Source organism: Phyllobates terribilis, unplaced genomic scaffold (genome assembly GCF_046119375.1).
Source record: "Phyllobates terribilis strain yellow unplaced genomic scaffold, ASM4611937v1 Scaffold_9__5_contigs__length_417890890, whole genome shotgun sequence".
NCBI lineage: Eukaryota > Metazoa > Chordata > Amphibia > Anura > Dendrobatidae > Phyllobates > Phyllobates terribilis.
The window spans coordinates 49,722,216-49,794,304 of NW_027362769.1; positions in this window are offsets into that span (position 1 = coordinate 49,722,216).

The following is a 72,089-nucleotide window of genomic DNA, read 5'->3' on the forward strand; positions in this document are numbered from 1 at the left end:
CATACAAACCAGGATTAGGGGAATTACGGAGCCTTACAAACCACAATTAGGGGATGAGGGAGCCATACATACCAGGATATGGAGATTTAACAGTAGCTGCTGCTTTTCCCACCCTAGGCTTATACTCAAGTCAATAAATTTTCCCAGTTTTTTGTTGTAAAATTAGGGGTCTCGGCTTATACTCGGGTCACCGCGCACAGGCAGCATGTGACCCCCGGCTGCAGCTGGCTTTTGCTTCCACTTATGTCACGACTATTTGCGGCTGCAGCCAAGGGGTCTCCTGTTTCGCGTTCCACGGTGAGTGATGGGCTGTAGGCGGGGTTATCCCCCATCCCGTCACACCCGGCATCCACCGCACGCGCATTCATTGACAGCGCATGGTGGATGCTGGGTGTGATACGATGGGGGATAACCCCGCCCACAGCCCGTCATTCACCGTGGTGCGCAGAACAGGAGACCCCTGGCTGCAGCCGCAAATATTCGTGATGTAAGCGGAAGTAAGAGCCGGCTGCAGCCGGGGAAATTACGTGCTGGCTGTTCGTGGTCAGCGATGTTGTCACAAGCAGTATTGACAACATGACGTAATTACAAAATTCATTAGGGGCCCCCGGGGGGATACATTGGGTGGTTAATTTAAAGTAGTGCACAACCCATTTAAACACTGCTCCTCTGATTAGTCGCGCCCGGTCGGCCGCATACATATTCTAGAATACCCGATGCGTTAGAATCGGGCCACCATCTAGTGTTAACATATTAAGCAAGAGTGTGACAACTTATCAGTGCTAAAGGTGCCATAAAAAATCAACATGGTAAAACTCTTAGCTTTGACCCATGACAACATACATGGCAAAATGCATTGCAAACCAAATGTACATTTTAGCTCCAGTATCTTTTAGACAAACAAAATGATGCTAAAATGTGTGTATTTCTTACAGTCTAGAGGCAGCTTATTCTGATGGAGGAAAACTCTAACAGCATCCTTCGGGATCACTGAAAGAACAGTTCTCCTTTCTCCTGCCCCACACTGATCTATTTGATCGGTGCAGTGCAGGAGAGAAGGACACCAGAACTTGCACGGATGTTGCGCATACTGTGTAGCTGAAAAAACTTCTGCAAGACTAGCCATTGGACCTTTTTATGAAAGGAAGAATGGCACTCCTAATATGTGAGGTTGCATGGATAGGTTCCCAATCAAACAAAGTTGTTGATTAGCCATTGAACCTTTCAGGCCATGTGATCAGTCACATTCCTGGAAGGAATTTCAAGATGTGGTAATGTGTACGATGGATGAGTGCAGGGGTGGACTGGCCCACCGGAGGATCGGGAAAACCCCCGGTGGGCCCCGGGTCCCGATTGCCATGCCCCCAAGCCCCGCCCCCCTACCTCCCCTGGGCCCTGTACAGAGAACAGAGGGCCCCCCCTCCGGTTCGCTAATTATATCGGCAGCACTGCCGATATGATTAGTAATGGGCCCTCTGCAGCGCAAAGCAGGGAGAGCGATCTTCCTGCTCTGCCTGCTGCCGCAGTGTCCCTCTGCCTCCTCTGCACAGTGCAACACTGCCAGCGCGTGCGTAGGACGTCTGTCTCAGGGCGATGACGTCATCGCCCTGGGGCTGCTTCCTGTGCGCGCTGTGGAGGACGGACTCGGCGTCGCCCCAGGCAATGGCTGCAGGTCTGCAGCTCATCTTGATGCGTGAGTATGAAAACCAGAGGCCGGGGAGGGTGACTGGGAGGACCCCTGGCCGAGGCTGGCAGTAAATTCTACTGGGCAATGGACATGATTATCATCATGCCCATTGCCCAGCATGTCCTGCTGCCAGCCTCTGGTTACTGGTACTATGCCCAGCAGCATGTACTAACACCAGTGGCTGGCAGGACATGCTGGGTGGGCATGATAGTACCACGGAGGCTGGCAGGACATACTAGGCATGAATCATGCCTGCCTAGTGTGTCTTGCCAGCCTCTGTGGTACTATCATGCCCATCTGGCATGTCCTGCCAGCCACTGGTGGTGGTGTGGTACTATCATGCTAATACTACTACCACCAGTGGCTGGCTGGCAGTACATGCCGGGTGGGCATGATAGTACCACAGAGGCTGGCAAGACATACAAGGCATGAATCATGCCTAGTATGTCCTGTCAGCCTCTGTGGTACTGTCATGCCCAGCATGTCCTGCCAGCCACTGGTGGTACCATCATACATGCCCATTGCCCATTTTGTTTTTTTATTAAAGATGGAGTCCCTACATGTGTTTTATTTTTATTAAAAAAAATATTTCTCTGTGTTGTGTTTTTTTTTTCTGTTTACTAGAAATTCATGGTGGCCATGTCTAATTTGGCGTGACGCCATGAATTTTAGGCTTAGTACCAGCTGATAATACAAAGCTGGTACTAACCCCATTATTACCCAGCGTGCCACCCGCCACCAGGGCCGTTGGAAGAGCCGGATAAAGCGCCTGGAAATGGCGCTACGATGAATGTGCCAACTCCAGGGGTGGCTGTGGGCTGCCGTTTTCAGCGTGGGGGGCCCAGAATGCTTGGGCCTTACCATGCTGAGAATCCCAGCCCCCAGCTGCCTGGTTTTACCTGGCTGGTGATCAAAATATTGCGGGAGCCCACAAATTTTTTTTTATTATTATTTTTTTAAATACTTAAAAAAAAACATTGGGCTTTCCTGACTTTTGATCAGCAGCCACGGTAAAGCCAGGCAGCTAGAGGTGGCAGCCCGTAGCTGTCTGCTTTATCTGCGCTGAGAATCAAAAATTCTGCGGAGCGCTATGCCATTTTTGTTTTATTATTTATTTATTTTCACACTTCTATATGTGTGACAGTCCCAACAGCTAATCACAGATACTGACACAGAGAATGGGCGTCTGTGATTGGCTGCTTGAGTAACCTGAAAGCAGCCCATACATAGTACCATACTAGAATGTATGGGCTGATTGTACATTACTCGAACAGTCAATCACAGACGCCCATCCTCTTTGACAGCATCTGCGATTGGCTGTTGGGTCTGTCACATATAGAAGTGTGAAAAGAAATTTTTAAAAGCGATGTAGCGCTCCGCAGAATTTTTGATTCTCACCGCAGATAAAGCAGACAGCTACGGCCTGCCACCCCCAGCTGCCTGGCTTTACCTTGGCTGGCGATCAAAAGACAGAGAAGCCGAATATTTGTTTTAAACTTATTTAACTTTTTTTTTTTTTCTTAAAATACATGGGCTTCCGCAATATGTTAATCGCCAACCAGATAAAACAAGGCAGCTGGGGGCTGGGATTCGCAGCATGGTAAGGCCCAAGCGTTCTTGGCCCCACACGCTGAAAATCGCAGTCCGCAGCCACTCCTGAAAATGGCGCATTCATCATAGCACCATTTCCAGGTGCTTTACCCGGCTCTTCGAGCAGCCCTGGTGGTGAGTGGCACCCTGGGTAATAATAAGGTTAGTACCAGGCCAGCTTTTTATTATCAGCTGGTACTAAGCCCGAAATTCATGATGTCACGCCAAATTAGACATAGCCACCATGAATTACTAGTAAACAGAAAATAAAAAAAATACAGAATTTTTTTTTTATTAAAAATAAAACACATTTAGGGACTCCATCTTTAATAAAGAAAAATCTTCACTCCAACATAATCCATAGGTCTTCTGTCTTCAGCTCTGCTACATCTTTGCCATCACACAAATATATCTGCTGACAGATGAGCAGGCACAGAATGACACTGGAGCACTGTTACCGTGTAGTGCGGCACTATGTTGCTTTTTGTCATTTCATGTAGTGTAGAAGTCTTGGGAAAAGTGTGGATTGTGCTCGGGAAGAGATCAGTTATAGCTAACTATGTTATTTTCTGCAGAGAAGATGTGATATCGGTCTGCAACAGAAAAAGAACTTGTGAGTATGAGTATTACCTATACACGCACACTGACACTATATACAGAGCTCCTGTGTATAATATCAATGGTGATCATTGCATTACCTGTCCACTGACACTATATACAGAGCTCCTGTGTATAATGTCACTGGTGATCAGTGTATTATCTGTACACTGACACTATATACAGAGCTCCTGTGTATAATATCAATAGTGATCATTGCATTACCTGTACACTGACACTATATACAGAGCTTCTGTGTATAATGTCACTGGTGATGACTGTATAACCTGTACACTATATACAGAGCTCCTGTGTATAATGTCACTGGTGATCAATGTATAACCTGTACACTGACCCAATATACAGAGCTTTTTTTCAGTTTTATTATTTTAGTATTTGTCACTATGTGGTGGCATTATGTGCTTTGGTCATGACATGACGATATTTGTCCCTTGTATGTGGTATTATTCGGTCACTATGTGGTGGTAATATGTGGTCTCATGGTGTGTCAGTATTTATACCTTGTATCAGGTAGCATTTGATCACTATGTGGTGGTATTATGTGCTTTGGTCATGGTGTGGCGGTATTTGTGCCTTGTATGTGGCATTATTTGGGCACTATGTGGTGGTAATATGTGATCTGGTAACGGTGTGGTTGTATTTCTGCCTTCTATCTGGTAATATTGGTCTTGGTAGAGTGGATTGTGGTTGGTCATTTGTTTTATCTGATATCAATAATAGGAAACCTCTTTATTTCCAATAGATATTAAATACTAGGATGTTTAACCCCTCCCTGTCCTGTGACTATTACACAGCAGCAGAGATGCAGTTACAGAGGTTCACCAGAGAAAGCAAGTTGGCATTTGGTGATATTTTCACCTCTGTATTTATAAGACAAATCCAGGAGTGGGTGAGAAATGCATAAAACATTAACCTCTGATTACTTCACTCCTGGTTTTGTCTTATAAATACTGAGGTAAAAATTTCACCAAATACTCAAAGTGCCACAATCTTCTGACAGTGCGGATTCCACCAATAAATAAGTGATCACCTTACCAACCTGTGCATCGCTGATAACTTGTTTTCACCAATAAAAACCCTTTAATGCAAACTACAGTAATTGTACATCGCAGTTCTGGTGAGCGCACAGTGATGGGCAGGAGCTGCCAATATAATGGGTATAACGGCTAACAGGTATTTGCAAATAGCTGAAGGGTGGGTGGGCCCCTGGAGTCAATTTCCCTGGTGGGCCCCAGACACCCCAGTCCGGCGCTGGATGAGTTTATATCTATATATATATATCTATATCTACAGTGCAGACCAAAAGTTTAGACACACCTTCTCATTTAAAGATTTTTCTTTATTTTCTTGACTATGAAAATTGTACATTCACACTGAAGGCATCAAAACTATGAATTAACACATGTGGAATTATATACTTAATAAAAAAGTGTGAAACAACTGAAAATATGTCTTATATTCTAGGTTCTTCAAAGTAGCCACCTTTTGCTTTGATGACTGCTTTGCACACTCTTGGAATTCTCTTGATGAGCTTCAAGAGGTAGTCACCGGAAATGGTCTTCCAACAATCTTGAAGGAGTTCCCAGAAATGCTTAGCACTTGTTGGCCCTTTTGCCTTCACTCTGCGGTCCAGCTCACCCCAAACCATCTCGATTGGGTTCAGGTCTGGTGACTGTAGAGGCCAGGTCATCTGGCGTAGCACCCCATCACTCCCCTTCTTGGTCAAATAGCCCTTACACAGCCTGGAGGTGTGTTTGGGGTCATTGTCCTGTTGAAAAATAAATGATGGTCCAACTAAACGCAAACCGGATGGATTACCATGCCGCTGCAAGATGCTGTGGTAGCCATGCTGGTTCAGTATGCCTTCAATTTTGAATAAGTCCCCAACAGTGTCACCAGCAAAGCTTCCCCACACCATCAAACTTCCTCCTCCATGCTACACGGTGGGAACCAGACATGTAGAGTCCATCCGTTCACCTTTTCTGCGTCGCACAAAGACACGGTGGTTGGAATCAAAGATCTCAAATTTGGACTCATCAGACCAAAGCACAGATTTCCACTGGTCTAATGTCCATTCCTTGTGTTCTTTAGCCCAAACAAGTCTCTTCTGCTTGTTGCCTGTCCTTAGCAGTGGTTTCCTAGCAACTATTTTACCATGAAGGCCTGCTGCACAAATTCTCCTCTTAACAGTTGTTGAAGAGATGTGTCAGCTGCTAGAACTCTGTGTGGCATTGACCTTGTCTCTAATCTGAGCTGCTGTTAATGTTACGGGTCCGGGTGGTGGAACCTCTGTGCTGCGGTGCAAGGAGGGACCCAGAGGGGCGTGACTAAGTATCAACTCGGACCGACCCAGGGAGGGACCGAGCAGAGGGACCAGGTGCTACTCTGGGGACGACCTTGTAAGAGAGCAGGTGACTCCCACGGGTCAGATGGCTGGGACTGACCGGTATAGCAGATGGGCACAGCAGGCAAGCTGACGAGTGGTCCTGGTGGATGGACTGGCAGACATGGCAGGTGACAGGCGGGAGCCTCCAGGTAGGCTGTCAGGTGGTCACGGCAGGTGATAGGCAGGAGCCTCTGGGTAGGCTGTCAGGTGGTCACGGCAAGTGACAGACAGGAGCCTCTAGGTAGGCTGTCAGGTAACAAGCAGGTGCTCCCGGGTGAGCGGGCCGGCAGGCACGGCAGGTAACAGGTAGGCAACAGGCAGGTAACAGGCAAGTGCTCCCAGGTGACCGGGCTGGCAGGCACGGCAGGTAACAAGCAGGTAACAGGCAGGTAACAGGCAAGTGCTCCCAGGTGAGCGGGCTGGCAGGCACGGCAGGTAACAGGCAGGTAACTGGCAGGTAACAGGCTGGCAGGCAGGACAGGTAGTCAGGCTAGCAGCGGGATCTGAGGGCTGAAGTAGAGGTAAGAAACACTGTGCAACAACTTTTGCTCGGGCACCTCCATTTTGGAGGAGGTGCCTTATATATGGGAGGACCCATGGCTATTGGCCGGGGACTCCTTAGGATGACGCGCATGACCCCTTTAAGAGGGAGGGAGCGCGCGCGCGCGCCCTAAGCACAGTGCCCGGGGAGCTGCACGCGTCGGCAGCAGGAAGAGGAGCGCTGGAGAACGCAGAGCGGGGAGCGCGGGGAGCACGGAGGTGAGTGGGACGGTGCCTCTGCCTGGCAGGAGGCAGAGATGCCGAAGCTACAGTACCCCCCCATTTTACGCCCCCCCTTTTTCAGGCCAGAAAGGAATTTTTCAAGGAGAAGCGGGGCATGAATGTTCTCCCTGGTTCCCAAGTTCTCTCCTCTGGGCCAAACCCCTTCCAATCCACAAGAAAAAGGGTCTTTCCTCTTACCCTCTTAGTGGCCAGAATGTTCTCTACCTCAAAAACTTCCTCAGCGGAAACCGGAGCAGGAGGAGTACCTGGATTGTTGGAAAAAGAGTTAAACACAACTGGTTTGAGGAGAGATACATGGAAGAAGTTGGGAATCCGTAAGGTGGCCGGGAGTTTTAACTTGTAGGCCACTGGATTGATTTGTTTGAGAACTTCAAATGGACCAATGAACCGAGGACCCAACTTATAGGAGGGTATTTTGAGTCGGACATGTTTGGAATCTCCCCGAATTGAGGTGGATCCAGACGTCTCTTGTCAGCATGTTTCCTCATCCGCTCGGATGACTGAAGAAGTGCGGACCTGGTATTTTCCCAAATAGAGGAGAATTCGCTGACAAGAGCCTCCGCGACAGGGTTGTCCACCGAGGCGGAGATGGGAAACGGAATCCGAGGAAGTTGACCGTAGACCACGAAGAATGGGGATTTAGAAGTAGATTCGCTCTCATGGTTGTTGTAGGAGAATTCGGCCCATGGTAGGAGCTCCACCCAATTGGTATGGTGAGCGTTAACAAAGTGCCGGAGGTAGCTGGTAAGGATTTGGTTGATTCGCTCCACTTGGCCATTGGACTGTGGATGGTAGGCGGAGGAGAAATCCAGGGTGACATCCAGCAGCTTACAAGTAGTTCTCCAAAAACGTGAGGTGAACTGAATCCCTCGATCCGTCACAATGTGGAGGGGTAGGCCATGGAGACGGAAGATATGACGGAAGAAATCCTTGGCCAGCTCGGATGCAGACGGGAGACCAGGCAGAGGGATGAAGTGGGCCATTTTAGAGAAGCGGTCAGCGACCACCCAAATGACTGTACAACCGGCAGAAACAGGGAGATCAGTAATAAAGGCCATGGCAATGTGCTGCCACAGGGTAGCAGGTACGGGAAGAGGCAGGAGGCGACCGGCTGGAAGATGTCTGGGAACTTTGTTGCGGGCACAGGACGAACAGGCCGAGACGAAGTCTACCACATCCTTGCGCAGGGTAGGCCACCAGTAATGCCGGGTAATGAGCAGGAAGGTCTTCTTTTGGTCAGCATGGCCGGAAAGTTTAGATGAATGACCCCAGTGAAGAACCTTCTCATGATCTGGTACTGCTACAAATGTCTTACCGGGTGGAAGACGAGTCAGATCCAAGTGGGCCACATTCATCACCTTGGAGGGGTCGATGATGTGCATAGGCTACTCCTCTTGATCGGAGGACAGGAAGGATCGGGACAGGGCGTCGGCTTTCACATTCTTGTCCGCCGGGCAGAAATGTAGGACGAAGTCGAAGCGGGCGAAGAACAAAGACCACCGGGCCTGACGCGGATTAAGTCTTTGGGCATTCTGGAGATATGCCAGGTTTTTGTGATCCGTATAGATGATCACCGGGTATAGAGCCCCTTCAAGCAGGTAACGCCACTCCTCCAGCGCCAATTTAACGGCTAACAGTTCTCGGTCTCCAATGGAGTAGTTGCGCTCAGACGAGGAGAAGAGTTTGAAGAAGAAGCCGCAGGTTACCATTCTCCCGGATGAAGACTTTTGGGTGAGCACCGCTCCGGGTCCGGAGGAGGAAGCATCAACCTCCAGGTAGAACTGCTTGTTGCAGTCCAGACGGTGCAGTACTGGGGCAGAGAAGGCTTGCTTTAAGGAAAGGAAGGCATCCTCAGCTTCGGGCGACCATACCTTGGGATTAGCTCCCTTACGGGTGAGCGCAGATATGGGAGCAGTCCGGGAAGAGAAGTGCGAGATGAAGAGACGATAGTAGTTGGCGAAGCCCAGGAATCGCTGAATTGCCTTCAACCCCTCCGGACGGGACCACTTAAGGACAGCAGAGAGCTTCTCAGGATCCATTCGTAGGCCCGTCTGGGAGATAACATAGCCCAGGAATGGAAGAGAGGTCTGCTCGAAGAGGCACTTCTTGTATTTTGCATAGAGGTGATTCTGCCTGAGCCTAAGCTGGACCTGACGAACATCCCTCCGGTTTGTGGGAAGATCCGGAGAGAAGACCAAGATATCGTCCAGGTACACTACCACGCAAGAGTAAAGAAGATCACGGAAGATGTCGTTGACCAATTCTTGGAAGACGGGGGGAGCATTGCAGAGACCGAAGGGCATCACACGGTATTCATAGTGACCGTCCCGGGTATTGAATGCCGTCTTCCACTCGTATCCTTGACGGATCTGGACCAGGTTATACGCCCCACATAGATCCAGCTTGGAAAAGATCCTGGCGCCCTTAAGGCGGTCAAACAACTCGGAGATGAGCGGCAGGGGGTATTTGTTTTTGACCGTGATCTGATTGAGTCCTCTATAGTCAATACAGGGGCGTAGCGAGCCATCCTTCTTCTTGACAAAGAAGAATCCGGCTCCAGCCGGGGAGGTAGATTTCTGGATGAATTCCCTAGCCAGATTCTCCTCAATGTACTCCAACATGGCCCGGGTTTCGGCCGACGACAACGGGTAAATACGCCCACAGGGTGGAGTGGCTCCGGGTACCAGGTCGATCGGGCAATCATATGGCCTATGAGGTGGCAGTGTCTCTGCTTCCTTTTTGTCGAAGACATCTGCATAGGACCAGTAAGGTGCCGGTAAACTGGGTTGATTAGCCGGGGTGAGTGGAGGGCGAACCGGGCGGACCGGTACCAGGCAGGTCTTATGGCAATCCTGCCCCCAACGGAGAACTTCGCCAGATTGCCAATTCAGCACGGGTTCATGTCTCTGAAGCCAGGGTAGACTTAGCAATAGGGAGTGAGAGAGACCGGAAAGCACATGGAAGGAGATCCTCTCAGAGTGCAGCATTCCCACCTGCAGGGTTATAGGTTCAGTGACGAGCAGAATGGGCACCGGGAGAAGTCTTCCATCCACGGCGGTGACTGCCAATGGTTCAGCCAGAGGTTTGGTGGGAATGTGATATTTCTCTACCAGGGACTGTGAAATGAGGTTCCCAGCAGCTCCGGAATCTAGGTGTTCAAGTTCAAAGTAGCGGTTCTCTCCCCAGGAGATGGAGACAGACGAAGTCAGGGAAGGAGAGGGTTTACTTTTGCCTAGTATAACCTTTCCGAGCGTCCTAGACACTGGCATTTCCCGGCTTCACCGGGCAGGAACGGATGAAGTGCTCTTTACTGCCACAGTAGAAACAGCTCCCCTCGGCTCGGCGTGACTCTTGGCGAGATTCGACCATCTTGGTCTGGTCGACCTGCATAGGTTCGGGCGAGCGTGCCCGGGGAGTGGCTAATTGAGATACAGGTCTCTGGAAAGAAGGAGCAAGACGGGGAAATCTTCGCTCCCGGGTAGTCTCTTTAGCACGTTCCAGGAAACGGATGTCAATCCGGGTAGCTAGCGACACCAGGTCATCCAGGGTGGTAGGAATGTCCCGTCCGGCTAACTCATCCTTAATCCGACCGGAAAGGCCCTCCCAGAAGATGGACACCAGGGCCTCGTTGTCCCAGGCAAGCTCAGAAGCGAGGGTACGGAACCGTATGGCATATTGGCTCACGGTGAGACTCCCTTGGCGGATACGAAGCAGAGAGGAGGCAGTAGAGGATTTCCATCCTGGTTCATCGAAGACTTTCCGGAAAGCAACGAGGAAAGACGATAGATCGGACACCAGGGGATCCCCTCTCTTCCAGAGGGGATTTAGCCATGCCAGTGCTTCTCCAGTGAGGTGAGACATGATGAACGCCACCTTGGCGCGGTCGGAGTGAAACTGGTGTGCCAAAAGTTCAAAGTGCAGGGTGCACTGATTTATGAAACCCCGAGCAAGAGCGGGGTCGCCTCCGAAATGAGGAGGTGCAGAAAGCCGGGAACCTGGGTTGGATGCCATGGTATTGGTGGGCAGTGGCGCCGCCGGAGCGGGAGTCGCGCGACTCGAGGTGGACGCAGGTGGAACAGTCAGTGTGTCCAGGCGGGAGTTGACACTCTGCAAGAAGTTCAGGATGGTTTCCTGTTGGGATCTCTGACGAGAAACCTCCTGGTACAGGTCAGAGAACGAGGGAGCTTGGGGGCCACCGGGTTCCATGGCCCGAGCAAACTGTGATGGGTCCGGGTGGTGGAACCTCTGTGCTGCGGTGCAAGGAGGGACCCAGAGGGGGGTGACTAAGTATCAACTTGGACCGACCCAGGTCGTACGGCGGCTAACGACTCCGTGACCAGGGAGGGACCGAGCAGAGGGACCAGGTGCTACTCTGTGGACGACCTTGTAAGAGAGCAGGTGACTCCCACGGGTCAGATGGCTGGGACTGACCGGTATAGCAGATGGGCACAGCAGGCAAGCTGACGAGTGGTCCTGGTGGATGGACTGGCAGACACGGCAGGTGACAGGCGGGAGCCTCCAGGTAGGCTGTCAGGTGGTCACGGCAGGTGACAGGCAGGAGCCTCTGGGTAGGCTGTCAGGTGGTCACAGCAAGTGACAGACAGGAGCCTCTAGGTAGGCTGTCAGGTAACAAGCAGGCAAGTAACAAGCAGGTGCTCCCGGGTGAGCGGGCCGGCAGGCACAGCAGGTAACAGGTAGGCAACAGGCAGGTAACAGGCAAGTGCTCCCAGGTGAGCATGCTGGCAGGCACGGCAGGTAACAAGCAAGTAACAGGCAAGTGCTCCCAGGTGAGCGGGCTGGCAGGTAACTGGCAGGTAACTGGCAGGTAACTGGCAGGTAACAGGCTGGCAGGCAGGACAGGTAGTCAGGCAAGCAGCGGGACCTGAGGGCTGAAGCTGAGGTAAGAAACACTGTGCAACAACTTTTGCTCGGGCACCTCCATTTTGGAGGAGGTGCCTTATATATGGGAGGACCCAAGGCTATTGGCCCGGGATTCCTTAGGACAACGTGCACGGCCCCTTTAAGAGGGAGGAAGCGCGCCCTAAGCACAGTGCCCGGGGAGCTGCGCTCGCCGGCAGCAGGAAGAGGAGCGCTGGAGAACGCAGAGCGGGGAGCGCCGGGAGCATGGAGGTGAGTGGGACGGCGTCTCTGCCTGGCAGGAGGCAGAGACGCCGATGCTACAGTTAACCTGCAATTTCTGAGGCTGGTGACTCGGATAAACTTATCCTCAGAAGCAGAGGTGACTCTTGGTCTTCCTTTCCTGGGGCGGTCCTCATGTGAGCCAGTTTCTTAGTAGCGCTTGATGGTTTTTGCAACTGCACTTGGGGACACTTTCAAAGTTTTCCCAATTTTTTGGACTGACTGACCTTCATTTCTTAAAGTAATGATGGCCACTCGTTTTTCTTTACTTAGCTGCTTTTTTCTTGCCATGATACAAATTCTAGTAGTCTATTCAGTAGGACTATCAGCTGTGTATCCACCTGACTACTGCACAACATAACTGATGGTCCCAACCCTATTTATAAGGCAAGAAATCCCACTTATTAAACCTGACAGGGCACACCTGTGAAGAGAAAACCATTTCCGGTGACTACCTTTTGAAGCTCATCAAGAGAATGCCAAGAGTGTGCAAAGCAGTCATCAAAGCAAAAGGTGGCTACTTTGAAGAACCTAGAATATAAGACATATTTTCAGTTGTTTCACACTTTTTTGTTAAGTATATAATTCCACAGGTGTTAATTCATAGTTTTGATGCCTTCAATGTGAATGTACAATTTTCAAAGTCATGAAAATACAGAAAAATCTTTAAATGAGAAGGTGTGTCCAAATATTTGGTCTGTACTGTATATTTGTGTGTTTGTGTGTGTGGAGCTGCATGAGTGTTTAAGAGAGCTGTTTGTGTAAGAAAGCTGTGTACAAGAATGTAACAAAACAGTGCGAGTATGTAACAGATGTGTGAGTGCATACTTCAAAGCTGTAGAAAAGCTATATGTGTTAGAACTGTGTTTGTGTATGGAGGAGAGTTGTGTGTGTATTTAGGTAAACTGCGTGTGTGATAGTAGTAGAGTTGTGTGTATGCAGGAGAGATGTGTATGTATGCAGGAGAGATGTGTGTATGTAGGAAAGAGGGTGGAAACTTATCAATGCTATAGGACCTATGCAAGAACCTAACATGGTCAAATTTGACCCATGACAATACAGCTTTAAAAAATGCATCGGCATCAATTGTACCGATCATCTACTTTCAATGAATTATCAGCAAATTGGTGAAAGTACACCTATTAAAAAAAAATTACAGCCTCCTCCATATCCCCTCTAGCTGTCCTGTCCATCACCAAGATAGGTGCGTTTTCTACCATTTTAGGTAGAAGTAATGTTCAATCAATTTGCTTCTAATTTAGACAAAGTAGCAGGAAGGTTTATCAAACAAACGCTACATATGAGCTCTATCCATTTTTCAATACGTGTAATGTGTATGCCCAAAATGTCCATTTTCTATATGTGTGAACTTCACATCTTTTTTTTTAGTAAGTTTTAGTGCATGATGAGGTGGTGTTTACCTATAGGATCCACCATCTCTTGGACTGGGCACCATTGATGGTATTTATTGGGCCCCACGTTCTTAAGTAAATCTCAATATTGCTTCAAAAACATAGTTATGCATATACACTTTACAGACAGAATGTTAACATATTAAGCAAGAGTGTGACAACTTATCAGTGCTAAAGGTGGCATAAAAAACCCAGCATGGTAAAATTCTTAGCTTTGACCCGTGACAACATACCTGGCAAAATGCATTGTAAACCAAATGAAATTTTTAGCTGCAGTATATTTTAGACAAACAAAATGATGCTAAAATGTGTGTGTTTCTTACAGTCTAGAGGCTGCTTATTCTGATGGAGGAAAACGCTGACAGCATCTTTCCTAATCACTGAAAGAACTGTTCTCCTTTCTCCTGCCCCACACTGATCTATTTGATCAGTGCAGTGCAGGAGACAAGGACACCAGGACTTGCACGGATGTTGCGCATCCTGTGTAGCTGAAAAAACTTCTGTAAGACTAGCCCTTGGACCTCTTTATGAAAAGAAGAACGACACTCCTGATATGTGAGGTGGCATGGATAGGGTCCCAATCAAACAAAGTTGTTGATTAGTCATTGAACCTTTCAGGTCATGTGATCTGTCACATTCCTGGCAGGAATTTCAAGATGTAGTAATGTATACGATGGATGAATGTATACAGTGGTGGCCAAAAGTATTGGCACCCCTGCAATTCTGTCAGATAATACTCAGTTTCTTCCTGAAAATGATTGCATTCACAAATTCTTTGGTATTATTATCTTCATTTAATTTGTCTTCAATAAAAAAACACAAAAAGAATTGTCCTAAAGCCAAATTGGATATAATTCCACACCAAACCTAAAAAAGGGGGTGGACAAAAGTATTGGCACTGTTTGAAAAATCATGTGATGCTTCTCTAATTCGTGTAATTAACAGGTTAGGTGCCACCTGTAACTTACCTGTGGCACCTAACAGGTGTTGGCAATAACTAAATCACACTTGCAGCCAGTTAACATGGATTAAAGTTGACTCAACCTCTGTCCTGTGTCCTTGTGTGTACCACATTGAGCATGGAGAAAAGAAAGAAGACCAAAGAACTGTCTGAGGACTTGAGAAACCAAATTGTGAGGAAGCATGAGCAATCTCAAGGCTGCAAGTCCATCTCCAAAGACCTGAATGTTCCTGTGTCTTCCGTGCGCAGTGTCATCAAGAAGTTTAAACCCATGGCACTGTGGCTAACCTCCCTAGATGTGGACGGAAACGAAAAATTGACAAGAGATTTCAACGCAAGATTGTGCGGATGGTGGATAAAGAACCTCGACTAACATCCAAACAAGTTCAAGCTGCCCTGCAGTCCGAGGGTACAGCAGTGTCAACCTGTACTATCCGTCGGCGTCTGAATGAAAAGGGACTGTATGGTAGGATACCCAGGAAGACCCCACTTCTTACCCCGAGACATAAAAAAGCCAGGCTGAAGTTTGCCAAAACTTACCTGAGAAAGCCTAAAACTTTTTGGAAGAATGTTCTCTGGTCAGATGAGACAAAAGTAGAGCTTTTTGGGAAAAAGCATCAACATAGAGTGTACAGGAAAAAAAAGAGGAATTCAAAGAAAAGAACACAGTAACTACAGTCAAACATGGCGGAGGTTCCCTGATGTTTTGGGGTTGCTTTGCTGCCTCTGGCACTGGACAGCTTGACCGTGTGCATGGCGTTATGAAGTCTGAAGACTACCAACAAATTTTGCAGCTTAATGTAGGGCCCAGTGTGAGAAAGCTGGGTCTCCCTCAGAGGTCATGGGTCTTCCAGCAGGACAATGACCCAAAACACACTTCCAAAAGCACTATAAAATGGTTTGAAAGAAAGCACTGGAGACTTCTAAGGTGGCCAGCAATGAGTCCAGACCTGAATCCCATAGAACACCTTTGGAGAGATCTCAAAATGGCAGTTTGGAGAAGGCACCTTTCAAATATCAGGGACCTGGAGCAATTTTCCAAAGAAGAATGGTCTACAATTCCAGCAGAGCATTGTAAGAAACTCATTGATGGTTACCGGAAGCGGTTGCTCGCAGTTATTTTGGCTAAAGGTTGTGCAACCAAGTATCAGGCTGAGGGTGCCAATACTTTTGTCTGGCCCATTTTTGGAGTTTTGAGTGAAATGACCAATGATTTGATTTTTGCTTCATTCTCTTTTGTGTTTTTTCCTTGCAAGCAAATTAAATGAAGATAATAATACCAAAGAATTTGTGATTGCAATCATTTTCAGGAAGAAATTGAGTATTATCTGACAGAATTGCAGGGGTGCCAATACTTTTGGCCACCACTGTATATATATAAGTATTTGTGTGTGTGGAGCTGCATGAGTATATAAGAGAGCTGTTTGTGTATGTAAGAAAGCTGTGTACATGTATGTAGCAAAACAGTGCGTGCATGTAACAGATGTGTGAGTGCATACTTCAAAGCTGTAGAAAAGCTATATGTGTTAGAACTGTGTTTGTGTATGGAGGAGAGTTGTGTGCGTATTTAGGAAAACTGCATGTGTGAAAGTAGTAGAGTTGTGTGTATGCAGGAGAGATGTGTGTGTATGCAGTAGAGATGTGTGTATGTAAGAAAGAGGGTTGAAACTTATCAATGCTATAGGACCTATGCAAGAATCTAACATGATCAAATTTGACCCATGACAATACAGCTTTAAAAAATGCATCGGCATCAATTGTACCGATCATCTACTTTCAATGAATTATCAGCAAATTGGTGAAAGTACACCTATTAAAAAAAATAACAGCCTCCTCCATATCCCCTCTAGCTGTCCTGTCCATCACCAAGATAGGTGCGTTTTCTGCCATTTTAGGTAGAAGTAATGTTCAATCAATTTGCTTCTAATTTAGACAAAGTAGCAGGAAGGTTTATCAAACAAACTCTACGTGTGAGCTCTATCTATTTTATAATATGTGTAATGTGTATGCACAAAATGTCCATTTTCTATATGTGTGAACTTCACATCTTTTTTTTTTTAGTAAGTTTTAGTGCATGATGAGGTGGTGTTTACCTATAGGATCCACCATCTCTTGGACTGGGCACCATTGATGGTATTTATTGGGCCCCATGTTCTTAAGTAAATCTCAATATTGCTTCAAAAAATAGTTATGCATATACAGTTTACAGACAGAATGTTAATATATTAAGCAAGAATGTGACAACTTATCAGTGCTAAAGGTGGCATAAAAAACCCAGCATGGTAAAATTCTTAGCTTTGACCCGTGACAACATACCTGGCAAAATGCATTGTAAACCAAATGAAATGTTTTGCTGCAGTATATTTTAGACAAACAAAATAATGCTAAAATGTGTGTGTTTCTTACAGTCTAGAGGCAGCTTAATCTGATGGAGGAAAACGCTGACAGCATCCTTCCTGATCACTGAAAGAACTGTTTTCCTTTCTCCTGCCCCACACTGATCGGTGCAGTGCAGGAGACAAGGACACCAGGACTTGCACGGATGTTGCGCATCCTGTGTAGCTGAAAAAACTTCTGCAAGACTAGCCCTTGGACAGGGGTTATGGGGTGTTTGTTCATCAGATAATCTGACAGTTTTTGGTCTATGACTTGTGTGTTGAGTAGTGAGTCAATCTTAGTTTGAATAAGCTGGTTGATCTGGGATGTAGGATTGTTAGGAACCCTAGTGTATACATCAGGGTTACTAAGTTGTCCTTCGATTTCTCCAATATAGTAAGAGCGATCCATAACCACTATCGCGCCCCCTTTGTCTGCTGGTTTTATGATGATTTGGTTGTTAGAAGTAAGTGCATGTAGGGCCTGTTTCTCCTCTCCACTGAGATTCATGCGGAGGGGAAACATACCACTAGAGACTTTAGTCTTCAATTGCTCAATGTCCCTTTTCACCAATGTGATGTATGTTTCCACCGGATGGTAAATTTTTGGAGGATTGAATTTTGATGGAATCTTAAGGCCTAATTCATTTAGTGACAGTAATTCTGTCTGTTGTTCAGAGGAAGAATGACTAGGAGAATCATCCTTTGTGGAAAAATGGACCTTAAGCCTAAGATTCCAAAAAAATCGTCTTAGTTCTAAATCTAAGGTGAAAGGGTCAAAGGATGGGGTGGAACAAAAGGACAATCCCTTCTGTAATATTCTTGTCTCCGTGGGGGTAAGGACCTGTGAAAAAATGTTGTAGACAAGGGTGTCAGGCCTACCTGTGACCGAAGTGTCATTCTGTCTGTCTGCATCTGTGAGGGAAGAAGAGGCGGTAAGGTTACACTCTTGTTGGACTCTGTAGCGTGACACCCTATTTCTGCTACTGCTCCGCCGCGTTTTGCGCGACGCGGTTGACGAGCCCCAAAAAATTGCCTTTTTTACTCTATACTTATATACTTTATTTGTTAGGGTCTTGGGTTGTCGCGTTATAACATTTTATCCATGCATTAATGCATCAGTTGTTCTAAATGAATTCATCTTTGCAGTCGCTGAAATTTGTTATCCTCAGGCCAATTACAGTAAAAAATTTGTGCTCAACTGCTCGGTTGTTCCTGTGCAATAGCCACACATTTCACAAGGATAAATACAGTAAAAGCTCTTATTAAAGATTTGTTTTTACTGCATTGTTGTGTAATGATGTGCATGCACAGAGCTTAGGATGTAAACTACTTGCATTTTCCATGGGCCACGGCATGGTTCATGCACATCTTAGAAGAATCGTAGAAAGGTTCTTCCATCCCTGAGAAAGAGCATCTGCTAAATGTTGCATTTTGAGGACATTTTGGACCTTCTATCAAGAATAGACTCTATTAGAAGAACCTTAAAGAACATAGGAGGCCTTTATTGACCAATTTTTGGAAAACACCAAATCAAAGTAAGTAAAACAAATATAGTTTTTCAAGTTTTGCATTCAATCTTCTCCGTTGGTCCTAGCTGACATTTTTTGTTTTGTGTAGGTAAGAAAATGGTTTATCTGGAAGCCCTTTCTGAACTCTTGAGTTCAATGGAAGATATTTTAGAATTCACGTTGTACTCTAATTTTGTGGTAAGTACTTACTCCACCGTTCAATTGCATGTGCAAACCTTTAAATGTAGTCTATGTGCAATCATCATGTGTCAGAAAGCTGAGAGGCTTTACATTGAGATTGCATTTTTATTACTACAAGCTAAACTGTTGTATTTTAGTTAGCAAAACAAAGGATCATCCCGTATCCAGGAATTTCTCTTTTTGCTATCGTTGAAATATGTTATTGTAGCACCCTGAGGATTCGGCTGCTACAGGGGTATTGCACCTCAACCCAGAGGTGTGGTATTCCACTCCCGGGTAAGGATGGAGTGTGGAACTGAGCTCAGAAAGCTGCATGCACTACACACATCCCATTTCCGAGGAACAGACCAACGGTACTCCCACTTAGAAATGTGCAGGTACGACCGAGTCTGTTCCTGGCTGGAGTGGGAGGGGGGGTGGTACATCCCAGTAGTGTAGGGGCAGATAGGGGGAGCAGCCTGGGTAAAGTTAGGAGCTCATTGGGTGCTGGTCACCTGAGCTCACACATAGAGGGAGTATTTAAGGTGGGCACCATCTAAGATCAGGGTCAGTCAGCGAGTCTTTGCAGAGAAGTCAGAGGAAGAGGAGCAGAGCAGCCCCAGAGCAAGAGTGAGAGAGGAGAGAAAGAAAGACCCAGAGGGGGAGACAGAAGGAACTCTGAGAACCCAAGTACAACCCCAGGGTGAAGAGTTGGCAATAGGGTACCGGATCCCAAACTGGTGGGGGCTAAAGCATACCTCAGCCAGAGACCGGAGGCCGTGGGCAGCATCTGCCACGGCCACCCACCACATCCACCCTGAAGGCAAACCACGTGTAGGGTCAGGGAACCCAAGGCCAAGGGTCTCCCAACAGAAGGCCCGAGGGAGCTGGACCTAGGTGGATCCCTGGTGGGGACGGCCAGAAGAAAGGACAAGAAGGAGGGCTCAGGGACACGCTCCGGACTTGCTTGGGGGTTGGCTGAATCCAGGACCTGGTGGACGCAGCACGGCTCGGGTGGTCACTCAAGGCCGGAGTGACCGGAATATCTGCAGTAAGTAAACACCCTGAACTGCACAACCCGACTCTGTCTTTAATTATCATCTACGCTGCACCACCACAACCCCCATCCTCTGCACCTGACCCCCTGAGGCCATACCCCTCCCGTTGGGGGTTATACTATCTAAAGCTGCACCAATACCATCAGCCTCAGCGGACCCTGCTGCAGCGGCGGCCGTAGTGACCGCAATCCAACGGGTGGCGTAGTCGACATAACGAGCTTTGTAACATCTGTAGGACTGCCACACACTGAGCTTGACACCCTGGGCACGGACCGGGTCACAGCCACTCGGAGACTACAACCCCCATCTGATCCGGCTCCGGGTATTCCCCTAAAGAATATGGCCCAGGGGGTGCGTCAACTTTGGCGTAGTCGGCAGGATAACGTGCCCGCAACACCCGGGTACTGCGTGCCTGAAGAAAAGAACAAGTTTACCTCAAAAAGAAGTCTCCTGCCGGTTCCGGAGGGTCCCCGCCATCGGACTCCATCACAGGTCGATTCCCGCCGGTTGTCCGCCATTAACAGCTTTTTCCCGCCATCTGCAGAGTTTCCCGCCACTGGGAGACGATTCCCGCCATTTCCAAAGGTTTCCCGCCTTGGAAGAGCGGACGCCATTATGGGCGTGCCAGAGGGTGGTAAGAGGCCGCCTCCCATCGTGGGCCAGGACCGAAAATGGCGCCAAAAGTGGAAACCGCCCCCACCAACAGAGACTGTGATGCTAGAGGTGTCTGTCAGCGTGAAAGAACTGCCCCTGGAGCTGACAATCACCAAGTGGCCCCGGGACCGCCCTCGAAGTGGGAGGACTGAGAACAAGAGAACAAAGATGGGTGTCGCTTGGAGCAGTCTGGAGAGAGCGCACCCGGAGACAAGAAGCCTGGAAGAGAGTCCAGAGAGAGCCTACCCGGAGATGGAGGGAGAGCCAGGCAGCACCGACCCAGTGGTCAGGAGCCTGATGCGGGCCGCCACTCCAGGCAGCACCGACCCAGTGGTCAGGAGCCTGTTGCCGGTCGCCACTCCAGAAGGCCTGCTGGAGACAACGGGAGGAGAGCAGAGCAGCACCGACCCGTTGGTCAGGAGCCTGCTAGAAGCAACGACCCCACTAGGCTTAGTGGAGGTCTTGGCACAGCTCCCCCGAGATCGGGAGTGTGCACAGACTGCGCTGGAGGGCCTCGCACGGAGGATGGCCCGGGTGCAGCGAGAGACGTTGGCGGAGTGGAGCCGTGAGATGGCCCAGCAGTCAAGAACCAGTCAGCGGAGCACGCCACCCGAGACGAGGAGACAGACCGCCTCTGAGGATGGCGCAGGAGGACTCAAGGCCGGAGACGGCGCCGAGAAGGGAGCCGAACGAAAGGAGGCAGGTAAAGGGGACGTCTCTACCCCGAGCCGGGAAACCGCGTACCTGCCCCAGCTCCCCGTCGCAGAGCCCGAAGTACCCCCTGCCGTGCCCGTAACCGCAACGTCACCGCCGCAGACTAGGCCTCAACCGGAAGCCGCAGCCGCGACCCCTGTGACGTCACACGCCTCGACCCCGAGCGTGACCAAGCAGGAAGTACCACCAGCCTGGTCGCAAGGCCTAGTACCCCCGGGCGCCGCAATACCAACAGCGCCCCCTACCTCCGCGGAGCCACCGGCCTGGTCGCAGGGCCAAGTAGCCCAGGGCGCCGCCGTCCTTACGGTGCCCTTCACTTTCCAGGTGCCCCAGGCTTGGCCGCAAGGCCTGGGCAACCCGGGCGCCACCACCACCGCGCCCATAAAACCAAGAGTGCCGCATCTGGGAGAAGATCTGTTCGCCCAACATACGTGCCCGGATGGGCAGCCCTTTATATGGCCACCGGAGTTTCACCATCCCCGACTCCGGAAAGAGAGACCCCTAGACGAACCCCTGATTCCGGTTCCAAAGCCCGTAAAAAGGACCTCGCCCCCGCTAGAGGAGGCACAGTTTGAGTGGGACCCCACCGGAGAAGACCTCATGGGGTTCACTCAGGAGACTCGGGCAGCTGCAGCGGAGCGTGCAGAGTGCTGCCGGCAGCAGCTTGAGGTCTTTGAGAGGGAGCGGAGAGAGAGGCGGGTCCGGGAACAACAAGCCCAAATAAGGAGCGCGGAGCAGAAGAGCCGGGCAAGGAGGAGTCCCCGTGCAGCTCATGGTCCCCCTTCCACCGGGACTGTGATCAAGTTTAATATGCAGCACGGGTGGGGCTTCATCCGAGATCACCGCACCCCAGGCGACGTCTTCGTGACAAGAAGAGACGTTGAGTCCCACCTACCGGAGGGACACAGAGGTCGTGACCTTTATATAGGGGACGAGGTCACCTTCACCCGGCACAAGTGTGCCAAAGGACCCTACGCCCTCTATGTGCATCGCCTGACGGAGGAGGAGCTGCGGTGTGAGGAGGAGCAAGAGGACCCGGACGGGTCTGAAGCTAAAGTTAATCCCAAAGAAAGAGCAGGAGGACGTCGTCGTTGAGTACAGCAGAGTACAAGCTGTATATAGTTGCCCGTCGGGGCACAGTGAACTGTTGTTGCTATTATAGTCCCCGTTGGGACCAGCAAATTGAACTGTTACCCGTATTTCCCTTAATCCCTCTGACCGAGGACTGAGAGCGGTCATCCCTTTCCTAATACCTGGCCGAGGACTGAGAGCGGCCACATCCCTTTGTATATAGTTGCGCTTCCTAAAGCGCCCCCTACCGGTTTTATAGGAAAACCATTTTTCTAGAGAAACTGTTGCACTTTTCCCGGGCACACGTTGCACAGTGTCCGGAGGAGGTACCAGAAGACGAGAATGTTATTTATGAAAAAAATTTTATTGCTGATATATATGTTTTATATGTTTTTATTATGTTGTTTATGCAAAAATTGTATGTTTTGGTGTTTTTATATCTTACAGCCCGAGGACGTGCTGTGATTTACCGGGGGGGAATGTAGCACCCTGAGGATTCGGCTGCTACAGGGGTATTGCACCTCAACCCAGAGGTGTGGTATTCCACTCCCGGGTAAGGATGGAGTGTGGAACTGAGCTCAGAAAGCTGCATGCACTACACACATCCCATTTCCGAGGAACAGACCAACGGTACTCCCACTTAGAAATGTGCAGGTACGACCGAGTCTGTTCCTGGCTGGAGTGGGAGGGGGGGTGGTACATCCCAGTAGTGTAGGGGCAGATAGGGGGAGCAGCCTGGGTAAAGTTAGGAGCTCATTGGGTGCTGGTCACCTGAGCTCACACATAGAGGGAGTATTTAAGGTGGGCACCATCTAAGATCAGGGTCAGTCAGCGAGTCTTTGCAGAGAAGTCAGAGGAAGAGGAGCAGAGCAGCCCCAGAGCAAGAGTGAGAGAGGAGAGAAAGAAAGACCCAGAGGGGGAGACAGAAGGAACTCTGAGAACCCAAGTACAACCCCAGGGTGAAGAGTTGGCAATAGGGTACCAGATCCCAAACTGGTGGGGGCTAAAGCATACCTCAGCCAGAGACCGGAGGCCGTGGGCAGCATCTGCCACGGCCACCCACCACATCCACCCTGAAGGCAAACCACGTGTAGGGTCAGGGAACCCAAGGCCAAGGGTCTCCCAACAGAAGGCCCGAGGGAGCTGGACCTAGGTGGATCCCTGGTGGGGACGGCCAGAAGAAAGGACAAGAAGGAGGGCTCAGGGACACGCTCCGGACTTGCTTGGGGGTTGGCTGAATCCAGGACCTGGTGGACGCAGCACGGCTCGGGTGGTCACTCAAGGCCGGAGTGACCGGAATATCTGCAGTAAGTAAACACCCTGAACTGCACAACCCGACTCTGTCTTTAATTATCATCTACGCTGCACCACCACAACCCCCATCCTCTGCACCTGACCCCCTGAGGCCATACCCCTCCCATTGGGGGTTATACTATCTAAAGCTGCACCAATACCATCAGCCTCAGCGGACCCTGCTGCAGCGGCGGCCGTAGTGACCGCAATCCAACGGGTGGCGTAGTCGACATAACGAACTTTGTAACATCTGTAGGACTGCCACACACACTGAGCTTGACACCCTGGGCACGGACCGGGTCACAGCCACTCGGAGACTACAACCCCCATCTGATCCGGCTCCGGGTATTCCCCTAAAGAATATGGCCCAGGGGGTGCGTCATTATCGTCAGACAAAATATGGCAAGAAAGTTGTTTTCAACTGCTTGGATGTTCCTGTGCAATACCCACACATTTCACAATGATAAATAAAGTTAAAGCTCTTGTCAAAGAATTGGTTTTACTGCATTGTTGTGAAACGATGTGCATGCACAGAGCTGTGAAATTGAGCTTTTTGCGCATTGCATGAGCCATAGTATGGTTGATGCATTTTCTAGAAGAACCTTGGATGGGTTCTTCCATCTTTAAGAAAGGGGCATCTTCTAATTGTTGGATTGTGAGGACAATTTGTTCCTTCCATCAAGAAAAGATTCCATCAAAAGCACCTTGAAGAAGATGTGTGGCTTTTATTTAGCCTTTTTTGCATAACACCAAATCAAGGTAAGTAGAGCAACTTTCATATTCAGTTTCAATGTTTGGATTTAATCTACCCTGTTTACCCTAACTGATATGCCTTTTGGTTTTACCTTTTTGTAGGTCAGGACATTCCTCATCTGGAAATTTTTCTGGAGTCTTGGAATCTGTGGAAGAAATTGTAGAATTCAGGTTTTATTCCAAATGAGTGGTAAGCGTTTACTTCACTATTTTCTCACATTTTAAAAGCTTTTAACATAGACAATTTGCAATCATCATGTGTCAGAAAGCTGAGAGGCTTTACAATGAGATTGGATTTTGCATTACTACAAGCTAATCTGTTATGTTTCAGTTAAAAAGTGAGAGAACCTCCTCAATGCAGACGATTTTCTTTTTGCACTTGTGGAAATCGGTTATCGTCAGGCAAATTCTGGTAAGAAATGTGTGTTCAACTGCTTGGATGTCCCTGTACAATACCCACACATTTCACAATGATAAACACAGTAAAAGCTCTTGTTCAAAGAATTGGTTTTACTGCATTGTTGTGAAACGATATGCTTGCACAGAGTTATATGTGTGAGCTTTTTGTGCACTGTATGAGTCATAGTATGGTTGATGGATTTTCTAGAAGAAACTTGGATGGGTTTTTCCACCTTTGGCAAAGGAGCAATTTCAAATTGTGGAATTGTGAGGACATTTTGGACCTTCCATCAAGAAAGGATTCCATCAGAAGAACCTTGAAGAAGATGTGTGGCTTTTATTTATCCTTTTTTGCAAACCACCAAATACCCTACCTGATATGTCTTTTGGTTTTACTTTTTATCTAGTTCAGGACACTCCTCATCTGGAAGCTGTTTCTGGAGTATTCGAATCCATGTAAGACATTGAAGAATTTAGGTCATACCTCAAATGGGTGGTAAGCATTTATTTCACCAATCTATCACATTTTCAAAGTTTTGAATATAGACAATATGCAATCATCGTGTGTCAGAAAACTGAGAGGCTTTACATTGAGATTGCATTTTGCATTACTACAAGTTAATCTGTTTTTGTGTTTTAGTTCAAAAAAATGAAAGAACCTCCTCAATGCAGACGAATTACTCTTTGCAGTTGCTGAAATTTGCTATCCTCAGGCCAATTACGGTAAAAAAATTTATGTTCAACTGCTTGGATGTTCCTGTGCATTACCCACACATTTCACAAGGATACACACGTGGTCAAAATTGTTGGTACCCCTTGTTTAATGAAAGAAAAACCCACAATAGTCACAGAAATAACTTGAATCTGACAAAAGTAATAATAAATTAAAAATCTATGAAATTGAACAAATGAAAGTCAGACATTGCATTTCAACCCTGCTTCCACAGTGTTTTTAAAAAAATTAAACTCATGAAATAGGCCTGGACAGAAATGAAGGTACTCTTAACTTAATATTTTGTTGAACAACTTTTTGAGGCAATCACTGCAATCAAACGATTCCTGTAACTGTCAATGAGACTTCTGCACCTCTCGACAGGTATTTTGACCCACTCCTCATGAACAAACTGCTCCAGTTGTCTCATGTTTGAAGGTTGCCTTTTCCAGGCGGAATGTTTCAGATAATAGTCCTGCAACTGAGACCAAGCTTTCTGACACTGGGCAGCACATTTCTCTCTAGAATCCCTTGATAGTCTTGAGATTTCATTGTACTCTGCACAGATTCAAGACACCCTGTGCCAGATGCAGCAAAACATCCCCAGAACATAACAGAGCCTCCTCCATGTTTCACAGTAGGGACAGTGTTCTTTTCTTGATATGCTTCATTTTTCTGTCTGTGAACATAGAGCTGATGTGCCTTGCCAAAAACTTCCATTTTTGTCTCATCTGTCCATAGGACATTCTCCCAGAAGCTTTGTGGCTTGTCAGTATGTAGTTTGGCAAATTCCAGTCTGGCTTTTTTATGATTTTTTTTTAACAATGGTGTTCTCCTTGGTCGTCTCCCATAAAGTCCACTTTAGATCAAACAACAATGGTGAAATCTGACACTGATGTTCCTTGAGCTTGAAGTTCATCTCTTTAGAAGTTATCCTGGACTCTTTTGTTACCATTCGTATTTTCCGTCTCTTTGATTTTGTCATAAATTTTCCTCCTGTGGCCACGTCCAGGGAGGTTGGCTAGAGTCCCATGGATATTCATTTCTGAATAATATGCGCCACAGTAGTCACAGGAACATCAAGCTGCTTGGAGATGTTCTCATAACCCTTACCTTTAACATGCTTGTTTATATTTTTCTTTCTAATCTCCTGAGACAACTCTTACCTTTGCTTCCTCTGGTCCATGTTGAGTGTGGAACACACCATGTCACCAAACAGCACAGTGAGTATCTATAGCCTTATATACAGGCCCACTGACTGATTACAAGATTGTAGACACCTTTGATGCTAATTAGTGGACACAACTTGATTTCACATGTCCCTTTTGTCACATTCTTTTCAGGGGTACCATCATTTCTGTGCAGGTCTATTTCATGAGTTTAATTTTTTTTTTTTTAATTCTGTGAAAGCAGGGTTGAAAAACAATGTCTGACTTTCATTTGTTCATTTTCATAGATTTTTAATTTATAATTACTTTTGCCAGGTTCAAGGTATTTCTGTGACCATTGTGGGTTTTTCTTTCATTAAACGAGGGGTACCAACAATTTTGACCACGTGTGTAAATACAGTAAAACCTCTTGTCAAAGAATTGTTTTTACAGCATTGTTGTGTAATGATGCGCATGCACAGAGCTAAGGATGTAAACTACTTGCATATTGCATGGGCCATGGCATAGTTCATTCACATCTTAGAAGAACAGTAGAAAGGTTCTTCCATCCCTGAGAAAGAGCATCTGCTAAATGTTGCATTTTGAGGATATTTTGGACCTTCTATCAAGAAAAGATTCTATTAGAAGAACCTTGAAGAACATATGAGGCCTTTTTTGATAAATTTTTGAAAAACACCAAATCAAAGTAAGTAAAATAAATGTAGTTTTTCAATTTTTGCATTCAATCTTCTCCGTTGGTCCTAGCTGACATTTTTTGTTTTGTTTTGTGCGGGTAAGAAAATGGTTTATCTGGAAGCCCTTTCTGGACTCATGGGTTCAATGGAAGTTATTTTAGAATTCACGTTGTACTCCAATTATGTGGTAAGTACTAACTCCACCATTCAATTACATGTGCAAAGCTTTAAATGTAGTCTATGTACAATCATCATGTGTCATAAAGCTGAGAGGCTTTACATTGAGATTGCATTTTTATTACTACAAGCTAAGCTGTTGTATTTTAGTTAGAAAAACAAAGGACCATCTCGGATCCAGGTATTACCCTATTTGCTATCGTTGAAACATGTTATTGTCAGGCAAAATATGGTAAGAATGTTGTTTTCAACTGCTTTGTTGTTCCTGTGCAATACCCACACATTTCACAATGATAAATACAGTAAAAGCTCTTGTCAAAGAATTGGTTTTACTGCATTGTTGTGAAACGATGTGCATGCACAGAGCTGTGCGCTTGATCTTTTTGCGCATTGCATGAGCCATAGTATGGTTGATGCATTTTCTAGAAGAACCTTGGATGGGTTCTTCCATCTTTAACTAAGGGGCAACATCTAATTGTTGGATTGTGAGGACATTTTGGACCTTCCATTAAGAAAAGATTCCATCAAAAGAACCTTGAAGAACATGTGTGGCTTTTATTTATCCTTTTTGCAAAACACCAGATCAAAGTAAGTAGAGCAACTTTCATATTTAATTTCAATGTTTGGATCTAATCTATCCTGTTTACCCTAACTGATATGCCTTTTGGTTTTACTTTTTTGTAGGTCAGGACATTCGTCATCTGGAAAAAATGTTTTCTGGAGTCTTGGAATCCGTGGAAGACATTGTAGAATTCAGGTCTTATTACAAAAATGCTGGTAAGAATTTACTTCACCATTCTATCACATTTTCAAAGCTTTGAATGAAGACAATTTGCAATCATCATGTGTCAGAAAGCTCAGAGGTTTTACATTGAGATTGCATGTTGCATTATTACAAGCTAATCTGTTGTGTTTCAGATAAAAAAAATTAACGAACCTCCTCAATCCAGACAAATTCCTTTTTGCAGTAGCAGAAATCGGTTATCCTCAGGCAAATTATGGTAAGAAATTTGTGTTCAACTGCTTGGATGTCCCTGTGCAATACCCACACATTTCACAATGATAAACACAGTAAAAGCTCTTGTTTCAAAGAATTGGTTTTACTGCATTGTTGTGAAACGATGTGCATGCACAGAGTTATGAGCCTGAACTTTTTGTGCTCTTCATGAGACATAGTATGGTTGATGAATTTTCTTGAAGAACTTGGATGGGTTTTTCCACCTTTGGCAAAGAAACAACTTCTAATTTTGGAATTGTAAGGGCATTTTGGCCCTTCCATCAAGAAAGGATTCCATCAGAAGTACCTTGAAGAAGATGTGTGGCTTTTATTTATCCATTTTTGCAAAACACCAAATCAAAGTGAGTAGAACAACTTTAATATTTTATTTCAATGTCTGGATCTTTCCTTTCCTGTTTGCCCTAACTGATATGTCTTTTGGTTTTACATATTTTCTAGGTCAGGATGTTCCTCACCTGGAAGCTGTTTCTGGAGTATTGGAATCCATGGAAGACATTGTAGAATTTAGGTCATATTTCAAATGGGTGGTAAGCATTTACTTCACCAATCTATCACATTTTGAAAGCTTTGAATATAGACAATATGCAATCATCATGTGTCAGAGAACTGAGAGGCTTTACATTGAGATTGCATTTTGCATTACTGCAAGCTAATCTGTTGTGTTTCAGTTAAACAAAATGAAGAACCTCCTCAATGCAGACGAATTCCTCTTTGCAGTCACTGAAATTTGTTATCCTCAGGCCAATTACGGTAAAAAATTCATGTTCAACTGCTTGGATGTTCCTGTGCAATATCCACACATTTCACAAGGATAAATACAGTAAAAGCTCTCATCAAAGATTTGCTTTTACTGCATTGTTGTGTAATGATGTGCATGTGCAAAGCTGTTTCCAATCTTCCCTTTATCTCTAAACTCCTGGAACGCCTGGTCCACTCCCGTCTCATCCGCTCTCAGACAACTCTCTTCTTGACCCTTTACAATCTGGTTTCCGCTCTTTACATTCTACTGAAACTGCCCTCACTAAAGTCTCTAATGATCTACTAACAGCTAAATCTAATGGTCACTACTCCCTGCTGATTCTCCTGGATCTCTCTGCAGCATTCGACACTGTGGATCACCAGCTCCTCCTCACTATGCTCCGCACTATTGGCCTCAAGGACACTGTTCTCTCCTGGTTCTCCTCCTATCTCTCTGACCGCTCCTTCTCTGTGTCTTTTGCCGGCTCCTCCTCCTCCCTACTTCCCCTTACTGTCGGGGTTCCTCAAGGATCAGTCCTAGGCCCCCTTCTTTTCTCCTTATACACTGCTCCTATTGGACAAACAATCAGTAGATTCGGTTTTCAGTACAATCTGTATGCTGATGACACCCAATTATACACCTCTGCTCCGGACATCACCCCTGCATTACTACAAATGACCAGTGATTGTTTTTCTGCTGTGTCTAACATTATGTCCTCCCTCTACCTAAAACTGAATCTGTCAAAAACTGAACTACTCGTCTTTCCTCCCTCCACTAACCTACCTGTGCCCGATATTGCCATTTCCGTTTGTGGCTCAACCATTACTCCCCAGCAACAAGCCCGCTGTCTTGGGGTCATTTTTGATTCAGATCTTTCTTTCACTCCTCACATCAAATCACTCGCTCGTTCATGTCATCTACACCTCAAAAACATCTCAAGAATCAGGACTTTTCTCACCTTTGACTCAGCAAAAACTCTTACTGTAGCTCTTATTCATTCTCGTCTTGATTATTGCAACGCTCTACTAATCGGTCTCCCTCTTACTAAACTGTCCCCTCTCCAATCCGTCCTTAACGCAGCAGCCAGGATCATATTCATCGCCAACCGCTACACCGATGCCTCTTCCCTGTGCCAGTCATTGCATTGGTTGCCCATCCAATATAGAGTTCATTTTAAACTTATCACTCTTACCCACAAAGCGCTCCATGCTTCAGTACCCCCCTACATCTCCTCCCTTGTCTCAGTCTACCACCCTACACGTGCCCTCCGTTCTGCAAATGACTTAAAACTAAAATCCTCCATAATCCGAACTTCCCACTCCCGTCTCCAAGATTTCTCGCGTGCTGCGCCAATTCTTTGGAATGCACTACCCAGGACAGTTCGATTAATTCCCAATACCCACAGTTTCAAGCGAACCCTAAAAACACATTTCTTTAGACTGGCGTATCGCCTAAACACACTCTGTCCGTCCCAGTTTTCCCCCATATTAAAATCTTCTTCAAATTCAGGTTCACACCAACCATGCACTTAATAGCCTCTGTCAGGACAGTACACATACTGGCAGGACACCAGTCCATGTATTATTATTTATCCTATTCAGTATATCAAGGCTGCATTATACTATATATGTACATTCTACCTTTTGTGTCTCCCCCATTTCCTCATAGACTGTAAGCTCGCGAGCAGGGCCCTCACTCCTTTCGATATGTGATATGCTTATTCTGTATTGTCTGTATATGTCCCCCCTAAAATTTGTAAAGTGCTGCGGAATATGTTGGCGCTATAAAAATAAAAACTATTATTATTATTATTATTATTAGCATATAAACTATTTGCATATTGCATGGGCCTTGGCATGGTTCATGCACATCTTAGAAAAACTGTAGAAAGGTTCTTCCATCCCTGAGAAAGAGCATCTGCTAAATGTTGCATTTTGAGGACATTTTGGACTTTCTATCAAGAAAATATTCTATTAGAAGAACCTTTAAAAACATAGGAGGCTTTTATTAATCAATTTTTGGAAAACACCAAATCAAAGTAAGTAAAACAAATGTAGTTTTTCAATTTTTGTATTCAATCTTCTCCGTTGGTCCTAGCTGACATTTTTTGTTTTGTTTTGTGTAGGTAAAAAAATGGTTTATCTGGTAGCCCTTTGTAGACTCTTGGGTTCAATGGAATATATATTAGAATTCACGTTGTACTCCAATTTTGTGGTATTTACTCCACCATTCAATTACATGTGCAAAGCTTTAAATGTAGTCTATGTGCAATCATCATGTGTTAGAAAGCTGAGAGGCTTTACATTGAGATTGCATTTTTATTACTACAAGCTAAACTGTTGTATTTTAGTTAGAAAAACAAAGGACCATCACGGATCCAGGTATTACCCTATTTTGTTGAACTATGTTATCGTCAGACAAAGTATGTTAAGAAGATTGTTTTCAACTGCTTGGTTGTTCCTGTGCAATACCCACACATTTCACAATGATAAATACAGTAAAAGTTCTTGTCAAAGAATTGATTTTACGGGGGGCGTGGCCTGGGCTCTGGCATGGCTGGTCGTTTATGATCTTTGCTCCTGCTCCCAGGCCACGAAAAGTATACAAAAAACCCAGCTTTTCTTCCACTCCAGCACCTGTAACCTCCAGTGTCCCCTCTCTATCACCTTGTGGAGACACCAGGTCACACTTACCCCGGTGACGTCCAGGAGGACCGAGGAAAACGCCACGGAGACTCTGGAGTGGCGTGACTGAAGCTGTGGTTGAGCTTCCTGCCCGGCCTGCACTGCCTGTGCCTCTCCGGATAGTTTGCTGACACGGCGGGGAGCTGCGCGGCCTCAGGGGACCCTGGGTGACTGCCTCGGACCCACCGGCAGTTGAAGATAGCTAGCACGGAGGACGACTGCGGGGCCCGAGCTGTCGGGTGAGCGAGGGACAATGGGGCAGTGACGCTTACCTCTCAGGGATGGAGGGGGGGCCATCAGTGGGTGTCGGAGACCCTGTGCCCACATCAGTCAGGTGGAGAGCACCTTGTGGGATCCGGTGGTGGGTACCTCTGCCTCCCGTGGGAAACAATAAGCCGGCGCCATCTTTCCCTGCATAGCTCTGCCCACGAAGCCTTAGGAGCGGGAAAGGCGCCATTGCAATGTTGCGGCTGCTCCTGTTGCTGCTGTCCTCAGCTAACAAGCTCGGTTAACCCCCAAGCACCTGGAGAGAAGTTGCTGGTAGCTGAACTGTGCACTCATTAACCCCTTACTGCCTGGTGGGGAAGCAGTCCCCAGTGTCAGCAACATCTATAGGACAAAAATATATCCCTGGGGTAGTGATAAACTGCTGGAGGGGAAGAGCTGTGACCTTACTACTGTGGCCCGTTCATGTACAGGCACCGACACTATTTCAATTTCTCTTATGCACAGCTTCCTCTGCCTGAGTGCTGGTATTCATCAATTTGTGGAGTGAGACCTCTACCTGATGGAAGAATTGGGTTACTACATCTCTACACTTTTTTGGGATTATAATCTCCACAACTATGCCCAAAGTCGGATAAATATGCAGATACAATGACTTTTCTGATGTAACCAAGTGGTGTTTATAATCGCCCGTAATCAGCCGCCTCATGATGGTTCGCACAGATCATAAAATTCGGGCAAAAAGCCTCCAACGGCAAACTTCTATTGCTCAGTCTACCACAACTAAGGGAGATATGGAAAAATTCCTAAATAAAAAATTGGGAATGTCGCAGTCACCAGATAAACAAAAGGTCCGTAGTGGGGCGACTTCTGTGGTTAATGATCACTCTGACGAAGGCCCGAGTGACTCAGACTGCGGATCTACTTCGGAAGACTCGGCTCCTCTCTCCAGGTCCTATATGAAATCTTTTCTGGAATCTACGGTACAACCCTTGATCAAGGAGCTGTCTGATCTCAGAGCAGATGTAAGACATATAGGGCATAGGGTTGAAACACTTGAGAACACACAGACGGACTTGATAGAGGCCTCTAACACCCTTGGCGAACATATTCTTGTCCATCAACAACATATCAATTCCGTCTATCTGGCGCTGGAGGACCAGGAGAACAGGAGCCGGAGAAAAAACGTGCGTCTTCGCGGCATTCCCGAGTCGTTCGCACCAGAATCCCTTAGAAAGGTGTCCAAAGAAATATTCGCAGCTATACTAGGCACTGAAAGGGCGGACGCTGTTATCATCGAGAGAGTTCATAGAGCTCTTAGACCAAAGCCCAAACTTAATGAGGGCCCAAGGGATATAATTTGTGGTCTCCTCAGCTATGTCGATACGGCAGCCATTTTGTCTGGAGCAAGGGAAAAATCTCCACTGACGTATGGAGACTTCAATTTCCAAATCTTCCAGGATATCTCCCCAACTACATTGGCCAAGAGAAAAATTCTCAAACCATTGACAGATGCTGTACTAGGCCAAGGCTTGCGGATTCAGGTAGTTATTCCCTTTTGGGGTGGGTATTACTAAGGAGGATCGTCAGATCACCGTCCGCACCCGAAAGACCTGGAGGCTGCCTGGGAACCCTTACAAATGGATCCCATATCCATTCCTTCATGGATGCCACTCGACATCGGTTTGCCCATCCCACGGCTTGATAAGCCCAAAGATTGGTCGATTAAAAAGAAGTCGACATCACCAAAGGCCAAAAAGCAAGCAAATAGGCAACAGCACACATGAATGTGACTATCACCTTTCTTTCAAGGGGACTCTGTCTGATGAGACAGGTTTATGTAATGGATGTAGATAGAGACTGTTAATCTCAAGGAATTTTGCATCCAGTACTCGTTTACATGTCGGTCCTATGGACACTGGGACCGACCGCCTATGCTGTTCTTCTCCCCCTGGTGGGCTTTGGGGTGACGGTGGGGATCCTTGTACTTTTATCTATACCCTAACTTTCTTCCCCCCCCCCTTTTTACTTCTTAACCCTGCTCTTCCTATCTATCCCATTTCCCCACCTTCCCTCATTTAGCTGATCTTCCACTTCTCTCCCCCCCCTCCTCCCCTGACCTCGCTTACCAGAAAGAATGGGAGTCTTCGGACATGGGTCCCCTCTAGTTATAGACACAGACCATGAAAGTGCAGGTCTGCGCTCATCACTTACAGTTCTTTTCTGGCTTTTAGCTGACAGTTTAATGTATACATGTCTCTTTCTTGTTACATGTTAATAACTACTTGAATTATATTTGAACACCGCTTGGTTGCTATGAATCTCATCTTCAACAATTGGGTCCATACAATCCCCCCCTGCGGAAGATGAGATTATCTTTGTTTTTATACATAGTTTTGTTTTGAATTTGTTTAATTCCCACTACAGGATTATTTTGCAGGAAGAGGTTACCGATGACGCATATGAATATGGCTAGTGGCGCTGGGGAAGGTTCGCTCACTGTGGCGTCTCTCAACGCAAAGGGACTGAATAGCCCCGTCAAACGTAGCCAGATCTTGTCCCTTTTGAATAAGGCTTACTCCAAGGTAATTTTTTTTCAGGAAACTCACTTCAAGAGAGGCAGATCCCCCAATATGTCTTTTTCTAGGTATCCAATTTGGTTTCATAGCTGCCTGGGGTCGGCCTCCAAAGGGGTCAGTATAGCCTTTAAGAGGGGACTCCCCTTCACCCTAAAAGATAGTATCACGGACTCAGAGGGTAGATACGTTTTTGTGAAAGGTCTTCTGTTCAATACCCCAATTACATTTGCAAATGTCTATGCTCCAAACCAGGGACAGGTTGAGTGGCTGTCGGACACTTTGGACGCACTCTCACTGTTCATGGAAGGACTATTAATTTTGGGCGGTGACCTTAATTTGACGTTACAACCGGACCTGGACTCTTCCTCAGGGAAGTCTGCAATTTCTTATAAAGACCGGAGAAAACTGATCAATAAACTACAAACCATTCACTTAATAGATCCCTGGAGACTGGCCCACCCCAATGAAAAGGATTACACGTTTTATTCTTCCCCTCATGACACGTACCACAGAATCGATTATTTATTAGTCCAATCTTCGGCCAGTAAACTGATCACTTCTACTTCGATCGGATCCATAACATTATCGGATCATGCCCCGATCTTCCTGTCGGTTAAAATAGACTCACTGTCACGGCTCCCTCCCTCATGGCGTTTAAACGAAACACTCTTAGGTAACGCCGACAACGTTTCCCAGATTACCATTTCATTGCAAAGGTTTTTTGGGGAGAATAAGGTAGATGGGAAACTTACCCCCATGATATGGGAAGCCCATAAAGCCGTCCTAAGGGGGGAACTGATTTCCCTGGGGTCACACATAAAAAAGAAAAGAGATAAAGAAATTTTCTCTCTTTTTCATCAAATCAATGTCATGGAGCGTTTACACAAACAAAAGAAAACGGACAGCATCCGAACAGAGTTGAGGGATCTGAGAGAAAAACGAAAGGACTTACTTAATGTACGTTCAGCCAAAATGTATGCACGCTGCAAGCAAAAAATATATGTACACGGCAACAGAGGTAGCAAACTTACTTCTAGAATGTTAAAGGCACAGAGGGACAAATGCTTCATTAGGCAGATTCGAACGGAGGGGGGAGCGGTAGTCTTGGAGTCAGAAGGGATAGCAGAGGCCTTCTGCACATATTATCACTCCCTATACAATCTAAAACCCCATGATTCCATGTCCCACCCTCCTACAGCACTCCATCGCATACATGACTTTCTATCTACTCTTGCGCTTCCTGAGATCTCCGCTTCAGGACATTCTGTTTTACTTGCCCCAATTTCCTCTCGAGAGGTAAAGGAGGCACTTGCCTCTACTCCTGGTGGAAAGACCCCGGGTCCGGACGGCTTCCCCATCATTTATTACAAGACGTTTGCGGAGGTTTTCGTTCCTCATCTGGTTGAATTATTTAACCTTTTCCTCTCGGGTTCGGTACCCCCACCGCAGGCTCTAGAGGCACATATCGCTGTGCTTACTAAGGAGGGGAGAGATGGCACCTTGTGCAGCAATTACCGCCCTATCTCCCTGCTGAATGCGGACCTCAAACTCTGGGATAAAATTTTAGCTAATAGAATACATCTAGTGTTGGCCGACCTAGTTCATCCTGATCAGGCTGGTTTCCTTCGTGGAAGAGAGGGAAGGGACAATACTACTAAAGTTTTACAGGCGATTTCTTATGCTAGGCACAATCGTCAGCCGCTTATATTACTTTCCACAGATGCTGAAAAGGCATTCGATCGCATCAGTTGGCGCTATATGGCGTGTGTTCTACATAGGTTCGCCTTCCCCCCTCCTTTCATAGACGCAATCATGTCACTGTATACCTTTCCTACGGCCCGGGTTAGGGTGAATGGGACTCTGTCAGCGCCCTTTAATATCACTAATGGCACAAGGCAGGGTTGCACTCTCTCCCCTTCTTTATTCGTCCTAGTGATGGAATCATTTATCCAAGCAATCAGGCAACAGCCTGAGATTGAGGGGTTGAGGATTAATCATTTGGAGTTGAGAGCGGCTGCCTTTGCGGATGATCTCTTGCTTCTCTTATCCAATCTCAAAATGGCAGTCCCAAAGATTTTGGAACTCTTCTCCTTATTTGGTGAACTTTCCAATTTCAAGATTAATCTGGACAAATCGGAGGCCTTGAATATATCGGTGCCTAGAGAGGACGTACAAATTCTAAAGAGCCTTGCCCCCTTTAAATGGCAACAACACAAACTTAAATACCTGGGGATATATATAACGGACGACCCTAGTAGGCTTTTCCAACACAACTTCTCCCCACTGGTAAGTCAAACTGAAATTCTCCTGCACTCCTATGATACCCCTCTCCTGTCCTGGCTCGGCAGGGTAAATGTGTTTAAGTCCTATGTTTTCCCCAAAATTTTCTATGTGATGAGCATGATCCCAATCCAACTCCCCGTTTCCTTCATACGCTCTCTCAACCGCTTAATAGCCAAATTTGTTTGGAAATACAAAAAAGCCAGACTACCTTTGAAACTTCTGATGCGCTTAAAATGCGGGGGAGGAGTGGGTCTACCTAACCTAACTTTCTATCACCAAGCCATCCTTCTGGCAAATTGGCTAAAATTAATAAGATGGGCGGAGAAGGGTCATGACTCGCACGTTGAAATGCAATTCCTGGGAAAACATGCTTTGAAATATTTATGGACAGACTGCCCCCTTCCAAGAGAGGGATTGGGAGACATTCTCCTAGCCACTCTACAAACCAGACGTGCACTGATTCCAATCCGAGCACCAACTTGTAATTTTATAGATAAAATACCAATAGGACTTATCCCCTACCTCCTCTCGCCTGACTTTATAGATCCCTACGGACTGTGGTCCTCCCTACCACAAAAACCCATTTCACATTTGCTACAAGGGAAAATTCAGTGTGTTAACGGTTGGCCATTGGCGGCTGGGAAATGCCCCCTCAGTCATCTACAACATCTACATGTTGCCCATTATATGAATTTGACCTCAAAACTACCTCAAACCCGCACCAAATGGCTCTGGCTGGAGATTCTAACAAAAGTTAATCATCCTGTCCCGAAAATTGTATCTAAACTTTACTCTAATCTCACAAATATGGCAGACAATGCCTTACCGTTATTTTTACACTCCTGGGAGACTGAACTGAATATCCATCTCTCTCCACAGGAAAAACAAAAGATATGCCTCAATTCACATGGTTTTTCACGATGTGTGGTATCACAGGAATTGGCGTACAAATTGCTCTCGCGATGGTACTACACGCCAGATAAACTTCACCATTTGGGGCTAATTAACTCCCCTCAATGCTGGAGGTGTGAGGGAGCGCGAGGCACTTTGTCCCATATCTTCTGGTATTGCCCGGCCCTCTGACAATTTTGGTCTGGGGTTATGGGGGTTATGCGATCTCTCAAACTATTTGAGACAGATCTGACGGCTGCGGAGGTGCTCTTATCCCTCCCCACAGATAACTTTCACCCAAAAAAGCATGAATTGGCCCCACTGATGCTAGGGGCGGCAAAACATCTGATAGCCCTTAAGTGGAAAAAGCAAACCCCACCGACGCTAGAAGAATGGAAATGTAAAATGAGAGATCTATTCAGGTTAGAAGAACTGACGAGTTGGGACTCTCTGACCCATAACAAGTTTAGGAAGATCTAGGCCCCATGGACACAATATACGGGGTGACATCGCCTCCTGGTCCCTGGGTGTGTGGGGGACGTCACAGTGGTCGACTGAGTGGCCAACCACCACTGGGTGTTGTGGGTGGCAATACTAACTTCTCATATATATTGCCAAATCTTGTAAGTTGACCCGGGGGCACACTACCCTATAGAGTGTTAGCTTGGTGGGGAGCGGGTATTTCGGATCTCTCTTATGTATACTCAAAATCGGTACACCTCAAGAAATGGTTTAATTTCAAGAATATGCTAATACATTACTGATACTCTCCTGTAATTGGGAATGTTTTGACTTGTTTCGTTTTGCATTATCTCTCTGTTTGTTAAGAGAAAATTGTTAAATTCTGTATTTACTGTATCATAACTGTGTGACTCAGTGATTATGTTTTCTCTGCTAGTGGAACCAATATGTGTCGCTGAGTTACATAGTATTTCTTCTTTGATTCTAAATTTAAAATAAAGAATTGAAAAAAAAAAAAGAATTGGTTTTACTGTTTAGTTGTGAAACGATGTGCATGCACAGAGCTGTGAGCTTGAGTTTTTTTGCGCATTGCATGAGCCATAGTATGGTTGATGCATTTTCTAGAAGAACCTTGGATGGGTTATTCCATTTTAAATATAGGGGCAACATCTAATTGTTGGATTGTGAGGACATTTTGGACCTTCCATCAAGAAAAGATTCCATTAGAAGAACCTTGAAGAAGATGTGTGGCTTTTATTTAACCCTTTTTGCATAACACCAAATCAAAGTAAGTAGATAAACTTTCATGTTTAATTTCAATGTTTGGATGTAATCTACCCCATTTACCTTAACTGATATGCCTTTTAATATTGCATTTTTGTAGGTCACGACATTCCTCATCTGGAAAATTTTTCTGGAGTCTTGGAATACATGGAAGACATAGTAGAATTTAGGTCATGCTCCAAATGGGTGGTAAGCATTTACTTCACCAATCTATCACATTTTCAAAGCTTTGAATATAGACAATATGCAATCATCATGTGTCAGAAAATTGATAGGCTTTACATTGAGATTGCATTTTGCATTACTATAAGCTAATCGGTTGTTGTGTTTCAGTTAAAAAAAAATAAAAAGCCTCAATGCAGACAAATTCCTCTTTGCAGTCGCTGAAATTTATTATCCTCAGGCCAATTACGGTAAAAACACAGTAAAAGCTCTTGTCAAAGATTTGCTTTTATTGCATTGTTGTGCAATGATGTGCATGCACAGAGCTTAGGATGTAAACCACTAGCGTATTGCATGGGCCATGGCATGCTTCAGGCACATCTTAGAAGAACCATAGAAAGGTTCTTCCATCCTTGAGAAAGAGCATCTGCTAAATGTTGCATTTTGAAGACATTTTGGACCTTCCATCTAGAAAAGATTCTATAAGAAGAACATTGAAAAACATAGGAGGCCATTATTGATCAATTTTTAGAAAACACCAAATCAAAGTAACTAAAACAAATTTAGTTTTTCAATTTTTTGCATTCAATCTTCTCCGTTGGTGCTTGCTGACATTTTTTGTTTTGTTTTGTGTAGGTAAGAAAATGGTTTGTCTTGAAGCCCTTTCTGGACTCTTGGGTTCAATGGAAGATATATTAGAATTAACATTGTATTCCAAGTTTGTAGTACTTAATCCACCATTCAAATACATGTGCAAAGCTTAAAATAAAGTCTATGTGCAATCATCATGTGTCAGAAAGCTGAGAGGCTTTACATTGAGATTGCATTTTTATTACTACAAACTAAACTGTTGTACTTTAGTTAGAAAAACAAAGGACCATCCAGGATCCAGGCATTAACCTATTTGCTGTCATTGAAATATGTTATCGTAAGGCAAAATATGGTTAGAAGGTTGTTTTCAACTGCTTGGTTGTTCCTGTGCAATAGCCACACATTTCACAAGGGTAAATAAAGTAAAAGCTCTTGTCAAAGAATTGTTTTACTGCATTGTTGTGTAATGATGTGCATGCACAGAGCTTAGGATGTAAACTACTTGCATTTTCCATGGGCCACGGCATGGTTCATGCACATCTTAGAAGAACCATAGAAAGGTTCTTCCATCCCTGAGAAAGAGCATCTGCTAAATGTTGCATTTTGAGGACATTTTGGACCTTCGATCAAGAATAGACTCTATTAGAAGAACCTTAACCACTTCGCACCAGAGCCTGTTTTTGCCTTCGTGACCCGGCCAATTTTTTCAATTCTGACCACTGTCACTTTATGAAGTAATTACTCTGGAACGATTCAACGGATCCCCCTGATTCTGAGACTGTTTTTTCGTGACATATTGTCCTTCATGATTGTGGCAAAATTTCTTCGATATCACTTGCATTTATTTGTGAAAAAATCGGAAATTTGGCGAAAATTTTGAAAATTTTGCAATTTTCAAACTTTGAATTTTCATGCCCTTAAATCAGAGAGATATGTCACACAAAATAGTTAATAAATAACATTTCCCACATGTCTACTTTACATTAGCACAATTTTTTATTAGGGAGCTATAAGGGTTAAAAGTTGACCAGCGATTTCTCATTTTTCCAACAAAATTTACAAAAACATTTTTTTAGGGACCACATCATATTTGAAGTCACTTTGAGGGGTCTTTATGGCAGAAAATACCCAAAAGTGACACCATTCTAAAAACCGAACCCCTCAAGGTGCTCAGAACCACATTCAAGAACTTTATTAACCCTTCAGGTGCTTCACAGGAATTTTTGGAATGTGGAAGAAAAAAATTAACATTTAACTTTTTTCACAAAAATGTTACTTTAGACCCAATTTTTTTTATTTTCTCAGGGATAACAGGAAAATATGGACCCCAAAATTTTTTGTGCAATTTCTCTTGAGCGCGCTGATACCCCATATGTGAGGGAAAACCACTGTTTGGGCGCACTGCAGGGTTTGGAAGGGAAGGAGCGCCATTAGACTTTTTGAATGTAAAATTTGTCTGAATAATTAGCAGACGCCATGTTGCGTTTGGAGAGCCCCTGATGTTCCTAAACAGTGGAAACCCCCCACAAGTGACACCATTTTGGAAACTAGACCACTTAGGGAACTTATCTAGATGTGTGGTGAGCACCTTGAACCCCAAGGTGCTTCACAGAAGTTTATAATATTGAGCTGTAAAAATAAAATTTTCACATTTTTACTACAAAAACGTTTTTCATCCCTTAATTTTGCATTATCATAAGGGTAATAGGATAAATTGCACCATGAAATTTGTTGTGCAATTTCTCCTGAACACGCCAATACCCCATATGTGAAGGCAAACCACTGTTTGGGCGCACGGCAGGGTTTGAAAGGGAAGGAGCGCCATTTGACTTTTTGAATGCAAAATTTGTTTGAATAATTAGCAGATGCCATGTCGCATTTGGGGAGCCCCTAATGTGCCTAAACAGTGGAAACCCCCCACAAGTGCCACCATTTTGGAAACTAGACCCCTTAGGGAACTTATCTAGATGTGTGATGAGCACCTTGCACCCCCAGCTGCTTCACAGAAGTTTATAATATTGAGCCATAAAAATAAAATGTTCACATTTTTCCCACAAAAAATGTTTTTCATTCCATAATTTTGCATTATCATAAAGGTAACAGGATAAATTGCACCATGAAATTTGTTGTGCAATTTCTCCTGAGTACGCTGATACCCCATATGTGGGGGAAAACCACTGCTTTGGTGTACGGCAGGGTTCGGAAGAGAAAGGAGCGCTATGTTGGCTGGGATAGGTTGCAGACACCATGTCACATTTGAAGAGTCGCTGACATGCCGAAACAGCAGAAACCCCCACAAGTGACCCCATTTTGTAAACTACACCTCTCAAGGAATTCATCTAGGGAAGTAGTGAGTATTTTTTAATTTTTACATTTATACCATTGGGCAGTGAAAAAAGCATAATTATATTTTTACCACAAAAAAATGTTGTACCCTCAGATTTTACATTTTCACACATGGCAATGGGTAAAAATGGTGCCGAAATGTGTCACACAATTTCTTCTAAAAGTGTCAATACCCCATATGAGGCTGTATCGTACCGCTCAGCCATACGGCAAGATCTGGGGGGGACGGAGCGCTATTTGACAATTGGAGAACAAATTATTGTAGAATAGGCATTTGGATTTGGGAGCACAAAATTTTCTGAATTTCTTTTGGGGGGCAAGGGCCATTTCGCTTTTCCAGAGCCTTTCTGCTACCAGTAACTTGGAAGTCCCTTATATTTTTAACAGATGACGGACCTGAGTGGGGACTAGCTTTTTTGAGGACTGAGTTGAAGCTTTTATTGGGAACATTTTACGTAACATTTATCCGGCGCTCTAGGCTGAGCACTTACATCGGGGTTTCCATCTAAATTTCCAAGTGATGTAATTCAGATGAAACCCCTGCGGGATCCATTCACTGTAATGAGGCAGCAGAGTTACTCTGGACTCCGTCTGGCCTCTGTTTAGCGGTGTCCTTTTTTTTCAGAAGTGCACAAAACTGTGGCCAACCGCACTTTTATGCACGCCTAAAACAAATGACACCGTGGGATCACAGGCCAGACGGCATCCACAGTGGCCTATATCTGCCTCATTACAGGGATTCTTCCGTCATGGGTTCCGTCTGAATCGCGTATTTCAGAGATTTACATGGAAACTCTGGTGTGAGTGCTCAGCGCAGAGCGCAGGATAAATGTGCGCCGAGCCTTACTGCGATCTTTGGGAGACATAATAAACAAATCAGTAGCAGGTGAAGAATTGGTTTTATTTATTTTTTACGCCATTCCTCGTGTGATATAACTGATTAGATTACTTTATTCTTCGGGTTGGTGCGATTACAGAGATACCAGATTTATATCGGGTTTTTATGACTGACAGCTGTCACACACTAAGAGACACTTTTTTTTGCAAAATCTAGTTTTTGCATCGCCATATTTTGAGAGCTATAATTTTTCCATATTTCAGCCGACAGAGTCATGTGGTGGCTTGTTTTTTGAGGGACGAGTTGACATTTTTATTGGTACCATTTTTGGGTACGTGACATTTTTTGATCGCTTTCTATTCCGTTTTTTGGGAGGTAAAATTAACAAAAACCAACAATTCAGGAATTGTTTTTTGAGTTTTTTTTTTATGCCGTTCTGCGTGTGGTAAAAGTGATCAGGCAGCGTTATTCTTCGGGTCAGTACGTTTACAGCGATACTACACTTACTGTATTTTTTTTTATGTTTTGGCGCTTTTACACAATAAAACTATTTTATAGAAAAAATATTTTTTTTGCATTGCTTTATTCTGAGCGCTATAACTTTTTTCTTTTTCGGCTGATGGAGCTGTATGGCGGCTTTTTTTTTGCGGAACAAAATGACGTTTTCAGCGGTACCATTTTTATTTCCATTTTGCTTTTTGATCGCATTTTTTTCCACTTTTTGTTTGGCGATATGATAAAAAAGCATATTTTTTTTGCTCCGTTTTTTATTTATTTTTATTACGGTGTGCACAGAAGTAGTTAATTAGTGTGACAGTTTTATAGATCGGGTTGTTTAGGACGCGGCGATACCAAATATGTGTACTTTTTTTTACATTTTTACTTAGTCCCTGTATGGGACATACATTTTTATTTTTCTGATCACTGATCTCATGTAATGTAATAGACATGTATTACATTACATGAGATCTTTGCTGACTGCTTCACAGTCAGTGTGTCCTGCCAGGCTTCAGCTGCAGGCTGAGCCAGGCAGGACACCATATATGGCAGATCTGGAGGCGGTTGTAGTGCCGGCGTCCCTGCCCTCTGCTAGGCAGGGACGCTGTTCCCCTCACCGCTCTGCTCCGTGCCCGGCGTCCCTCTCCTGCTCTGCTGGCAGCGCGCGCTCCTTCCCGGCCACTGTGCTTAGGGCGCGCGCGCGCGCCCTCCCTCTTAAAGGGGCCGCGCGCGCCGTCCTAAGGAGTCCCCGGCCAATGGCCGGAGGACTTTACCATATATAAGGCACCTCCTCCAAAATGGAGGTGCCCGAGCAATGTTGTTGCACCATTCTACTCTGCTTCAGCCCTCAGGTCCCGTTGCCAGTTACCTGCCAGTTACCTGCCAGATTCCTGCCAGCTTGCTGTCCTAATCCTGCCTGATTTCCTGTTACCTGCCTGCCTGCCTGAGGTCCGACGGTCTGCCTTACAACTCCGGTCAGTCTGTCTAAGGACCAACTTGCCCGCTCACCTGGGAGCGCACATCAGCTACCTGCCTGCTTGCCTGAGGTCCGACGGTCTGCCTTACAACTCCGGTCAGTCTGTCTATGGACCAGCTTGCCCGCTCACCTGGGAGCGCTTCTCCGCTACCTGCCTGCTTGCCTGCCCGGGGGCTCCGCTGTCTACCTGGAGGTTCAGCCATCACAGGTCGTACCTACCCTTTACCTAGAGACTGCCCCGGTCACTTGCCGTGACCTCCAGCCCGTTCTTCCAGAGACTGCCCCGGTCACTTGCCGTGACCTCCAGCCCGTTCTTCCAGAGACTGCCCTGATCACTTGCCGTGACCTCCTGCCCGTACACCCAGAGACTGTCCCGGTCACCTGCTGTGACTGCCTGCCTGGTCGCCACCCACTCCCTTACAAGGACCGCTCCCTTGTATAGTAGCCCAGAGGTTCCGCCTCCCAGACCCGTTACAGTTTGCTCGGGCCATGGAACCCGGTGGCACCCAAGCTCCCTCGCTCTCGGACCTGTGTCATGAACTGTTCCGTCAAAGGTCCCAACAGGAGTCCATCCTGGGTCACCTGCGGAATGTCAATACTCGCCTGGACACTCTGACTGCTGCACCAACAACCTCCGCCAGTGCCATGTCTCGCAATCCGGCAGCTCCGCTGTCCACTAACACCATGATATCCTACCCCGGACCTCGGCTTTCTGCACCTCCTCGCTTCGGAGGCGACTCAGCCCAGGCTCGGGGCTTCATAAATCAGTGCACCCTGCACTTTGAACTATTGTTCCACCAGTTTAACTCCGACCGAGCCAAAATTGCATTCATCATGTCCCATCTCACCGGGGAGGCCCTGGCCTGGCTAAATCCTCTATGGGAGAGAGGAGACCCCCTGGTGTCCAACTTGCCTGCTTTTCTCACGGCTTTCCGGAAAGTCTTCGACGAACCCGGATGGAAGACCTCATCCGCATCATCGTTGCTACGCCTCCGTCAGGAAAGTCTCACCGTGGGCCAATATGCCATACGGTTCCGTACCCTTGCCTCGGAGCTGGCCTGGGATAACGACGCTCTGGTTTCCGTCTTCTGGGAGGGTCTGTCCGGCCGTATTAAAGATGAACTTGCCGGTCGGGACATTCCTACCACTCTCGATGACTTAATAAATCTTGCCACCCGGATTGACCTACGGTTCCAGGAGCGTGCCAAAGAGGTCACCCGTGAGAGGAGGTTACCACGTCTAGCTCCTACTTTTCAGAAACCCGTCACTCCTTCTGTCTCTAACCAGGTACACCCTCCTGAGCCTATGCAGGTCGACCAGACCAAGATGGTCAAGACCCGTCAGGACTTACGCCGTGCCGAGGGGACCTGCTTCTACTGTGGCAGTAAGGAGCACCGGATCCGTGCCTGCCCGGAGAGGTCGGGAAACGCCTGTGTCTAGGTTCGCTCAGAGAGGTCCACCTAGACAAGAATAAATCCTCTCCATCCCTGCTGTTGTCAGTTTCAATCGTCTACGGGGAAAACCGTTATTTCGAACTAGTCCAACTGGACTCTGGAGCAGCCGGGAATCTTATTTCACAGTCCCTGGTAGAGAAATACCGCATCCCCACCAAACCTCTGGCTGTACCCTTGTCTGTTGCTGCCGTGGATGGGGGGCTCTTACCACGCCCCATCCAACTCATCACCGAATCCATTACTCTGCAGGTGGGAATGCTGCATTCTGAAAGTATCTCCTTCCATGTTCTGCCTGGACTCTCTCACGCCCTCTTGCTAGGCCTACCTTGGCTCCAGAAACATGCACCCGTTATTGACTGGCAGACCGGAGAAGTCCTTCGCTGGGGACAGGGCTGCCATAAGACCTGTCTGGTTCCCGTTCATCCCGTCCGTCCTTCTCCTACCCCAGCTAATCTACCTGGACTTCCGATTCCTTATTGGTCTTATGCTGATGTCTTTAATAAAAAGGAGGCAGAGACACTACCCCCTCATAGACCATACGACTGCCCTATCGACCTGTTACCTGGTACTTCTCCTCCCCGTGGGCGTATTTATCCATTATCCGCTGCTGAGACCCGGTCGATGTCCGAATATATTGAGGAGAATCTGGCCAGGGGATTCATCCGGAAATCTACCTCCCCGGCGGGAGCAGGCTTCTTTTTCGTCAAAAAGAAGGACGACTCTCTCCGTCCCTGTATAGACTATAGAGGCCTTAACCAGATCACGGTGAAGAATAAGTACCCCCTTCCGCTCATTCCGGAGTTATTTGATCGTCTGAGGGGGGCTAGAATCTTCACCAAACTGGACCTCCGTGGGGCGTACAACCTGGTTCGTATCCGTCAGGGGGAAGAATGGAAGACGGCATTCAACACCCGGGACGGCCACTATGAATATCTGGTAATGCCCTTTGGCCTCTGTAACGCTCCTGCCGTCTTTCAAGAGTTGGTCAATGACATCTTCCGGGACCTTCTCTACTCCTGCGTAGTGGTGTACCTGGACGACATCTTGGTCTTCTCTCCGGATCTCCAGACTCACCGGAGGGATGTTCGTCAGGTCCTGCTCAGGCTCAGGCAGAACCATCTCTACGCTAAATATGAGAAGTGCCTCTTTGAGCAGACCTCGCTTCCGTTTCTGGGCTACATTATCTCTCAGACCGGCCTACAAATGGATCCTGAGAAACTGTCTGTCATCGAGAAATGGCCCCGACCAGAGGGGTTGAAGGCTATTCAACGGTTCCTGGGCTTCGCCAACTATTACCGCCTCTTCATCCCGCACTTCTCTTCCCGGACTGCCCCAATTTCCGCGCTCACCCGTAAGGGTACTAATCCCAAAGAGTGGCCGCCCGAAGCAGAGGAGGCCTTTCTTTCCCTAAAACAGGCCTTCTCTTCCGCCCCGGTGCTGCATCGCCCGGACGGCAACAAGCAGTTCTTCCTGGAAGTTGACGCCTCCTCCTCTGGAGCCGGAGCGGTACTTACTCAAAAATCATCTTCCGGGAGAATGGTAACTTGTGGCTTCTTCTCCAAACTCTTCTCCTCTTCTGAGCGCAACTATTCCATAGGAGACCGAGAGTTATTGGCCATCAAGCTGGCGTTGGAGGAGTGGCGTTACCTACTCGAGGGGGCTCTTCATCCGGTAATAATTTACACTGACCACAAGAACTTGGCTTACCTCCAGCATGCCCAGAGACTTAACCCATGCCAAGCCCGGTGGTCCTTGTTTTTTGCTCGCTTTGATTTTGTTCTTCATTTTCGCCCGGCTGACAAAAACGTCAAAGCAGACGCCTTGTCCCGATCCTTTCTGGTGTCCGATCTCGAGGAAGAACCTAAACATATCATCGATCCCGCCAGAGTAATGCAGGTGGCTCCCGTGAGTCTAAATCGTCTCCCTCCCGGTAAGACGTTTGTTTCAGTACCTGATCGGGAGACGATCCTACACTGGGGCCATTCGTCTAAACTAGCTGGCCACGCCGGTCAGAAAAAGACCCTCCAGCTTATTGCCCGGCACTATTGGTGGCCTACCCTGCACAAGGACATAATAGACTTTGTTTCTGCCTGTGTGTCCTGCGCCCGCAACAAAGTCCCGAGACATCTGCCAGCCGGACGCCTCCTTCCGCTTCCTGTACCTGCTGCCCCCTGGCAGCATATAGCAATGGACTTTATAACTGATCTCCCCGTCTCTGCCGGTTGTACGGTCATTTGGGTGGTCGCTGACCGCTTTTCCAAGATGGCTCACTTTATTCCCCTGCCAGGCCTTCCGTCTGCACCCGAGCTGGCTAAAGACTTTATCCGCCACATCTTCCGTCTTCATGGCCTGCCCCTCCACATCGTGTCGGATCGTGGGGTACAGTTCACCTCACGTTTCTGGAGAGCCAATTGTAAACTACTAGACGTCACCCTGGACTTCTCTTCCGCTTACCACCCACAGTCCAATGGTCAAGTGGAGCGGATCAATCAGAACCTGACCAGTTACCTCCGGCACTTCGTCAATGCCCACCATTCTGACTGGGTGGATCTCCTACCATGGGCCGAGTTCTCTTATAATAATCACGAGAGCGAATCCTCCTCCAAATCCCCGTTTTTTGTAGTCTTTGGTCAGCATCCTTGGATTCCTTTTCCTGTCTCCACCTCTGTGGACAACCCGGCTGTGGAATCTCTCGTTAGCAAATTTTCCTCCATATGGAGGTACCCGGTCCGCACTCCTTCTGTCATCCGAGCGTATGAAAAGACACGCTGACAAAAAACGCCTGGATCCTCCACAATTTCGTCGAGGAGATAAAGTCTGGCTCTCATCTAAATATGTTCGACTCAAGATACCTTCTTACAAGTTAGGGCCTCGGTTCATCGGTCCTCTGGAGGTCATCAGTCAGATCAACCCGGTGGCCTATAAATTGAAACTCCCAGCCAACTTACGGATCCCTAACTCCTTCCATGTATCTCTCCTCAAACCCGTGGTGCTTAACTCTTTTTCCAAGTCTACAGGTACGCCTCCTGCTCCGGTTTCTGCTGAGGACGAGTTTGAGGTAGAGAACATTCTTGCCACCAAAAGGGTAAGAGGAAAGACCTTTTTTCTGGTAGATTGGAAGGGGTTTGGTCCTGAGGAGAGAACGTGGGAGCCCCGGGAGAACATCCATGCCCCTCTCATCCTAGCTAAATTTCTATCTGGCCTAAAAAAGGGGGGGCCTAAAGGGGGGGGTACTGTAGTGCCGGCGTCCCTGCCCTCTGCTAGGCAGGGACGCTGTTCCCCTCACCGCTCTGCTCCGTGCCCGGCGTCCCTCTCCCGCTCTGCTGGCAGCGCGCGCTCCTTCCCGGCCACTGTGCTTAGGGCGCGCGCGCGCGCCCTCCCTCCCTCTTAAAGGGGCCGCGCGCGCCGTCCTAAGGAGTCCCCGGCCAATGGCCGGAGGACTTTACCATATATAAGGCACCTCCTCCAAAATGGAGGTGACCGAGCAATGTTGTTGCACCGTTCTACTCTGCTTCAGCCCTCAGGTCCCGTTGCCAGTTACCTGCCAGTTACCTGCCAGATTCCTGCCAGCTTGCTGTCCTAATCCTGCCTGATTTCCTGTTACCTGCCTGCCTGCCTGAGGTCCGACGGTCTGCCTTACAACTCCGGTCAGTCTGTCTAAGGACCAACTTGCCCGCTCACCTGGGAGCGCACATCAGCTACCTGCCTGCTTGCCTGAGGTCCGACGGTCTGCCTTACAACTCCGGTCAGTCTGTCTATGGACCAGCTTGCCCGCTCACCTGGGAGCACTTCTCCTCTACCTGCCTGCTTGCCTGCCCGGGGGCTCCGCTGTCACGTGCTGGGACCACCAGCTATTCCAGAGACTCTTGCCCGCTCACCTGGGAGCGCTTCTCCGCTACCTGCCTGCTTGCCTACCTGGAGGCTCCGCCGTCACGTGCTGTGACCACCTGCTATTCCAGAGACTCTCGCTTGCTCACCTGGGAGCACACATCCTCCATCTGCCTTGCTAGCCTACCTGGAGGTTCAGCCATCACAGGTCGTACCTACCCTTTACCTAGAGACTGCCCCGGTCACTTGCCGTGACCTCCAGCCCGTTCTTCCAGAGACTGCCCCGGTCACTTGCCGTGACCTCCAGCCCGTTCTTCCAGAGACTGCCCTGATCACTTGCCGTGACCTCCTGCCCGTACACCCAGAGACTGTCCCGGTCACCTGCTGTGACTGCCTGCCTGGTCGCCACCCGCTCCCTTACAAGGACCGCTCCCTTGTATAGTAGCCCAGAGGTTCCGCCTCCCAGACCCGTTACAGTGGTCATGTGACCTCCAGCTGCCATAGCAACGCCAGGTCCTGGAAGGTATCAGGGGTCGTTGGAGAGGTAAGTAAGACGACCCCCTATCCTCTGTCTATCTTCTATATTCCGCGATCACTATAGATCGCGGCATATAGAACATAGCAAAGGGTTAACATCATTGGGACCTGATCCAATCAGGTCCCGATGATGTCCCCTGTCAGAGCTAACGCTCTGCACCGGAATCGCAGCGCTTGCAGGACCCTGGGGGTCCTGAGCACTGCGAGACCACCCACCGTTTTTAAATGTTGGCGCTGCACAGAGCCCAGCAAGGTCCGACGTTTATCTACAGTGGAAGGTTGGGAACTGGTTAAAGAACATAGGAGGCCTTTATTGATCAATTTTTGGAAAACACCAAATCAAAGTAAGTAAAACAAATATAGTTTTTCAATTTTTGCATTCAATCTTCTCCGTTGGTCCTAGCTGACATTTTCTGTTTTGTTTTGTGTAGGTAAAAAAATAGTTTATCTGGAAGCCCTTTCTGGACTTTTGGGTTCAATGGAAGATATTTTAGAATTCGCATTGTACTCCAATTTTGTGGTAAGTACTTACTCCACCATTCAATTACATGTGCAAAGCTTTAAATGTAGTCTATGTGCAATCATCATGTGTCAGAAAGCTGAGAGGCTTTACATTGAAATTGCATTTTTATTACTACAAGCTAAACTGTTGTATTTTAGTTTGAAAACAAAGGACCGTCCTGGATCCAGGCATTTCCCTATTTGCTATCGCTGAAATATCTTATCGTCAGGCAAAATATGGTAAGAAGGTTGTTTTCAACTGCTTTGTTTTTCCTTTGCAATACTTACACATTTCATAATGATAAATACAGTAAAAGCTCTTGTCAGAGAATTTGTTTTACTGCATTGTTGTGAAACGATGTGCATGCACATAGTTGTAAGCTCGATCTTTTTGCGCATTGCATGAGCCATAGTATGGTTGATGCATTTTCTAGAAGAACCTTGGATGGGTTCATCCATCTTTAACAAAGGGGCCACATCTAATTGTTGGATTGTGAGGACATTTTGGACCTTCCATCAAGAAAAGATTCCATCAGAAGAACCTTGAAGAAGATGTGTGGCTTTTATTTATCCTTTTTTGCATAACACCAAATCAAAGTAAGTAGAGCAACTTTTATATTTAATTTCAATGTTTGGATCTAATCTACCCTGTTTTCCCTAACTGATATGCATTTTAGTTTTGCTTTTTTGTAGGTCAGGACATTCCTCATCTGGAAAATATTTCTGGAGTCTTGGAAAACATGGAAGAAATTGCAGAATTCAGGTCTTATTCCAAATTGGTGGTAAGCATTTACTTCCCCATTACATCACATTTTCAAACCTTTGAATGTAGACAATTTGCAATCATCATGTGTCAGAAAACTCAGAGGCTTTACAATGATATTGCATTTTGCATTACTATAAGCTAATCTGTTGTGTTTCAGTTAAACAAGTGAGAGAACCTCCTCAATGCAGACGAATTCCTTTTTGCACTTGCGAAAATCGGTTATCGTCAGGCAAATTCTGGTAAGAAATTAGTGTTCAACTGCTTGGATGTCCCTGTGCAATAACCAAACTTTTCACAATGATAAACAAAGTAAAAGTTCTTGTTCAAAGAATTGGTTTTACTGCATTGTTGTTAAATTCTCAAAGATATCCATAAAAAGTCTTGTTTGAAGTTTGCCACAAGCCACCTGGAAGACACACCAAACATGTGGAATAAGGTGCTTTGGTCAGATGAAACCAAAGTCGAACTTTTTGGCCACAGTGCAAAACGATATGTTTGGCGTAAAAGTAACACAGCTCGTCACCCTCAAAACACCATCCCCACTGTCAAACATGGTGGTGACAGCATCATGGTTTGGGCCTGCTTTTCTTCAGCAGGGACAGGGAAAATGGTTTAAATTGATTAAATTGATGGGAAGATGGACGGAGCCAAATACAGGACCATTCTGGAAGAAAACCTGTTGGAGTCTGCAAAAACCTGAGACTGGAACGGAGATTTATCTTCCAACAAGACAATGATCCCATACATAAAGCAAAATCTACAATGGAATGGTTTAAAAATAAACATATCCAGGTGTTAGAATGGGCAAGTCAAAGTCCAGACCTGAATCCAAAAGAGAATGTGTGGAAAGAGCTGAAAACTGCTGTTCACAAACGCCCTCCATCCAACCTCACTGAGCTCGAGCTGTTTTGCAAGGAAGAATGGCAAGAATTTCAGCCTCTCAATGTGCAAAACTGATAGAGACATACCCCAAGCGACTTGCAGCTCTAATCGCAGCAAAAGGTGCAAAGTATTAACTCAAGGGGGCCGAATAATATTGCACGCCCCACTTTTCAGTTTTTAATTTGCTAAAAAAGTTTTAAATATCCAATAAATTTCATTCCACTTCATGATTGTATCCCACTTGTTGTTAATTCTTCCCCAAAAAATTGGAATTTTATATGTTTATGTTTGAAGCCAGAAATGTGGCAAAAGGTAGAAAAGTTCAAGGGCGCCAAATACTTTCACAATGCACTGTATATAGATTAGATAGATAAAATAAATAGATATCCTGCAAATATATAATTTCACCCCCCTACATATTATAAACTTGCACCCTTTAGTACCTTTAATGCAGCTCTAAAGGGTGTTTAGCCTTGTTTAACCTAATAAATAAATAAATCATTTAAAAAAGATGTGGGAGTATTTTAGGGGTAACCTTTTTATTGTTCGTTTTTAGTATAGATTTTTGATTTCCCATCCCACGATTATATTGGTACCAATTGTAAACCATGTTTTCATATCTCGTTTAAATTTTTTTTTCTATAGCAGTAATAGAATCTTCCAGTTTACTTAGATTCTCATTCACAGGTGGATTATAGTGAGGGCAATCTGGGCTACCATCTGGGGCCCATCTCGAGATCACCCTCACTATAATGTTTTGTGCGCCACCATCTGTGGCGCACATATCCTGGCAGGGAGCTCTCCTGGCGCTGAGCTGTCGACGATACAGAATGGTAGCGCAGAGCCAATGGAGCTCCCATTGCCTCTGCGATATGCCAGCGCAATGACGTCATTTTTTGATAAGCTGTTTAGAAAAAATAAAAAGTTAGAAACCCTGGTCTGGATCGACGTGTAAGCTTCTCATCTACTGAGTATGAATCCACTGATGGCAATACTGATTTTTCCAATTATGATACTGAAACATTGGAAGCACCATCTACATCTAATTTAAATTCAAAAAATGTAAAGGGCTCTGCACTGCATAAAAGACATCGCAAAAATATTGAACATTCACCCAGACAAAAGAAATAGTAAAAAAACATGAGGATGATTTCACCATCTTAAATTTTCAGCCACAATTGTTGACCAGACACAAATTAATGTATTAAAAAGGGGATTGAATTTTGTACCTACCAGAAAATTTTAACTTTTTCCAACACATGATTTGAACAAGTTCATGAGACGCTTGACAATAATAAAAAACATTTTTTACAATCTGAGGATGAAGATTATGTCAATAATGTCTGGACTACTATAAACAATGAATTTTCCAACATGATGTTCATGGAACAACTATCGCTTGTCAATCTGCATTCACTATCTGAGTCAGAACAACAGCTTACAACATTACAGGACCAATCTTTTCAAATCAGTGCCCAATCCAGACTTTTAGCCCATTAAACACGCACCACCATAGGCGGATTATAATGAGGGCAATCCGGGCGACCGCCCGGGGCCCCGAGCCTGCAGGGGGCCCGCGGCTCCGGGCGGGGTGTCTAATGCCGGATTGCCCTCATTATATGTGCGGGCCGCCGCGGCACATACCGGTAGCAGTGGCCGGAGGGGGGGCCCGGACCGCTCCCCCAGCAGCGGCCGCCGCTACTTCTTCATCGGCCGGGCCAGCACTGCAGCAGTTCCCTGTGCTGGCCCGGCCACGTCACTGCTAGGAGACAAGGCCCTGTGCGCGGCCGTGTCTCCTAGCTCTGACGTCACGCAGTGCGCCCCGGCCTGCACTGCTGCAGCAAAGAAGAGAGAGAGCAGGCAAGAGGAATGGAGCCGGGGGATGGTGAGTGTGTGTGTGTGTGATTGCGGGCAGGTGTGTGTGTGTCTGTGTGGGCAGGTGTGTGTGTGTGTGTGTGGGCAGGTGTGTGTGTGTGTGTGGGTGGCCGGCCAGGTGTGTGTGTGTGGCCAGGTGTGTGTGTGTGTGGCCAGGTGTGTGTGTGTGTGGGCAGGTGTGTGTGTGTCTGTGTGGGCAGGTGTGTGTGTGTCTGTGTGGGCAGGTGTGTGTGTGTCTGTGTGGGCAGGTGTGTGTGTGGGCAGGTGTGTGTGTCTGTGTGGGCAGGTGTGTGTGTGGGCAGGTGTGTGTGTCTGTGTGGGCAGGTGTGTGTGTGTCTGTGTGGGCAGGTGTGTGTGTGGGCAGGTGTGTGTGTCTGTGTGGGCAGGTGTGTGTGTGGGCAGGTGTGTGTGTCTGTGTGGGCAGGTGTGTGTGTGTCTGTGTGGGCAAGTGTGTGTGTGGGCAGGTGTGTGTGTGGGCAGGTGTGTTTGTGGGCAGGTGTGTGTGTGTGGGCAGTTGTGTGTGTGGGGGCAGGTGTGTGTGTGGGCAGGTGTGTGTGTGTGTGGGCAGGTGTGTGTGTGTGTGTGTGGGCAGGTGTGTGTGTGGGCAGGTGTGTGTGTGGGCAGGTGTGTGTGTGTGGGAAGGTGTGTGTGTGTGTGGGCAGGTGTGTGTGTGTGGGCAGTTGTGTGTGTGTGGGCAGGTGTGTGTGTGGGCAGGTGTGTGTGTGTGGGCAGGTGTGTGTGTGGGCAGGTGTGTGTGTGTGTGGGCAGGTGTGTGTGTGTGTGGGCAGGTGTGTGTGTGTGTGGGCAGGTGGGCAGGTGTGTGTGTGGGCAGATGTGTGTGTGTGTGTGTGTGTGGGCTGGTGTGTGTGTGTGTGGGCAGGTGTGTGTATGTGTTTGTGGGCAGGTGTGTGTGTGGGGGCAGGTGTGTGTGTGTGGGCAGGTGTGTGTGTGTGTGGGCAGGTGTGTGTGTGTGGGTGGGCAGGTGTGTGTGTGTGTGTGTGGGCAGGTGTGTGTGTGGGCAGGTGTGTGTGTGTGTGGGCAGGTGTGTTAACTTCCCTGTGCTGGCCCGGCCACGTCACTGCTAGGAGACAAGGCCCTGTGCGCGGCCGTGTCTCCTAGCTCTGACGTCACGCAGTGCGCCCCGGCCTGCACTGCTGCAGCGAAGAAGAGAGAGCAGGCAGGAGGAATGGAGCCGGAGGATGGTGAGTGTGTGTGTGTGTGGTTGCGAGCAAGTGTGTGTGTGTGTCTGTGTGGGCAGGTGTGTGTGTGTGTGTGGGCAGGTGTGTGTGTGTGTGTGTGTGTGGGTGGCCGGCCATGTGTGTGTGTGGCCAGGTGTGTGTGTGTGTGGCCAGGTGTGTGTGTGTGTGGGCAGGTGTGTGTGTGTCTGTGTGGGCAGGTGTGTGTGTGTCTGTGTGGGCAGGTGTGTGTGTGTGTGTGTGATTGCGGGCAGGTGTGTGTGTGTCTGTGTGGGCAGGTGTGTGTGTGTGTGTGTGTGTGGGCAGGTGTGTGTGTGTGTGTGGGTGGCCGGCCAGGTGTGTGTGTGTGGCCAGGTGTGTGTGTGTGTGGCCAGGTGTGTGTGTGTGTGGGCAGGTGTGTGTGTGTCTGTGTGGGCAGGTGTGTGTGTGTCTGTGTGGGCAGGTGTGTGTGTGTCTGTGTGGGCAGGTGTGTGTGTGTCTGTGTGGGCAGGTGTGTGTGTGGGCAGGTGTGTGTGTCTGTGTGGGCAGGTGTGTGTGTGGGCAGGTGTGTGTGTCTGTGTGGGCAGGTGTGTGTGTGGGCAGGTGTGTGTGTCTGTGTGGGCAGGTGTGTGTGTGTCTGTGTGGGCAAGTGTGTGTGTGGGCAGGTGTGTGTGTGGGCAGGTGTGTTTGTGGGCAGGTGTGTGTGTGTGGGCAGTTGTGTGTGTGGGGGCAGGTGTGTGTGTGTGGGCAGTTGTGTGTGTGGGGGCAGGTGTGTGTGTGGGCAGGTGTGTGTGTGTGTGGGCAGGTGTGTGTGTGTGTGTGGGCAGGTGTGTGTGTGGGCAGGTGTGTGTGTGGGCAGGTGTGTGTGTGTGGGAAGGTGTGTGTGTGTGTGGGCAGGTGTGTGTGTGTGGGCAGTTGTGTGTGTGTGGGCAGGTGTGTGTGTGTGTGTGTGGGCAGGTGTGTGAGTGTGTGGGCAGGTGTGTGTGTGTGGGCAGGTGTGTGTGTGGGCAGGTGTGTGTGTGTGGGCAGGTGTGTGTGTGGGCAGGTGTGTGTGTGTGTGGGCAGGTGTGTGTGTGTGTGGGCAGGTGTGTGTGTGTGTGGGCAGGTGGGCAGGTGTGTGTGTGGGCAGATGTGTGTGTGTGTGTGTGTGTGTGGGCTGGTGTGTGTGTGTGTGGGCAGGTGTGTGTATGTGTTTGTGGGCAGGTGTGTGTGTGGGGGCAGGTGTGTGTGTGTGGGCAGGTGTGTGTGTGTGTGGGCAGGTGTGTGTGTGTGTGTGGGCAGGTGTGTGGGTGGGCAGGTGTGTGTGTGTGTGTGTGGGCAGGTGTGTGTGTGGGCAGGTGTGTGTGTGTGTGGGCAGGTGTGTTAACTTCCCTGTGCTGGCCCGGCCACGTCACTGCTAGGAGACAAGGCCCTGTGCGCGGCCGTGTCTCCTAGCTCTGACGTCACGCAGTGCGCCCCGGCCTGCACTGCTGCAGCGAAGAAGAGAGAGCAGGCAGGAGGAATGGAGCCGGAGGATGGTGAGTGTGTGTGTGTGTGGTTGCGAGCAAGTGTGTGTGTGTGTCTGTGTGGGCAGGTGTGTGTGTGTGTGTGGGCAGGTGTGTGTGTGTGTGTGTGTGTGGGTGGCCGGCCATGTGTGTGTGTGGCCAGGTGTGTGTGTGTGTGGCCAGGTGTGTGTGTGTGTGGGCAGGTGTGTGTGTGTCTGTGTGGGCAGGTGTGTGTGTGTCTGTGTGGGCAGGTGTGTGTGTGGGCAGGTGTGTGTGTCTGTGTGGGCAGGTGTGTGTGTGTGTGTGGGCAAGTGTGTGTGTGGGCAGGTGTGTGTGTGGGCAGGTGTGTGTGTGTGGGCAGTTGTGTGTGTGTGGGCAGGTGTGTGTGTGGGCAGGTGTGTGTGTGTGGGCAGTTGTGTGTGTGTGGGCAGGTGTGTGTGTGGGCAGGTGTGTGTGTGTGTGTGTGGGCAGGTGTGTGTGTGTGGGCAGGTGTGTGTGGGCAGGTGTGTGTGTGTGTGGGCAGGTGTGTGTGTGTGAGCAGTTGTGTGTGTGTGGGCAGGTGTGTGTGTGGGCAGGTGTGTGTGTGTGTGTGGGGGCAGGTGTGTGTGTGTGGGCAGGTGTGTGTGTGTGGGCAGGTGTGTGTGTGGGCAGGTGTGTGTGTGTGGGCAGGTGTGTGTGTGTGTGGGCAGGTGTGTGTGGGCAGGTGTGTGTGTGTGTGGGCAGGTGTGTGTGTGTGGGCAGGTGGGCTGGTGTGTGTGTGGGCAGGTGTGTGTGTGTGTGTGGGCTGGTGTGTGTGTGTGTGGGCAGGTGTGTGTGTGTATGTGTGTGGGCAGGTGTGTGTGTGTGGGCAGGTGTGTGTGGGCTGGTGTGTGTGTGTGTGGGCAGGTGTGTGTGTGTATGTGTGTGGGCAGGTGTGTGTGTGTGGGCAGGTGTGTGTGGGCAGGTGTGTGTGTGTGTGGGCAGGTGTGTGTGTGTGTGGGCAGGTGTGTGGGTGGGCAGGTGGGCAGGTGTGTGTGTGTGTGGGCAGGTGTGTGTGTGGGCAGGTGTGTGCGTGGGCAGGTGTGTGTGTGTGTGGGCAGGTGTGTGTGTGTGTGTGTGGGCAGGTGTGTGTGTGTGTGTGGGCAGGTGTGTGTGTGTGGGCAGGTGTGTGTGTGTGGGCAGGTGTGTGTGTGTGGGCAGGTGTGTGTGTGTGTGGGCAGGTGTGTGTGTGTGTGGGCAGGTGTGTGTGTGTGGGCAGGTGTGTGTGTGTGGGCAGGTGTGTGTGTGTGTGTGTGGGCAGGTGTGTGTGTGTGTGTGGGCAGGTGTGTGTGTGTGTGTGGGCAGGTGTGTGTGTGTGGGCAGGTGTGTGTGGGCAGGTGTGTGTGTGTGGGCAGGTGTGTGTGTGTGTGGGCAGGTGTGTGTGTGTGTGTGTGGGCAGGTGTGTGTGTGTGGGGGCAGGTGTGTGTGTGTGTGTGTGGGAAGGTGTGTGTGTGTGTGTGGGCAGGTGTGTGTGTGTGTGTGGGCAGGTGTGTGTGTGTGGGCAGGTGTGTGTGTGTGGGCAGGTGTGTGTGTGTATATATGTGTGCGGGCAGGTGTGTGTGTGTGGGCAGGTGTGTGTTTGTGGGCAGGTGTGTGTGTGTGGGCAGGTTAGAAAGTCTTGCCCTGTTGAACACTACACCTGACTTGAGGCCACCACCTCTTGGTTGTCCAATGTTCTTGCTTCTCTAGGGCTCTTCTCAGATATTCATTATACCAGCTCCCCAGAATACCAAACCTAGGGTGGGTGACCGCGAGCCCTGGTGGTGGTCATAACTGCGGCCACCCAGGGGCAATATTCCATAACAACAATCCCCTGAGGTGGTGTAGGATGTAAGGACCTATTCACACTACATTCAGCACTGCATTCAGGTCTTTACACAAGGCTTACAACTGAATCCCTGAAATTCAGGATTGTGCTGTCTGAAATGAGACATCTGAAAGCCGAGCAAATGGAGCCTAAAGATTCAGACTTTAGCCTCGGTTTGCCTTTGTTCAAATCAATGGCTATGTCAAGGCACATCTGAATGCCATTTTTCAGGGATTTAGATAGAAGCCTGGAAAGAGGAGATGAATGCATTGCAAAATTCAGTGTGAATAGGCCCTTATATCTGGAGTCTTGATATTGATGCCACATGCATTTTACTTGTTTTTAACTTAAAAAAAAATACACACACACAAATTATACACACACATTATACACACACTATACATACACACACACAGATGTGTGTGTGGGCATGTGTGTGTGGGCAGGTGTGTGCATGTGTGTGTGTGCGCATGTGTGTGTGTGTGTGTGGGCAGGTGTGTGTGTGTGGGTGATGTCTGTTTGTGTGTGTGTGTGGGCAGATGTCATTGTGTGATGTCTGTTTGTATGTATTTTTGTGTTTCAAATGTGTTTATGCGTGTCTGTATATGTTTGTGTGTGTGCATGACTGCATGCGGCCTCCTGCTGAGTATAGTTGGCGCCGTGCGGCCTCCTGATGTCTCTGGGTGGGGTGCCTTGCGGCCCCCCGCTGTGTATAGATGGCTACGTGCGGCCCCCCGCTGTGTATAGACGGCGCCGTGCGGCCCCCCGCTGTGTATAGATGGCTACGTGCGCCCCCCGCTGTGTATAGATGACTACGTGCGGCCCCCCGCTGTGTATAGATGGCACCGTGCGGCCCCCCGCTGTGTATAGATGGCTACGTGCGCCCCCCGCTGTGTATAGATGGCTATGTGCGGCCTCCTGCTGTGTATAGATGGCTACGTGCGACCTCCCGCTGAGTATAGATGGCGCTGTGCGGCCTCCTGCTGTGTATAGATGGCTACGTGCGACCTCCCGCTGAGTATAGATGGCGCTGTGCGGCATCCTGCTGTCTCTGGGGGGAGCGCCGTGCGGCATCTATACTCAGCAGGAGGCCACACGTAGCCATCTATACACGTATACTCAGCAGGAGGCCGCACGTAGCCATCTATACACGTATACTCAGCAGGAGGCCGCACGTAGCCATCTATACGGTGCCATCTATACACAGCGGGAGGCTGCACGGCGCCATCTATACACAGCGGGAGGCCGCACGGCGCCATCTATACACAGCGGGAGTCTCAGTGCTTTGCAAGAGCAGTCAATAAATTCTGCTTGACTAATTCTGAGCACCATAAAGTCTGGTTCGCTTCTAACCTGCTGTCTTCATTTTCAGCTTGCTGAATTCTAACTCATTTACTGTCATTCGAGACGATGCCTTTGCTGGTCTCTTTCACCTTGAATACCTGTAAGTGCTCCACTTAATGTCATATTTTTGATTCTGTTCTTCTTCATCTTTTGGCATGTGCAATTGTATGAGCAATAGTGTTGAGCCACCCCCGTAGTGTTCGAGTTCGGTTCGGTTCGTCGAACACCCGTGTGTTCGCCGAACTGTTCGTCGAACTGTTCATCGAACACCTTCGAACACCGTTAAAACCAATGGCAGGCAAACAAAAACAAATAGAAAGACATAGAAAACACCTTCAAAGGTGTCCAAAAGCTGACAAACTGCTCAGAAGACACAACTAACACATGGAAAAGTGACAAACACATATAGTCATGCGAAAAGAAAAGAGGTGGAGGAGTAAAAGGAGGGGGAGACACAGATATAGGCATGTCATGCCCTTCTAAAATCCAAAAAGTGAGAAGCCGACACGTTCAGTCCGCTCCTGCCCGTGCCACCTCCGCGTCGCCGGGTTTGTGCCAGAGCCGCGGTGAACCCTGACGGCCAGCCCCCCTCTCCCAATACTGGTGCCTGTCCGCTGGTGGGTCGAGCGAGCCCCCCCTGTGGTGGAGGCAGCTCTAAGCTTTTTAATTTAAATTGTCTCTCTAATATGAATGAATACACTTTAAATCCATTTACAAGGATCTATTGGAGGGCAAGTCTCATGCCAGCAGCCGCGTAATTCCAGCTCCAGTAGCGTCCACTAAAGCTGCTGCAGTTAAAAAGCTTTTATAAGGATCGAGCTCGGCTGTCCACCGCAAGGCATCCTACTGCCAGTCCCAGCCCCTATGCCTTGGGGTGCCTCCTGATGCTCTTCACTGAGTATCCCGTGGTCCCGAAGCATTTCCTTTGAAAAAATTAAGTGTCCAAACTACAGGTGGTGTAGCTTGCTTAACAGCCGGGATAATCAGCTGACTAGCAGACACTGCTACTAGGCACAAAGTATTTCCTGGGCTAGATGCAGTTAAAAATTTGTAATTAGATACTCTCGTTGGATGCTGAGAAAGCATTCCATAGAGTCTCCTGGCACGCCATATATGATTCTCTTAAAAAGCTTGGGGTAGGGGTCTAGGGGACCCTTTTATAGCCAAAATCACGGCCCTGTATCGCAATACGTCACCTAGGCTGAAGATAAATGGAACTGTAGCACCCTGAGGGCTCGGTTGCTACAGAGGTATTGCACCTCACCCAGAGGTGTGATATCTCACTCTCAGGTAAGGATGGAGTGTGGATCAGGACCCGACACCTGCATGCATTACACCACATTGCCGTGGGGCAGGGCGACCAATATGCCTCTGAGATGGGCACGACAGTCCCTGTCCCTGGCTGGAGTGGGGGGAGGGAACACTGAGGAAGGGGAACCCTGTAGTGCAGGAGCAGGGAGGAATCAGTTCCTGGGTGCATTGAGAAGGGAGTATAAAAGGTGGGCACCATCTTAGTTCAGTGCAGAGAAGTCTGAGCAGAAGTGGCAGGGAGCAGGAGCTCTGCATGAGCTCTGCTCTGGAGGCGGGCCTAGTAACAGAGGCCCAGGCCTGGAAGAGGGAGAAGGAAGGAAGAGGAGCGGAGAAGGCTCCAGGAACGAGGAACGAAGGGATCCCAGGGGTGCGGACGGGCGAGTCGCCACCGCACGCCCGAATCCACCTGCGTGGAGGGGTCAGGCCAAAGGGGGAGACCGGTCCCCGAAACTAGTGGAGGCAGGAAACGACCCTCAGCTAGAAACAGGAGGCTGTGACATTTTATGTGGCGCAGCCCCTCGCTACACCCGCTAGGAAGGCACCACATAGGGTCAGGGAAACTGGCGCCAAGTTTACCAAGAGGAGGCCCGAGGCAGCTGGACAGAAGGGTTGGTAAGAAAGGCCAGACAAAGGACACACAAAGGGGGTCCTGTGAAGCGCTCCAAAGTTATCTGGGAGTTGTCTGAGCCCCTCACCTGGTGAGCACAGTACGACGTGGGCAGCCGTTACCTGCAGACGTGGTCTGGATAAAAAGAACTGTGAGTAAAGGCCCTGGACTGCATCACTGACTCCGTGTCGTTACTGCTGCTGCCCTGCACCATCACCCCCATCCTCCGCATACACTGCCCTGCTATGCTCTGCTGCACCCACAACACCAGCCTCAGCGGTCTGCCCTGGAGCGGCAGTTCACTCTGACCGCAATCCACGGGTGGCGTAGTCGGACATTTAAACATCAAAACCACATAAATAGTTCCGCCACTGGTTTGACCGCCCTGAGCCACGGAACCGGGTCGCCGCCACGGAGACTACAACCACCAGCATCCACCAAAAAGGGTCCGGCTCCGGGTGTCCCAAGGCCCAGGGGGCGCGTCAGAACATTTTCATCACCTTTCACAATCACCAATGGGACAAGGCAGGGATGTTCTCTGTCCCCTCTCTTATACATCCTATTGACGGAGCACCTGCTCTCATCAATTCGCCATAACCCCAGTATTAGGTGGATTGAGGTGGGAGGCACCGAGTACAAGTGCTCTCTATTTGCTGATGATGTCCTAGTATATATCACTCAATCACATATATCCATCCATGCTGTTATGGCTGAAATAGATCACTTTGTTACATGGTCAAATTTTAAAATCAATGCAGCGAAGTCTGAGGCCCTCGATGTCTCCATCCCCAAATCCATATAGGATTCCATCCAGTCCAACTTTCCCTTTGCCTGGCCCTCACAGGGTATCAAATGCTTAGGAATTCCTATTCATAGAGACCTCTCCCATCTATGTTATCTTAATTTTGGGCCCTTTATTGAACAACTCCATACAGACCACGGTTGGCAAGTTAGAACTGTAAGATTCACTACGTGAACCACTGGTGTTTTGTGGAAAAGCACATGTACACTGTGTTCCAAATTATTATGCAAAAAGTGTTTAGGAGTGATAAGGGAAGAATTTGTTTGTTTGTGAGTTAAACTCATTGATGGTGATGTGTGTCAGGGCTCTTTATATCACTGTAAGCAATTGCAGACACCTGTGCTAATTAGTTTGGCAGGTGTGTCCAATGAAAGGCAAGACTACTTAAGAAGGCTGTCTCACATTATTAAGCAGCCTACATTTTCTGCCAAAATGGGAAAGAAAAAGGATGTGTCGTCTGCTGAGAAGCAACAAATTGTGGAGTGTTTAGGTCAAGGCATGACTACAATCAACATTGTGCGATGATCAGGATGAAATGTCTTGGCAATCAAGAAGTATGTAGCTGATTCACAGTACACACGTGTGCGTGCTGATAAGGGCAAATTGAGGACTCTTTCCTACAGGCAATTACGTCAGGTTGAAAGAGCAGCGGCAAAAAAGCCTTGTCATAGCAGCAGACAAGTTTTTGAAGCTGCTGGTGCCTCCAACGTCCCCCGAACAACAAGATGCAGGGTCCTTCAGAGGTTTGCAGCTGTGCATACGCCATCCTGTCGACCTCCTCTATCCACTTCACACAAGCAGAAACGGCTCCAGTGGGCCAAACATTACATGAAGACTGATTTCAAAACTGTTTTGTTCACGGATGAGTGCCGTGCAGCGCTCGATGGTCCAGATGGATGGAGTGGAGGATGGCTGGTTGATGGACACCCCACGCAAACACGGCTACAGCGCCAACAAGGAGGAGGTGGAGTAATGTTTTGGGCTGGAATCATGGGGAGAGAGATTGTCGGCCCCTTTAGGATCCCTGAAGGCGCTAAAGATGAACTCCATAATGTATGTGGATTTTCTCAAACAGCACTTCCTGCCATGGTTCAAGAAGAAGAACCGTGTATTTCACAGCAAGATCATTTTTTTGCATGATAATGCACCATCTCATGCTGCACATAAAACATCTGCATCTCTGGCTGATATGGGCATAAAAGGGGACAAACTTATGGTGTGACCCCCATGCTCCCCTGACCTCTACCCCATTCAGAACCTTTGGAGCATCATTAAAAGGAGTGTCTATGATGGCGGGAGGCAGTTCACATCTAAGCAACAGCTCTGGGAGGGTATTCTGTCCTCATGCAAAACAATTGAAGCAGAAACCATGCAAAACCTGACAAATTCAATGGACGAGAGAGTTCAGAAGCTCCTTTCGAACAAGGGGTCCTATGTGAAAATGTAACATCACCTAGAATAAAGTTTTGAGTTGAAAACTGTTTGATTTCAGTTTCTAACAACCTGCTAATGCTTATAATTTCAAAAATGACCATTTTTTTGGTCTTTATTAAAATGAAAAGGTTGATCGAAAAGTTTGGGGGATCTAAGAGTGTGGCAACCCAGTAGTCATGATTACTTCGAATTCTGACAATATGAGGGTCATGCTGCAGGTAGTGCAGCAAGAAGGCACTTATGTGTCTTGTGCATCTCGGAGCCCCAAAATTATTTTCCGGGCTAGATGCAGCTAAAAATTATTATTAATTTTAAATCTGGTGAAGCTTTAGTATAGATGGCCTAATAGGATCAGTGCTGCACACTGCTACAAAGCCCAAATTATTTTACAGTCAAGATACAGATAAACATGATTAGTAATTTTAAATCTGGTGGAGCTTATTATAGATGGCCTAATAGAATCAGTGCTGCACACTGCTACAAAGTCCAAATTATTTTCCAGCCAAGATACAGATAAACATGATTAGTAATTTGAAAGCTTAAAACGGTTGGTAGGGTGATTTTAACCAATCATCAAGCTTTTACTCTCCCCAGGATGACACAGGGGTAGAAAAGTCATTTCGGATCCATGATTTGTTCATCTTTATGAACGTGAGTCTGTCTACATTATCAGTGGAGAGCCACGTGCGCTTATCTGTCAGCACACCACCAGCAGCGCTGAACACACGTTCAGACAGAACGCTGGCTGCGGGGCATGACAAGATCTCCAAGGCGTAAGTGGCTAGCTCCGGCCATTTATCCAGATTGGAAACCCAAAAAGAGCAAGGGTCCAGTGACACAGTCATGGCTTCAATGTTTACTTGGAGATACTCCTGTACCATCGTCTCTAGGCGTTGACTATGTGTCAGACTTCTTGTCTCCTGTGGCCTTGCAAAGGATGGGCTAAAAAAGTGGTGAAATGATTCCGCAAAATTGATGTTACCAGCAGATACTGTGGTTCTGTTACGGTTTGAGTGCTGAACACTTGACGGTCCCACGGTTGGCAAGTTGGAACTGTGAGATTCACTACGTGCACCACTGGTATTTTGTGGAAAAGCACATGTAAGATTCTGCAACAGTCTCTGCTGATACTCCTGCATGCGTGCATCCCTTTCTATGGCAGGAATAATTTCTGCAAATTTACTTTTGTACCGGGGATCTAACAGTGTGGCAACCCAGTAGTCAGGATTAGTTCTAGTTCTCACAATTCGAGGGTCATGTTGCAGGTAGTGCAGCAAGAAGGCACTCATGTGTGTTGCGCATCCAGGAGCACCAAGTCCCTGTTGTGTTGGTGGCAAGGTAACAATCATGCTTCCTTCCTCTGTCCTCTCCCCCCAACCTCGCACAACAGAAATGTGATCAAGGTCTCCCTCATCTGATGAGTCTTCCATCAGTTCGTCCTCCACTTCTTCCTGGGCTCCTGCACCTTCCTCACTAGTTTGGCTGCTACCATGCGCCCTGGTAAAACCATCTCCCCCACCCTCACATGCCTGCCGCCTTGGTGCTGCTGACCGTCTGGACCTTGCAGATGTTAGCCCTTCCGCATACAACGCCTCCTCCTCTACTTCCTCCACCTCCTCTTGTGCCACCACCTGACTCCGAATTCTGTTTAACATGTGCTCCAGCATGTAAATCACCGGAATAGTCATGCTGATAATGGCATCGTCAGCACTAAACATCTTCGTCGCCATTTCAAAACTGTGCAGAAGGGTGCATAGGTCCCTGATCTGAGACCACTCCTCCAGCGTGATTTGCCCCACCTCTGGATCTCGTTGGCCCAGGCTATACGTCAGAACGTATTGCACCAGGGCTTGTCGGTGCTGCCACAGTCGCTGCAACATGTGCAGAGTTGAATTCCACCGGGTAGGCACATCGCATTTTAGCCGGTGAAGTGGCAGGCCCAACGACTTCTGTAGAGATGTAAGTCGCTGAGCTGCGGGATGCGAACGGCGGAAGTGAGCACACAGCGACCGTGCCCTCTGCAGAAGGCCATCTAGTCTGGGATAGTGGGCTAAAAATTGCTGGACAACCAGGTTCAACACGTGAGCCATACAAGGCACGTGTGTGACATTGCCCCGGCGAAGGGCCGCACCCAGGTTTGCAGCATTGTCGCACACGGCCTTCCCTGGTTTCAGGTCCAGTGGAGACAACCATTCATGAAATTGGTTCTCCAGAGCTGACTACAACTCCTCAGCTGTGTGACTCACATTTCCCAGACATTTCAAGGTAAAAACCGCCTGATGACGTTGAGCCCTACTGCCAGCATAGTAAGGAGGTGTGCAGGATCCCTTCTGCGCAGTTAGAAAGCTTGTGGCATGACCAGACAGGCTTTGGGTGCAGGTGGAAGACCGAGAGGAGGTTGAGGAGGCAGAAGCAGTGGAGGAACTTTGACATAAAGAGGATTGACGCACAACTCGTGGGGACGGCAAGACTTGGACAGCAGCCCCTTGTCCTGCTGTCACCATAGTTACCCAGTGCCCAGTCAGCGACATGTAACGCCCCTGTCCATACCTACTCGTCCAAGTGTCTGTGGTGAAATGCACCCTGTCACACACAGAGTTTCTCAAAGAAGCGGTGATGTTGTGTGCGACATGCTGGTGGAGCGCAGGCACATCTTTCTTTGAGAAGTAGTGCCGACTGGGCATCTGGTACTGGGGCACTGCGACGGACATAAGGTCTCGAAAATCCTCTGTGTCCACCAGGCGGAAAGGCAGCATTTCTGTAGCCAAGAGCTTGCAGATGGTGAAATTCAACCTCTTAGCTTTCTCATGGCTAGGAGGAAATGGTCTTTTACTTGTCCACATCTGAGGGACCGAGGGCTGGCTATTGTGCTTAGACGGGGTTGATAAGGGTGTCCCCGGCAAACTGCCGGTCTGTGAGGAAGATGCAGGCGGACATGTTAGGTTGCCTTGATCCAAAGGTGGTGCTATTGATGTCGGACAGCGCTCAACACCAGCTGGTGTTACCACCTCCAAAGAAAATGATGACCTGCCAATCAAGCTGGCTGTTGCAGGTAAAGAGGTGGCAGGTCTGTGCCCCAAAACAGGTGTGACTGCTGTCCCCCCAGTCACAGAGGATGAAGAGGCCGCGGATGCACAAGATATGGCAGACGGCGGTTGGCCCGGCCGGCTAGGCCGCATTGTAGCACACTGAGCTTCCCACTGCAACTTATGCTTCATGTCCATGTGCCGCTTCATGCATGAAGTACTCAAACTATGTATTTTTTGGCCTCTACTTAGCTTTTGCTGACAAATGTTACAGATAACACGAGTTGGGTCATCTTTATCGATCTGAAAAAATGCCCAGGCTATGCAAGGCTTAGCACCCATGCGACCTGAAGAGCCACCACGACTTGTGGTGAGAGGCAGAGTTGTGTTTGAGGATGCAGTTGTTGACGTGCTTCCAGTACTACGTCTCTGTCCAGGAAGGCGCAACCTGACCTCGTCGTCACTAGCATCTTCCTCCACCTCCTCTGCTGACCTCATCTCTTGGCTGACTGTGGGTTGACAGTAAGTGGGATCTCCAACCTCATCATCATCACCCTGTGCGTTATCACACCCGTCGTCCTCAGAGCCAACCTGTTCCTGCCCTGACAAAAAACTAAAGTTGTCGCTCCAATCAGGTATTTGAGTCTTATCATCGTCTTCCTCAATGTCTCCACCAACAGGAGTTACAGTTTGGAAATGAGGGTCTACATTATGGTCAGAACCTTCTGCGTCTGGTCCTGGATCCGACTCATAAAGATTCTGGGCATCAGTGCAGATCATTTCCTCGTCTGGATTCACAGAAGCGCTGGAGTCGACCTCTGATTCCCAGGCTATAGTATGAGTAAACAGCTCTGCAGACTCAACCATCTGTTCTACCTCATACTCAGACGGGCAGCTGGAGATTTGGGAGCTGTGAGGAAGCAAGTGCGATTGGGGTGACACCTTTAAGGACTGGAGCATTTGTGATGTTGAAGTTGATGTGGAGGAGAGCCCACTTAAAGGAGCACTTGATATCCGTTGAAGCACCTGCTGTTTTTGTGCCTCATCTGGAATTTGTAGCGATTGGCGTGGCCGTAAGAAAGGGATCTTATCACATTGTCCGCTAAAAGAAGTAGACATTTTAGTTTGGCTGGAAGATGGTCTTTCTTCTGCAGATGTTACTATTGCTTTAACACCTACCCCACGGACACAACCTTTTTTCCCGTTTCCACCAGCAGCAGGCCTTTTTCCACTCATTTTGGTGGTTAACTAATTCACAACTCTGGAGTTGTTTGCACAAAAAAACAATGGATGGGAACTGAGCAGAGCTGAGTGGCCAAACTGTGGTATTAGGCCAAAACTATTGGCTGGGTTAGATGCAGAAAAAATTATATTCAATTTGCAACCTGATGGAGGTCAGTATAGATGGACTAATAGAACAAGTCCCACACACAGCTAGAAGCCCAAATATTTTTTCAGAGGTAGATGCAGAAATTTTTTTTATTCAGTTTGCAACCTGATGGAGGTCTGTATAGATGGATTAATAGAACAAGTCCCACACACAGCTACAAGCCCAATATTTTTTCAGAGGTAGATGCAGAAAAAAAATATATTCAGTTTGCAACCTGATGGAGGTCAGTATAGATGGACTAATAGAGAAAGTCCCACACACTGCTAGAAGGCCAAATATTTTTTCAGAGCTAGATGCAGACAAAAAATTATTTTGAATTTGCAACCTGATGGAGGTCAGTATAGATGGACTAATACAACAAGTCCCACACACAGCTAGAAGCCCAATATTTTTTCAGAGGTAGATGCAGAAAAAAATATATTCAGTTTGCAACCTGATGGAGGTCAGTATAGATGGAGTAATAGAACAAGTCCCACACACAGCTAGAAGCCCAAATATTTTTTCAGAGGTAGATGCAGATAAAAATTATTTTTAATTTGCAACCTGATGGAGGTCAGTATAGATGGACTAATAGAGAAAGTCCCACACACTGCTAGAAGGCCAAATATTTTTTCAGAGCTAGATGCGGATAAAAATTATATTCAATTTGCAACCTGATGGAGGTCAGTATAGATGGACTAATAGAGAAAGTCCCACACACAGCTAGAAGGCCAAATATTTTTTCAGAGCTAGATGCAGATAAAAATTATATTCAATTTGCAACCTGATGGACGTCAGTATAGATGGACTAATAGAATAAGTCCCACACACAGCTAGAAGCCCAAATATTTTTTCAGAGGTACTGTAGATGCAGATAAAAATTATTTTTAATTTGCAACCTGATGGAGGTCAGTATAGATGGACTAATAAGGAAAGTCCCACACACTGCTAGAAGGCGAAATATTTTTTCAGAGCTAGATGCAGAAAAAAATTATATTCAGTTTGCAACTTGATGGAGGTCAGTATAGATGGACTAATAGAGAAAGTCCCACACACTGCTAGAAGGCCACATATTTTTTCAGAGGTAGATGCAGAAAAAAATATATTCAGTTTGCAACCTGATGGAGGTCTGTATAGATGGATTAATAGAACAAGTCCCACACACACCTAGAAGCCCAATATTTTTTCAGAGGTAGATGCAGAAAAAAATATATTCAGTTTGCAACCTGATGGAGGTCAGTATAGATGGACTAATACAACAAGTCCCACACACAGCTAGAAGCCCAATATTTTTTCAGAGGTAGATGTAGAAAAAAATATATTCAGTTTGCAACCTGATGGAGGTCTGTATAGATGGATTAATAGAACAAGTCCCACACACTGCTAGAAGCCCAATATTTTTTCAGAGGTAGATGCAGAAAAAAATATATTCAGTTTGCAACCTGATGGAGGTCAGTATAGATGGACTAATACAACAAGTCCCACACACAGCTAGAAGCCCAATATTTTTTCAGAGGTAGATGCAGAAAAAAATATATTCAGTTTGCAACCTGATGGAGGTCTGTATAGATGGATTAATAGAACAAGTCCCACACACAGCTAGAAGCCCAATATTTTTTCAGAGGTAGATGCAGAAAAAAATATATTTAGTTTGCAACCTGATGGAGGTCAGTATAGATGGACTAATACAACAAGTCCCACACACAGATAGAAGCCCAATATTTTTTCAGAGGTAGATGCAGAAAAAAATATATTTAGTTTGCAACCTGATGGAGGTCAGTATAGATGGACTAATACAACAAGTCCCACACACAGCTAGAAGCCCAATATTTTTTCAGAGGTAGATGCAGAAAAAAATATATTCAGTTTGCAACCTGATGGAGGTCAGTATAGATGGAGTAATAGAACAAGTCCCACACACTGCTAGAAGCCCAAATATTTTTTCAGAGGTAGATGCAGATAAAAATTATTTTTAATTTGCAACCTGATGGAGGTCAGTATAGATGGACTAATAGAGAAAGTACCACACACTGCTAGAAGGCCAAATATTTTTTCAGAGCTAGATGCAGATAAAAATTATATTCAATTTGCAACCTGATGGAGGTCAGTATAGATGGACTAATAGAGAAAGTCCCACACACAGCTAGAAGGCCAAATATTTTTTCAGAGCTAGATGCAGATAAAAATTATATTCAATTTGCAACCTGATGGAGGTCAGTTTAGATGGACTAATAGAACAAGTCCCACACACAGCTAGAAGCCCAAATATTTTTTCAGAGGTACTGTAGATGCAGATAAAAATTATTTTTAATTTGCAACCTGATGGAGGTCAGTATAGATGGACTAATAAGGAAAGTCCCACACACTGCTAGAAGGCCAAATATTTTTTCAGAGCTAGATGCAGAAAAAAATTATATTCAGTTTGCAACCTGATGGAGGTCAGTATAGATGGACTAATAGAGAAAGTCCCACACACTGCTAGAAGGCCACATATTTTTTCAGAGGTAGATGCAGAAAAAAATATATTCAGTTTGCAACCTGATGGAGGTCTGTATAGATGGATTAATAGAACAAGTCCCACACACAGCTAGAACCCCAATATTTTTTCAGAGGTAGATGCAGAAAAAAATATATTCAGTTTGCAACCTGATGGAGGTCAGTATAGATGGACTAATACAACAAGTCCCACACACAGCTAGAAGCCCAATATTTTTTCAGAGGTAGATGTAGAAAAAAATATATTCAGTTTGCAACCTGATGGAGGTCTGTATAGATGGATTAATAGAACAAGTCCCACACACTGCTAGAAGCCCAATATTTTTTCAGAGGTAGATGCAGAAAAAAATATATTCAGTTTGTAACCTGATGGAGGTCAGTATAGATGGACTAATACAACAAGTCCCACACACAGCTAGAAGCCCAATATTTTTTCAGAGGTAGATGCAGAAAAAAATATATTCCGTTTGCAACCTGATGGAGGTCTGTATAGATGGATTAATAGAACAAGTCCCACACACAGCTAGAAGCCCAATATTTTTTCAGAGGTAGATGCAGAAAAAAATATATTCAGTTTGCAACCTGATGGAGGTCAGTATAGATGGACTAATACAACAAGTCCCACACACAGCTAGAAGCCCAATATTTTTTCAGAGCTAGATGCAGAAAAAAATTATATTCAATTTGCAACCTGATGGAGGTCAGTATAGATGGACTAATAGAATGATGCTATGCCCAAAAGATTTTACTTCACTAGGTGCAGTAAAAAAATTGGTATTCTATACACAGGTGGTATATCTTGCAACACAGATAGGCTACTCCACTGACTAACACACTCTGCAATAGGCCAAAAAGGATTAGCTTTGCTAGATTCAGCCAAATGCTGTGAAAAAAACTTGCACAGCACTGGCATAGACCTGCCTGGCAAAAACTGATAGGAACTGATGTAACCTAGTCCTGAAAAGGACTGCAATTACAATTA